Source organism: Choristoneura fumiferana, chromosome 21 (genome assembly GCF_025370935.1).
Source record: "Choristoneura fumiferana chromosome 21, NRCan_CFum_1, whole genome shotgun sequence".
Lineage (NCBI taxonomy): Eukaryota > Metazoa > Arthropoda > Insecta > Lepidoptera > Tortricidae > Choristoneura > Choristoneura fumiferana.
This window is the reverse complement of record NC_133492.1, coordinates 4,730,757-4,802,845: the sequence shown is the minus strand read 5'-3', so window position 1 is coordinate 4,802,845 and position 72,089 is coordinate 4,730,757. Positions and strand designations below refer to the sequence as shown.

The window sequence follows — 72,089 nt, the reverse complement described above, 5'->3', positions numbered from 1 at the left end:
GTGAGAGAACTATGCGCATGGTGAAATCGGATGACAGAAATTGGATCAAGTGCGTTAACTTCCGAACAAATAGTTCTACGGCTATTCCAGACCGTATTTTCCTGAGGTATCTTCAAGGATTCGTGACATTCCGATAAACGAATAAACGAGACGCTGTAACGAGGTGTCATACAGCTCGTTTCTTCCTAACTCTTTGTACTGTCTGGTTTAGCACATATTCGAAAAAAATAACATTTAAATTCAAATTTCCTTTTCTAAATTCCACACCTGTTCGATTTACGTCAAGTAGCCATTAGTATTTCTTAGTAGTCTGTGTAGCCATTCTATTCAGAGCCTCCGAGCTCAACAGATACCTGTATTTTATCCTAGATCCTATAAATCTCCTAAAACTCCATAACTAGTTTATGACTTATTACTCCTATACGAAGCAAGGATTTATCCTTATCCAGAAGTTATCCAGTTTCAAATTGTAATACTGCTGGACTTCAGTGCCATTGAATTATATAAATAAAGAACTGGGCACGGAAACGTAAGTTGATTAACTATGTATTTTTATAATTGTTGATACAGTGTCAAAGCATACCTTTTAGACACTTAAGACCGCGTCTGTTTGTTTGCAGGTGCCCTTTTATTATTATTTTAAATAAATATTACTGTCTGCCCTGTTTCCTGCCTTCTTCTTTACTCGAACAACTTCCCCGGACACCACCACGTGACAACGCAAATGTCAAAGTTGTTCCAACGGAGTTACTAGAGCCAAATAGTTATAGTAATCCTTGTTTCTTCATCTCGTTATTTGCGCCCATCTATTTACGTACTACCCTACCCCGCATTGTTTCCAAGAAATTGGACGGTGTGATTAATTTGTTTAACTCCCCTTTCGTGCAATTTGTCGTCGACCACCGAAGCCTGATCTGTCTACTGAACTATAGAAAGGGTAGTTTGTACAGGCAGATATAAAGATGTGTCGCATTTTTGGAGTTGTTTTTTAGGTTTCCATAATTCAATCGGCAAAAGGGAACTACTGTATTGTCCATACATTTATTTTTTATCAGGAACGCCTGAAGGTATCAAACAGAAATTAAGTAGATATAATTTTTAGAGCAGTGAAAAAAACAAATTTGTAAGTCAAACCAATCCAAAGATACCGTCATTAAAAATCCAATAATCAAAACCTATTAGTGTACTCCAGTTGTCCTAGAAACTTGAAATTTGGTATAAAGGTAGCTCCACGCCATAACCAATATAAAAATCTCTCTACCTGTTACTACGAATATTTTTGAGAAAAAGTGAATCTTATTTTAGAACGACATCGTTTTCACACCATTAAAAAGTAAAAACCAAACTGAAGGTTTGCCAAAGAGCGCAGCATGCTCGGAGTGGGAAGGATTGACCGAATCAGGAACACGGTGCTGAATTCTAAAACACGCATTGTCGATGTACATGTACATTAGGTGCACAGACTAAGAGGTTGAAGTGGGACACGTCAGCTGAATGCATCCACTGTGGTGGGCTTAAAATGCATCACAGCGGGTGTTGTCACAGGACGGATGGCTAAGATAGAGATGGCGGGTCGACCTGGATGTATGCCTCGACGACTGGCCTCAGGCTGCTTTGGATCGGGAGAAATGGAGGGCATGGGGGGAGGCCTTTGCATACTTACCCAGCCGGGATAATAATAATGCAAAAACTGGCCAAGTGCGAGTTGGACTCGCGCACGAAGGGTTCCGTACCATAGCAAAAAAATGGCAAAAAAATCCAGTTTGTTGTATGGCCCCCCTTCAATATATATTTTATTTTAATTTAATTATTTATTTTGAAAGCTATTATACCATAAAGATTTTGTGAATATTATATTATTTCAAGCGTCTACCTGTTGCCGTCATTGGGCGTTTTCAAAAAAAGTGTACCCTTTCATTATTTTTGATATTTTGCAAAAAATATGGTTTTTCCTTCTCAGAATCAAGAGCACAATCGATTTCGATAGTTTAAAAATGTCCCCAAAAAAATGACAGTTTTGCGACGTTTTTTTCATACACTCAGTATGAGCGTGACAAAATTTTTATGAAAAAATGGGGATATTTTTTTAAACGATCGGAATTGATTGTGCTCTTGATTCTGAGAAGGAAAAACCATATTTTTTGCAAAAATTCAAAAAAGGAAGGAAAGGAAGCAAAATACGGCAAAACAAATCACGTTTGTTATATGAGAGCCCCCCTTAAATATTTATTTTATTCTGTTTTTAGTATTTCTTGTCATAGCGGCAACGGTAATACATAATCTGTAAAAATTTCAAGTGTCTAACTATTACGTCTCAAGAGATAGAGCCCTGTTACAGACGGACGGGACAGACGGACATCGGGGTTTCAGTAATAGGGTTCCGTTGGCACCCTTTGGGCACGGGACCCTAAAAAGTGTGATAGTGATCAGCGTCTTAAGGCGACGATATGACAACAGTTGCATTGGAGACCTCGCTTAAGAGGTCTAGTTGTCCTGGCGTATCACCCAAATTCCTTTGCTTTTATATGGTTAGTGAGTGACGTAGTCAATAAATAGTGAATCTCGAGATGTTTGCAATACGCTCGGTTGTTTACGCTCGCTTATTGTTAGATTTGTACCCTTACACGAGCACTCCGGGGGGAATGGTACACTTAAAACATTTGGGTGTTGCTGTGATTCGGGAAGTACTCCGGAGTACCGGACGACGTAGCGCACAGGGCTCGCACGAGAACTACAGCCCAAGCCATCTTATTCTCAAAGGAGACCTGTGCCCAGCAGTGGGACGTGTATAGGCCGAGATGATGAAATAATATTAAACAAAAACAATACTGTTGAATACATTCTACATTTCCACCTTAAAAGCGATAAATAACTGACTTTTCCACAATTCCCGTTTATCAGACGGTCGTTTTTCACTCGCCATCTGCGAGGGTATCTCGATATCTGTCCCGGGGGAGCTTGTTACTCCTTAATTACGCCACACCTATCTGCCTCAATTAGAAACGTGGAATTATTTGCGTAAAACACTTGAAACCTTGTGGCTGTAAGGCCGCGGAGCCAGGGCACGCTTGCGTTTAAAAAAAAGAAAATGGCGGGATGATGCAGTTTGACAGTTGGCGATAGCTAGCCTCATTTTGCGTTTTGACTTGGTTTTACGTGTTGCTTTCTTTGTTTTAAAATAAGTATTGAAGTTTAAAAAAATATATCACATTAATATGAAAGACTTAGGGGCTGTTTCACCATCCATTGATTAGTGGTAATAAATGTGGTCACTAAATGATTATGATTATGATTATGAGTGTTAACTGGCGGTTAACGCTAATCAATGAATGGTGAAACATCCCCTTAGTAACGATTAAATTCGTTTTATTTTCAATTAAAGTCTGTCTTTATTATAGTTATTGTATATCTTTGTTTTTTTTTTTAATATTTGTTCAAGTTAGTCACTAAACTAACTGTTGGTGAAACTATTACGTTTTCAAGTAGGTACACCCTCTCCATAATTTCGACTTGGCCTTAGAGAAGTTACTATGACAGGGTGTTAAAGTGAATATCACGGGAAATCTTGAGATTTTAAGCAAACAGGGGTTGGTTAAATTATAACGTTGGGGGTTGTCAACGGGTTAGTTAAGCTGTTGAGATAACGTGTAAAAACAAGCCAAGTTTTGAAAAGTAGCTTGAATTGAAGTCACGACTTTTGATTATCTTTCTAGCGGTTAATTGAAAAGGAGGATTTTTCATTTTTAAAATAAAGAGCATTAAAGATTCGTGCTCTAGATAATAACTACGGATAATAATCACTTTAAGAGGTCATTAAAGAATTCCAGATGCATCATTTATTGCAAATAGGTGTAAAGGCAAATAATAAACGATTCGTTAGTTTACGAAGGATCTCGCTTTTTAACCGACTTCAAAAAAGGAGGTTCTCAATTCGAGTGTATGTTTTTTTTTGTATGTTTGTTACGCGATAACTCCGCCAATTGTGGGCCGAATTTCCAAATTCTTTTTTAGTTCTAAAGGACATACTTCCGAGGTGGTCCCTTTGACACCAAGTCAGGATCTGATGATGGGATCTTAGAGAAATCGAAGGCATCCCTCGAATTTTTAAAGCACACCTATAGCGATTTTGGCATTTTTAACATCAAGTCAAGTATTTGGAAAGTATCATGGTGAACTGGACCCTGATAAAAAAGGTACTCTGTTATAAAATTATATAACTATGCTGTGTTTGAGCTTAATGGAATCGTTGTGAGATGCACTTCAGCTACAAATCACTAAAAACTATATATTTTTTACAAAAAATGGAACCGACTTCATAAACCTGAAAATATTTTTCTACTCGTACTCGTACTAGTTTGAAGTTGGCGCCTTAGCACGAGGCAACAGGAGTGATTGAAGCCTAACATATAGTAGTAGTGTAGTATGTGAGGTAGACGACTATAGTTCCTGACTCAGACTGCTGTTCAGACTGCTGGCTCGTGCTGAGGCAACAACTTCAAACTAGTAGAAAGTTATTTTCAAGGTTTTTGAAGTCGGTTCCATTTTTTGTAAAAAAAATTAAATAAATGTTTTAAACCTTCACGATTCTCACGCATAACTGAGGACTTAATCATAACTACTAAAATATTGCAAAAATTACCTCAATGTTTCGACCACGTTGCGAGGCCGTGGTCACGGCTTGACTCTCGATGTGTTCGAAACGTCGAGGTAATTTTAACAATAAATATAAGTCGTGATTAAGTCCAGAAATATATTAATTATGATCTCACTTTTTCGTATATGTTGGTAAACTTTCGGGTTTGTACAAGGCAGTCGGGTTTTTTTGGATGAAGCTCTTGCCTATTGCCTCTACCTGATACAACTGACGTGACGTAAAAAAAGGTTATTACGCTCCACAGCGCTGAGAGCTATGATCCATTACCGGACAACAGTGGAAGCACTCAGGGACAAAAGCGAATAATCCCACGTAAAACTCCAATATTCCTTTATTTTCCAAAGGTCCACATTTTCCATATGCCCGCGTAAAAATGCTAATGTGTCCCCACAACACTTTGTCACGAGGATTTGTCCCGGACAATGTAATCCGGCCGTACCCGGTACCGGACCCGGCGATAAATCAGCGAACTCCGACCCACAGTGGTTTATGCTTATTTAATTTTGTGGGATTATTGGTGAAGTGTATCAATTTGTGTGGGGCTAATTGCCAGTATGGAGGTTCGAGTAACTTGTACATACGTAATAACTTTACCAACAAAAAGTTGTACAACCCCCGACTTTGTCACTTCAAAGTTCAATACCACAAAAACGGCTGAACCGATTTTGATAAAACTTGTCTAAAAACCATCGCTAGAAAACCTGCTTTTAATTAAAAAAACCATTTAAATCGGTCGACCCGTTTAAGAGCTACGGTGCCACAGACAGACACAAACACACACAAACATACACACACAGACACATAAAGCGGTCAAACTTATAACACCCCTCTTTTTGCGTCGGAGGTTAAAAAGCAAAAATCGGACTAGTAAAGTCAGACTTGCTTACCGAGGGCTCGGTACGGTCCATTAATGTCTAACCAAAACATTTCTTTGAATGATTTGTCTCACAAATGTTTCATTTGGCCAAATGCATTTTATTCTGAAACTCTCTCTAGGTTGTAGGTTGTAGGTCTCTTTTCTCTAGGTTGGCAACGCATCTGCAATACCGCTGGTGTTGCAGATGTTTATGGGCGGTGGTGATCTCTTACCATCAGGAGACCCACTTGCTCGTTTGCCATCCAGTCAAATAAAAAAAAAAAAAAACTGTAAAATGTTTCAGGAGTTCGATAAAACTAACCTAACCTAAACAGGACGTTCGGGGGTTAGGTTAGGAGACTTGAAATAAATCTTGAATATTTTTGGCATACTGTTCCATATCTCTAAATAATAGGAAAAATGAGGGTCAGACTTAGAACAAATCTTTGTACGTCTTATAATTACACAGTTATCCATAATGATCCATCTGAACGGGCCACCCCCTGTAACGGGTTATACAGTGTGCTAGAAAATCAGATGCGGATATTTTGAGGATCGATTATTTGCATCGTTGTTAATTAGTTTCTGTTAAATTACAATAAAAAAATAATACAGTTAATGTTAATGCAAGGATGATTATTTTTGGACGGAATGCTATTTATGTATGTAAACTCTTTATTGCACATAAAAATAAAAATACAAATACACAGAGAGAAGCACAAAGGCGAGCTTATCCCTAAAAAGGGATCTCTTCCAGCTAACTAATAATATATGTGTATAATAGATAATTTATGTGTGTAATAGATTCTTTCTTTAATTACACACCCTGATAATATCCGCACCTAATTTTCTAGCACCTTATAAGAGTTATAAGTATATATGTCTCTCTCGTACACAACAAATGGCACAGATAATATATTATGACGCTTAAGAATTACCTCCGCACTTTTACAGCCAATTATTGGCTACCGACATTACTCTAATAGGGTGGCCAGTCCGCAATAAATAGCGGACAGTCTCGAGCAGGGCAATGTTGTGGGATTACGAGCAATTGTCCGCGCTAATACTCGATTGACACGGGATTATCGGGCAAATAGTCCACGCAGATTCCTTAATTTACGGGCGGGCATGGACACCCTTGTTAATCGCGTCTGGTTGGATAATAGATTGGAGTTGAGATTTAATTGTTATACGGCCTTGAATTGAATGATTTAGATGGATATTGGAGCGGATTTCGTTTCGATTTGGTTTGACTGAAAAAAGGTTCATCATCATCCATCATCCCAGCCTATATACGTCCCACTGCTGGGCACAGGCCTCCTCTCAGAACAAGAGGGCTTGGGCCGTAGTTCCCACGCGGGCCCAGTGCGGATTGGGAACTTCACACGCACCATTGAATTGCTTCGCAGGTTTGTGCAGGTTTCCTCACGATGTTTTCCTTCAGCGCAAAGCTCGTGGTAAATTTCAAATGTAATTCCGCACGTGAATTTCGAAAAACTCAGAGGTGCGAGCCGGGGTTTGAACCCACGACCCTCTGCTTGAGAGGCGATAGGTCAAACCACTAGGCCACCACGGCTTCTCGAAAAAAGGTTGACATACGAGTAATGCATTATTAATTAAAATGTCAATGTAACAATACGCAGGAAAATATCGTTTTAGAGTTCGTCGTTGCTCATACCTGTGCCCCTTCTAGCCGATTCGGCCACAGAGCTGATCAAAAAATACATAGTAGGTAAAATACATACATACGCTCGAAAAATATAATAAATACATAGAAGTTTTTTGCTAAGTGTACTTATTATTCACTGTACGTGCATTTTATTTTAACTAAATATCCGTAGCAAATATTAATGCGATCATTAACTATGAATTCATACAAGATTTTACCTATGAAGCAGTACCTGTTGTCATTGATTTAACTCGAACAAATAAATATTTGGTTCCCTGGAAGACATCGCTCTGAGGCGATAAGGCCGCCTATTGCTTATCTTGTAAATTTCTCTTTATGTAATGTATGTGATTTCTGCATCGCTTATTGGCCTCCTCGCAGAATGAGAGGGCTTGGGCCGTACCTAGTTTCCACGCGGTCCCAGTGCGGTTTGGGAGCTTCACACACCATTGAATTGCTTCGCAGGTTTGTGGAGGTTTCCTCACGATGTTTTATTCACCGTAAAGCTCATGGTAAATTTCTAATGTAATTTCGCACATTCGAAAACTCAGAGGTGGTAGCCGGGGTTTGAACCCACGATCCTCTGCTTGAGAGGCCATAGGTCAACCACTCGGCCACCACGGCTTTTCGGACTTTTTCGACGGCATCACTGTGGCATCACGATTCACGACTCATCGTACTGCAGTTGTTTGTAAAGAAACAATATCTACTCGTAAATACAAACCATACAGCTCCATTCCACACTGTACCACCAAATCGATCTGTTATTTATTCATACCTCCAAACGTCCGAGGCCAATTTACTAAGTGGCAATGGAGTAATGACAGATTAGCACCGCGGCACCTGAGAGCCGGAATATGCCATAACTCACCGGACCGTTGCCCGGGCGCGGTGTATCCGGCCCGGCCCAATAAATTCGTCAGTGATTAGTGCGGGAGCTTTGTATGATGTAGTATTTATTAATAAGGCTATATATATACCCTTTTGGATCTTAGTACAGTCGAGGAAACTGAATCACGTATCAGGGTAAAACCTTTGTGCTACTAATGTCATGTGGAAAATCCATATTTGCTAAAGAAATCATAGTGAAATTGGTGATAAAAAGATTTACTCTGATACGTGATTACTATTACCTCGACTGTACCTATAACATGACCAAAAACGCGTAAAACGCGTATCGGCGACAAAGAATGAAAAATGCTAACGCTAAAATTTTCGCCTCCTATTTATTGAATTTTAAGCTTTTGAACTGTTCTTGTTAAGTGCGAGGTGCAAACTTAGGTTGGTCGTGTGTAGGTACTACAGGTTACATTATATTATAGATATGCTGTTCCCAAATTATTTTGAAATATTGAAGCAGGAAATAGTTCAGCTGACCGCCCTGTAAAGGTTTTTCATCGTAATTTTCGGTTCAAAGTCTAATCTAATCACGCCTTTGTCACGGTATTCTTCGAACATTGATCGTTATAATAATATGGAAATCTTTATAAAAATGCTGAAAAATATTTACAGGAATGTTCAGTCACCCATCGTCTTTCGCAACATTCAGGAATAATTGAATAATTTGAAAACACCTTGTAAAAAGTAGAAATCCCGAAATACTACTGCAACTATTATTTAAAAATGCGAATGTTATAAATTATATGTATTTCTTACTCTCGCGCTACAGGTAACGACAGATTTGAATAAAATTTGGTATTTATTTAGTTAGCTGGATCTCGTTTATTACAGACATTCACATGGATCGGGATTGCAGTCGAAGAAACTGAATCGCGAATGGAACCTTTTCGCTTCAAATTATCATGATGACTTGCTAGAAAAATCATCAAGAAATTATGTGTGAAAAGGACTCACCCTGTTACTTCCTTTGCTCCACTGTAGAACTTACTGTTGCTTAAAGATATAAAAACTATTTAGATTATTACTCTTCTTGAAAAAAAACTCAATCGCGGTCCAAAACTAAGTAAGTAAATAAATGTCTCTTTCTTTCTCTCAAAATTATACACACTTATCGCAATTTCTCGAGAAAATAAATCAAAGTTTAATTATGTTCCGAAGATGAGGGCAAAAGCTTCTATAGTGGTTATAAGCACCGTAAGTCAGGTTGATGGCGTGATTCTTCATCCGGATGGGATTTCGGGCTATAAATTAATCAGTGACTAGCGCACGTTGGAGCAGTGTGGAGTCAACTTCTTTGAGCAATGAGCGGCATCTACAAATTTTAGTAAACTTACATTCTATAATTAAAAATTTGAAAGAAATTATGCAGAAGTGAGAAAACCAGTGTAGGTACCTACAAAAAGAAATAGGTAAGTAGATCAGTTGTGATTCAAGAAATATAGGACAGTCAGGCCGCGGCCTGGGATTATTTGTAGTATTTTGTTCCTTAAGCACTACAAAAAAGGCGTGTAATCCGCGGTCTGGACCCAAGCGGGCAGCGGGGCGGTTAGCGAAGCGACGAGCGTGTTCTCTATTCATTGCATGGCCGAATGCATGGCATAATATAGTGGTTACCCTGGCAACACTCGCAATGAACAGAGGAAACGCTTGCCGCATCGCTGCCCGCTGGCGAAGAGTTCGTGGTCTTAGGGCCTACTCTAGCTGACACGGTTTGCACGGAGCGGGTGGACACCTACTAATAACCTAACCAACAAAAAGTTGGAAAACCTCCGACTTTGTCACTTCAAAGTTCAATATCTCAAAAACGGCTGAATCGATTTTGATGAAACATGCCTAAGAACCAACGCTAGAAAACCAGATTTCAAATAAATGAAACTGCATTCAAATCGGTCCACCCGTTTAAGAGCTACGGTGCCACAGACAGACTAGACACACAGCGGTCAAACTTATAACACCCCTCTTTTTGCGTCAGGGGTTAAAAAATAGTATGAGCAGGGCTAACTGCGGCGGATTCTGCCTGCACCGGCGCCCGCAGGCGTGCTCCCGCTCCGTGCACCTGCACCTGTAGGTACCGTGTACTTTCATGTGCTTACAAAATTATGACAGCCGCACTAGGCAAAAGTTCCGAAAACGCTTATATGCATGCTGCTAGCACCAAACGACTGTTAGTAGAAAACAGGGAACATTAAAAATAAAAGAACCATCACAAATCACTTTCTTACATATATTTACACAAAATCTACCATAACAAACTACAGTGTAATATTAAGTTTGTCGAATTTAGCGCTCCTTTCGCGTTTTAGAGCGCAGTCATCCTTTGCCCTCTTCAGTTTAGGTATCATGCTCTTTTTGAACTTAGTCCCTTCCTTTGGCACATTATATCTAGGACTAGTCCCTATAGCCGATTGTCCAGGGACACTACAGGGTATTGTTTGAGGACTTGTAGCTCTTTTTGGAATCTTACTTACTTTACAATCTGTTTTTGGTATCACTATTTTATCACATTTTTTCACCTCGTTATCCGATATTATATCAGTATTTTTGCTTGCAGCATTATTCGTTTTGTTAGGTGCTGCATTATCTGTTTTTGAATGTGCTCCAGTCTCCGTTTTAACAACTGATTTCAATAACATTTGGTTCTCCGCTTTACTATCCAATCTATTAAAAGATTTAATATCCGCTTTAGGTAAATCTTTCTTTTCCTCTTTTCTTGATACACCTACGCTTATTCCCTGCTTAGGGCGGTCTATACGTATCTCTAAATAAGGCTTGTCTCCAGTCTTATATTTGAGAGCGTTTTCTTCTGTTGTACACTTCGAAGCTCTGGCCTTACTAATTCGTTTGGTTTTGAGAATCTTGTCATCACTACAAGGTGCTGGTGTACTTGCTGAGCCCGGTGTACTAAATTTATGTTGCAAAGAGGCTGTACCTTCAAATCTTGTCGTTTCAGTTTTGATATCCGGAACAATTTTTATAGAATCAGTAACTTCAGTTACAGGTGGGCGTGAGGCACAAAGTAAACCTATTTTATCGTCAATGAAATTTGACGTAGAGCTGTCCTGTGCCCCTTTTCTGTTTGTGCGGCGCAGTTGAATCTTTGTATTTTTTGATGTAACGTGCGACGACAGCGTGACAGTTTTACCCGTGTCATCGGATGATTGGTGCTTTGTCCATGTTTCATTACTCGCATTTTTTTTCTGTATTTTCTTAGAATGTATAGTACGATCTGGCTGAGTCTCTGAATCTTTCAATATTTTTTTGATTCTCTTTTTGGTTGCAGCTTCGTCTACCATGGTAGCCACATCCGTAGAGCGAGCTGACGATCGTGGCTCTTTCATCTGCTCTGCCACAGACAGAACAGAAAGGGATGAATATACTGCACCTACTTCCATCATGGTGTATGGTTTCTGCTTTAACCTTAAACCTCCGCGTCTCTTTTTAACGTGCCATTTTGGTGTAAAATCAGTGCCATCGGATCCATGACAACCGTTACTGCTGCTCTGGCTGCGGAAGATAAACGACGTTCTAGTAGTACCCCTGCTCCTCTCTCTCTTCACATTCTTGTACAGCACGAACAGCAATGTCGGTATGCACCACGCCAATTCGAGTAGCACTATGATTATTATTATTGCCATTTTCTTAGAGGTGATCCGTAGGTCTAACCCAATTTGATCTGCGTCGTTGTTGATTTCATTCATCACGTTGTTTAAGACGCTATAGGGTGCTACGCTTGCCGTGTTGTTGATGAGGCTGAGGATGCCTTGGAGAGCTGGATACAAGTGATCATCGTTGAGGTGTGGAACCACGTCAACTTGCAGCCACGATTGGAATCTCTCCGTGAACTTGTCCAAGCTGCTGGGCCGCTTCATGCGGACACAGTTTGTCGCGATGTTATAATACTTGTGTAAATCCGTAGCACGTTTCGCAGAGTAAAGGTTAACGAAGGAATGATTAGCAAGCGGTATGAACATGGTACAGGAAGACCAGTCTATTCTAGGCGTTGGTATAGTGAGACCGGTTGGGGTCTTTTCGAAATATGACAGAAAAACGCAAGGGTCTGGTGTTTGCTTGTGTCTTGCGTTGATGAAAGCAAAAGGTGTGTTCGCGACGTTAATGGTGACAGAATTTAATAGGGTTACGTCAGGCCTTGCCCAGGTGGATCCATTATGGTGTAAGTACCTCTTAGCGTCTTCGTAGAAAAGGAATAGTTTTAGGGTATCTTCTTTGGGTAGCGTTCCTCCGTAGTAAGCGTATTTGGCAATGGGGAGGGCAAACATTTTCAAGTATCCACCTATGACATCAGTAAAGGCGATCGTGAGGATCCTATCTGTTTCTTTGTCAGCTGACTCTTTGCGTATTGTTGCGTAGCTGTTTCGGAGATATCTTAGCAAGCCGGTTACGTATTCGGGTACGTCTGCGCGGGGGGAGGAGAAGGGGGGTACGACCCTCTGGAAGTACATCCTAGCTTTGAGGAGCGCTAGGGTGTCCTTATTCCACTTTCTATTCTGCACGTCGTCCCTAGTAAACAATACTGTTCCGACATTCCGCGTTCCTATTGTACCAGTGCTCAGTAACATAACATGCAATGTTATTACAAAAATATACATCGTTATAAATCTATTATAAAATAAGCTTACAAAATACAGGACACAAAATGACAAGAGGTTTTTTGAAAGCTATGTCAGTCAGTTTGCAAGGAGGCGACGAGGAGGTAGGTACGTTGCATGCTTAAGCATTGTGGACGTGTATAAAGAATGTAGAGTGCTATACTTTTTTTTGGTTTGTAAACATGTAAGGCTGCGTTGCGACCAGAGATGTGCGTGATCGTTTTCCGAGGAATGTGTTTTTCATAAAGTAATAGAAAGGTGTACTGCCGTTTCGGCAAAATATTTTTCGCCAAATTTCACTTCCTAAAAAACTTATCGCAGTAGTTTCATTTCCCAAACGAATCTTTAGCATATTTACATTTCGCATTTTATTCATTTGGTCAAATTATCATTTGGCATAATTTAACTTTGTCTAATTTTATTACGATTGGTTTTTTGGAGTCTTTGTATTTTTTATTTCAACTCCAAATTTGTTACTTTTACGGGTATCCCGTGAAAACATATAAAAAAAGAAAGGAAAAATTCGTGTCCAGATTCCTGTCCAGCGGTGGTATAGGGGTTATAGCACGCAGCACGGATTGCTGAGGACCTGGGTTCGATTCCCAGCGCTCTTTTTCTGGTTTTTCTGTGCATCCATGTCTCAGTTTGTATTTTCGATAATTTTATTAAGTACGACAAACGTTTTTTAAGCAAATGTTTTTCTTTGGTTAAGTAATATTGTATTCCAAAAAATGTTTCTTCAAAATGACATTTCGTACAAACCAACCACAGAAACCAACTGCTACCAGATAAGTAGATTAGATTAGGTTAGAACTGCGTCTTCCACAGAAACGAACTGCTATCAGAAAAGTAGATGAGGTTAGACTGCGTATCCCACAGAAACGAACTGCTACCGGAAAAGTAAGTTAGGTTAGGTTAAAACTGCAGGGCTACTACGAAACTCGAAACTCGAAGTTCGTATTGTACTGTCCCTCTTGCTCTCGTTTTAAATAGTACAAGTGTCAGAGGGACCGCACCACACGAACTTCGAGTTTCGTTGTAGCCCTGTAGCGCTCCCCACAGAAACGAACTGCTCCCAGAAAAGTAAGTTATTATGTCATGCGGTATTTTGGGAAGAGTACGTTATGCCAAACGATACATTTTACTAAATAATACTTGGTAATATGAGACAAGACTAAGTAATTACTTGTCTTGTTTCATAAAATACCGCATGACATAATAACTTACTTTTCTGGGAGCAGTTCGTTTCTGTGGGGAGCGCTACAGGGCTACAACGAAACTCGAAATTCGTGTGGTGCGGTCCCTCTGACACTTGTACTATTTAATACGAGAGCAAGGGGGACGGTACAATACGAACTTCGAGTTTCGAGTTATTCCCAAATAATTAATTGGAATAATAAATAAATATTTATTTGGGAAACACTAATTTGCCAAATAAAAATTTTAACTGTAAAATTGATATTTTGGGAAGAGTACGTTACGCCAAACGATACATTTTACTAAATAATACTTGGTAATATGAATCATGACTAATTAATTATTTGTAAAATAATAATTAGCCAATAAAAAAATTATAAATTGTGATAAGTTTTTTTTTGGGAAAAGTTTTTTGCCCATACATTAGTACTCCTAATAGAAATGCTTCATTTAAGTACCTATCCTCCTATCGGAGTGAGGCTAGGTAAATGGAGCGTTTCTATTGGTTCATGAAAAATACATTCCTCACAACGCATCCACGCTCATTCTGGTTGACACGCAGCCTTGTGTTTTCATTAAGGGTGGTTACAGACTAGCGTTTTCTTTGCGCGTATACCTAAACTCGATTTTGAAAGCGCTTGTACGCGGGTACAGGGGTTGTAACGGAGGCCTTCTTAGCGGAGGCGGAGGCGGATACGGAGGCGACGAGTTTCGCCTCCGCGGTTGCGGAGGCTAACGGAGGCGGATGCGGAGGTGAAAGTGGATGTGGAAAAAATAGTAGTTTATGCTTTATTCAACTCAAATATCTCTAAAATTTAAAAAAACTGCCAAATCTCATTTGTTTTCGGCGTCATCGTGCATGTGACTTAAATAAACAATTACTTTGTACAAAACAACTTTAAAAAATCGCGATTCAATCAAACATATACATTACAATTTCTTATGTCCAAGCAACGAGCCAGGTTGATTCCTGTCGTGTGTTATTTGGCATACGCCTGCCCCCACCCCGACCGTGTTCCAGCTGCGCGCCGAGATAATAAAATGAAAATTAAACCTCCGTTAAAACTCCGCAAAAAAATGGCGGAGGCGGAGGCGAAGATACGATTTCTTGCGGAACTTCCGCAGTAACGGAGGCGGAGGCGAAGTTCCGTTACAACCCTAGTACAGATGCGCTTTTGTTTTATTCGAGCATTGAGCATGCGCGTAGGTAGGAATGCACAAATACGACAACGATAAAACGCTAGTCTTAAACGACCCTAAACGACACGACTTTTTTTAAACCGGCTAAGTGCGAATCAGACTGGAGAGGTATAAAAAGCTTATGACTTCTTATTCAGCCAAACAGCCTGCAGTTCGCCATTGCGGGTTTACGTGTGCGGGTGTACGGGGTCTGGCCCTATACCACGAAGTGCAAAACTCGAACTTCGTATGTTGCCGTCCCGCTGACGCTTATGTCATTTTGCACGAGTGAAAGAAACGATGCGATACGAACTTCGATTTGCGAGTTTCGTAGTAGCCCCGCTGCTCCGCTGGCAGTGGACGGTGGGCATTATTTATGGGTACAGTCACCAGCATTAATATCTGCCACAGCGGAGCGTGCAAAAATATCTGACACGCGTCCTTCCGGCCCTAGAAATAGAGTCGTATCAGATATTTATGCACGCTTGTTGTGTCAGATATTGATGCTGGTGACTGTAATACACAAGTTGATCGAAAAGCCAAGTGACAATGTCCTAAAATTTGTATAGTACGGGCTCGTTCGTCATCGTAATAGGAACATGCCATCAACACGCTAATTGACACGTCACGTGTTGTCACGCTATCGCGTACTTAACCACTTGTATCAATTTAGCAATTTGTTAGCTTTTTCTTTTTCGGTGAAGGTTTGTATCGTTGTAAAATTTGACATAAGGGAGAGAATGTGGCATTAAAAAGAACGTTCATTATAGGACTGGAAGCGGGCCGCAAAAGGCTCTTTTACATGCCACTTTTTTATACTACCAGCGCTTTCGGAAAGACCATTGCCAAGATGATGCGCCGCAAGAAACTTGGCAGAAAGTTATTTTTTCAAAACAATTATTTATAAATTCTCTCAACTACTCGTATTAAAGCTAGGAAAACAATGTTTAGACGACCAGATTGCCTAGTGGTTAGAGAACCTGACTACGAAGCTTGAGGTCCCGGGTTCGATTCCCGTGTCGGGGCAGATATTTGTATGTAAAATACGAATGTTTGTTCTCGGGTCTTGGGTGTTTAATATGTATTTAAGTATAATATCTATATGTATATAATTATATTTATCCGTTGCCTAGTATCCATAGTACAAGCTTTGCTTAGTTTAAGACTAGGTCAATTGGTGTCAAGTGTCCCACCCATGATATTTATTTATTAATATCTTCAATAGTAGAACGTCTAAAATATCTGACATATCCTACCGTCCCTAGAAGGAGTGCCGTATCAGATATTTAAGCACGCTTTATGATGTCATATTGGAGTTGAGTTGGTGACTGTACAACAGTAATTTAATAATCAAAATACCTCCAAATCCGATCTAACACTAATAACTAATCACCTCTTGACAAATAGCAGCGCAACCCCATCTGATTAAAGTTGTCATGAAAACATCAACACCGCTGTTTAATAGCTTGTCATGTGCTACAGTAATTGTTTAGCGGTCGTGTAGCGTCGTTATACCACTATTATATGACTGATTGATACCACTGATATAATACGGCCCTTAGGTCGAGTGTACACTGTGCGGTAGAATGGTTATTTGAGTTGAGATTATGGGTAGGTCTAAGTTAACAAATGTTATATTGAACTGGGTGTTACCCGCGACTCCGTCCGTGTAGAATTCATTAATCGATCATCATCATCATCATCCCAGCCTATATACGTCCCACTGCTGGGCACAGGCCTCCTCTCAGAACAAGAGGGCTTGGGCCATAGTTCCCACGCGGGCCCAGTGCAGATTGGGAACTACACGCACCATTGAATTGCTTCGCAGGTTTTGCAGGTTTCCTCACGATGTTTTCTTTTACCGCAAAGCTAGTGGTAAATTTCAAATGTAATTCCGCACATGAAGCCGTGGTATAGTGTTTTGACCTATCGCCTCTCAAGCAGAGGGTCGTGGGTTCAAACCCCGGCTCGCATCTCTGAGTTTTTCGTTTATCGATATCCCGTGGAAATTATGCAATTTTCCGGAGTAAAAAACTATCCTATGTCCTTCCCTGAGACTCAAACGATTGATTCACTCACTCGTTACTTTGGGAGTTCTATTCCCTTTCTTCTAGATGAATTAGCGAGAGCTTAGAATTGCATTTGTAGTGGTTGTACGGTTCGCATGAAAGAAAGAATAACTTAAGTATGTCTCTTAATTTAATGAAACCACAATACCTTTTCTTCTTAACAAGTAAAATAATACTGAGTCCTTTTTTGCTTTCATTCGCTATCATTTAATTCTTCATCTGAGCTGTCACAAGAATCGATAATAATATTGATCTGTAGGTACCTAATTCGATCCATTTCCCCTTCTTGACATCTAAGTTGATTCATTTTCTTCACTTTTTTTAAAATATACGCACAACGTAAATAATATTTAGAATTTGGCACTGACATTATTTTGGAATTTTCTTCTGCTTGCAATTGGCTCATTTAGTTATTAGCCAATTGCAAGAAAGACCGTAACGTCAAAAAACCTCACGCTACTAACGCCATCTAGCGATATTTCACTTGTCTTTTAGCCCTCATTCCAATAATATTAGTATTTTATGCCTTGCATTATTTAAATCTAAAACCTATTATTATTATTTTTTGTCATAGTGTAAAAGTACGGTAAAAGGACGTATAGATGGAAGAATAAATAATTAAAATATACGATGATCAATTAATTATAGATGTGTTTATTAGTAAAACAAATCTTACCGACTGCCCCGACAAGTCTGATACACGGCTTACTTATAATAGAGCTTATACTTAGGTAAACATACACTTCAAAGATATAGTTGTTGTTGTTGTCTAAAAAAAATATACCTCGTTGAGTTTCTTGCCGGATTCTTCTCAGCAGAGGTTTTTCCGAACCGGTGGTAGATTTTTTTTGACATTCATAAGTGCTTGCTATAGCCTAAATTGAATAAAGATATTTTGAATTTGACTTTGATAGTCCGGGGATAGGATACATAGGCTGAAATAAAAATGAAAAGTAACTACGACAGTGTGAACGCCGCCTATCCCATATTCACCACAAGCGTATTGCATTACGCACGTCATTAAAGCTTAATGAAAGGGTTTTGCCTCCACGAGCGGTCCTTGGTATCGATTCGTTACCGACGGCAATTAAGTAGTTAACACATCATAGGCTACGATGTAGGCTAGAGCAAGGCTGGCCAATATATTTCACCTCACTAGCTTGAAAAGGCGGTAGCTCCTTCGAAATCTGCGTGGAAAAGCGCTTTTTCTCTTTTTGCGTGAGCAAGGTACGTCATACATTGTTTATGTAAATAATACAAATGTATTGTTATTTCTGATTATTCTTGTAAAAGTGCTAAAGATCCTACATTAGTGGCACCAGGTACCAGATATGGAACAAGTATCTAGGCAATAAGGAAGTTGTTTTACTAATTACAGTCCCCCACTCCCGCGCAGGTTGCCGCGTGGAGATTTATCGCCTTTTACCCAATCTGCCTTATGATTACAAAGTGCTTGGAGCTAAAGACGCTGGAAGTGGCGGAAACGGTATCGTTGATTACTTTTAGGCAGTTTTTTTTATTGAATAGTTTCTTGGGTAAAAAAAACATTCTGTTTAGTCTGTCAGTTCCTTAAATTATCAGAAAAAATGGGGCATGTAATTTTACTTTTGTCGATCAAACTAACATCGTCAAAGATGAAGCGAGTCATATTTCAGGAGTGGGGGCCTGTGAAGTGATCACAAAAAATATTTTTTATTTCAAGCTTTTTTTGCTGACTGTACTGTTTCCATTGTAATTCTAAACTACATTTTGGTACCAAATTTCAACTCAGTTTAATGGCACTGATTTGAAATTTGGCGAGGAGGTCCATTAAGAAGATGATTGATGATTATTGTATGGTCACCAGATTTACATAATTATGCCAAATTTCAAGTCAATCTGAGCACTGGAGATTTGATTTGTAGCATTCGAAGATGGCGGATGTAGACAATATCTCTAATTTTGCTATTTCTGTTTCTTTGGCTAGTTGAAGTATAATTTTGATAGTGTTTTATGCGGCGATTAACCTTAACAGTGAACAGTGATCCCAAAATTCTATACTGCTCTCGTTTTTAATGCGCAAGTGGTCTCCACGTGGTTTCTGGAATTTTACTATCAAGTTGCAAAAACTACAATTACCGTACAACGTCCCTCTCAAAGAGAGTTTACCTTGACACTGGCGAAATTGTCCTATTAATTAGGACAGAAAAGCCATATTTTAAAAGAGAAGAAGAAGAAGAAGAGCACTGGAAGTGGGTCAAATTTAACTTGCAAGATTTGACCAGCACATATATAACATACATTTGCATTGAAAGTTAAATAAAAGCTTGTAAAATAAATAGTAAATATCGTGGAGGCAGTCCTTTGTGGGTAAAAAATAGTGATGCAACAGACCTCTGTTTCTGTTTCCGCAACTGCGGAACTTCCACGCGCTTTTTAACAACAAAATATAATCGGAGGTTTACGACGGTTGAGTGACTTGAGACTCTCAACTCTCACTCAGCAGCCAAATTACTTTTCATAAAATATCACTTACCATTACTTAATTTTGAATATTAAGAAAATTTTGATTTGCAATATTGTTTTCTATTGTGTATTTCTATTTCTAATCTAGGTTTGGTGTGTATTTGATAATTAATAAAAAATATAAGTTTTGCTAAGAGACATCACTGATAAAAATCAGTATAGTCCTTGTATATAGTCCAGCATATAGATTAGTTCGTCTCTTCCAGAGCATCTCTACATCATCCAACTTTGTGTGTGTGTAAAAAGCTCTCCACTAATGGGGAAGATCATTAATATTTTACACGAGATAATTCGTCTATATTTCTAAACCGTCTCTACGAATTTATGGCTTTATTTACCTCTTGGCTCGTGCGGCGTGTCAGAATTAGTCATAAATAATTTGATAGTTAACGTTGCTTTTAAATTTTTAAACTTTATTATTACAGCTATTTATCAAAATACGGCGATGCGATTTGTTTAGAGTTCGTAAAGCATGGGTAAAGTAAAAGCCACTTTAGAATCGAGACGTACAACAGGCCAGTTCAAAGTTCGTACTTCTATTTTCAAATTTTAGAGCAGCCCTCGGGTTGTATGTAACAGAGCTACCTAACAGATTAGTAGCAACGTCGCAACCGCTATACCTATCTATAGAGGGTTCGTGCCTTGCGTTGTTGCCAAAATTAAAAAAAAGCCCGATAAGCCGATCGAATGTTTTGCAGGAATTTCAAATTTAGACGTATTTATTTATTATAGTACCTATTATTTTTAAACAATACATTTAATAACCTTTTTTATATTCTGTAATTTAGTACCTAGTAGTTTTATACCCGACTGCGAAGAAGGAGGGTTATGTGTTTGCCTTGTATGTATGTATGTCTACTCCTATGTCCTCTCCTAAATACACAACGGCTGAACCCATTTTAATAAATGATACGTCATTGGATTTGTCTTGATGACGCGAGTGACAATGGGTCCATGAAATTCTTGAAAAATCAAAATGGCGGATTTTTGGCGCCAATTGTGAGCTTTCAAAAACTTTTTTATTCAAACCTATTAAGTAGAGTATCAAATGAAAGCTAATAATTAGCTCATTCTTAATATATACTAGTTATAATAGTTTTAATCTACAGTTTTCACAAAAAAAGTGTAAATTAAAACAATAAATTTAAAAAACAAAAAATCCGACTGCCTTAAAAAATACTAAAAAGAAGAAAACAAGTCACTAGGGTTAGAATTCTGTTAAGTAGCTAACTTAAAGTTCAACAGTCGGGACCCATTCATATTGTGACCAGTTCATTAATTCTCAGTATCTAATACAGTATCTACAGAATTCTAGCCCACTTATTCTAGACTTGTTTTCTTCTTTTTTAGTACTTTTTAACACAAGCACGCATTCGCGTAGCGCTTAGCAGCTTTTTTTCCGCTTTGTAGCGAAAACTGCGCCTAGCGGGTTCTTGGCATTGAATGTGTAAGGTAGACGGGTTTTTTATTTTTAAAACATATTGTTTCATTTTTCAGCCTCTACTAATACTAGACTATTACGCAGAAAAAAACTAATGACTTTTAGGGTCTGTTTGATCACCATCTGAAAAGTTCCTGTCGTTTTATCTGTCACATTTTTATGTGACAGGTATGATTTTTGTGTTTTGGTATTTTCACCAAAATATTACTTATCAGAGTGCGGGTAATAATAAACAGGGCTTAAATTTTCAAAAACCTCACTCCTAACATTTTCTGTACCGTGAGCGTATTCGGTAGTTATTACTATCGTCAAAAAATCACGCTCAATAGGGTGTGTATGATTGACAGTTAATAACCGTAGATTTCCCGCGGGACCCCACAATTTGTCCCGCCAACCCTCGGCAGTGGGGACACTAGCGATCCCTAAGATTTGCCGCGACTTTTGTCGGTTTCTGTAATTTGAACGAAGAAAGAACTGGAAATAATTAGGCAAAATAAAATCAAAATTGGAAAACGCCTCAAAACATTTGACTAAAACACCGTCGCCCATCAATCACCATCGCTTCGTTTTTTTTGTGTCCATATTTTTATAGATACAAGTAATATATAAATAATAATAATAATAATAAATAAATAATAAATATCATGGGACACTTGACACCAATTGACCTAGTCCCAAACTAAGCAAAGCTTGTACCATGGATACTAGGCAACGGATAAACATACTTATATAGATAAATACATACTTAAATACATATTAAACATCCAAGACCCGAGAACAAACATTCGTGTTATTCACACAAATATCTGCCCCGGCCGGGATTCGAACCCAGGACCTCAAGCTTCGTAGTCAGGTTCTCTAACCACTTAGCCATCCGGTCGTCGTCCATATGTGTAGGTACTCGTATTTACACTAACGCGGAGGTCATACTAATCTTCTATGTATCGTTCCAATTTTAGTATATGTACTGCCGAAGCAAGTACGCCTATGTCCAACAGTGGACGTCCTACGGCTGAGATGATGATGATGATGATCTACACTTAAAAATATTTTTATCACACTTGCTCGTAAGCAGTACGTTTGTTTGTTTAATTATTTATTGTACAAAAAGGATACACGAAAAAAAGGCCAAGTACAAATACGGACTTATCCCGTAGTAGATTCCCGTTAGTAGTTAGCTATGATAAGAAATATGAAAAATAAAAAAAAATAAAAAAAACATTTATTGCCACAACTTAAAATTAGAAATTGTTAAAAATAAAAATTGCGGGACAAAAACTAAAAGTTGGAAATGGGTCCCCAGTCTCAGCATAATAATATGCTGGGTTTGATGGCCCGGCGCTGGTTTTCAGACTGGTCCCTGTCAATAGGCACTAGTGTTTTTTATGCAGCCCAAGCCCAAGAAGTATTTTGGAACTCCCATGGGATTTTTTTCAAAACCCAAAATTCCAATAACAACTTGTACACTTGAGTTACGCATGTCAAATCGCTGATAAAGGTCGCCTATTAGCTTAGGTTAGGTACCTTGTAAATTTCTCTCTGAATACCTGTTTCTGTATCGCCTACTATTGGGTAAAGAGTTATTGTATCGTATTGTTGTATAGACTATTAAGTACTAAAGTCAAAGATTTACTATCATTTAGTGCAAATGGAAAATGGACAACTCGAAATTATACGTCCAAGCAGAAAAATGACAATTTGAAATACATCAACAAGGGAAATTGACCACCTTGAAAATAGTCGAAAATTAAATCTTGTACCATAGCAAAATTGTCAAATTTGATGTACGCCGAAAATAAAACGACCACTTGTATTTACATTTATTGCACACTCAGAAAAATGACGAATTGTAAATATGTTTCCCCCCGAAATCATTTGTTTTGGGCCTACATATCAAGTTATTACTTGATTTAGACAACATTCATTAATTACTTATTTCATTTTGCTCATACTTTGTAATGGACAATATTCCATTTGGGTTTAATTAATTTACAACAAAAATAAATTTGGTTGAAAATATTTTTCAGCACAATCATATTTTGACAAAATTCACTTTGGTTTTAGATTTTGGTCCCAATTCAAAACGGTCAATTCCAGTGGACGATTTTCAATTTGCACCGAATGACAGTAAATCAAGTCAAAGGACACAAAGAATAACCTAACCTAACTTAACCAATAAAAAGTTGGAACCCCCGACTTTGTCATTTCAAAGTTCAATATCTCAAAAACGGCTAAACCGATTTTGACGAAACATGTCTACGAACCATCACTAGAAAACTTGATTTCAAATAAAAATAAACCGCATTCAAATCGGTCCACCCGTTTAAGAGCTACGGTGCCACAGACAGAAGCGGTCAAACTTATAACACCCCTCTTTTTGCGTCGTGAGTTAAAAAAGAGTCGTATCAGTTATTTATGCACACTTCGTCAGATATTATCGCTTGTGACTGTACAAGCTAGTAAATAGGTACTAAAGTCAAAGCCACACAAAGAACAAAAACCGTTCAATATTGATCAGCCCTGTCTGATGAAGCTATGCTCATTCCCTATTCCATTTGGGCTGACATTTGGGCGCCTATCAACAATTCATTTTGACCAGTAATGTGCTACAGACCCTCACAATAACGCACTCGCTATAACATCTAATACTTTGACGTACAGTTAAACATTGTGTGATTGTTTTTCAAGTTTATTTTGGTTTTATTTGTGCCAGACGGCGGCCTTTCGAGTATCAGTTCATTTTTTTGGGTTTATTTATAAATCCTGACTGAAAAAGGGTTTGAAGGTCATGTCGGTATTTATTTACAGGCCTGTTTCTTTATACAGTAGCCTTAATCCGCGGCTTCACCCGCATTGCAAATAGCTTAGTGCCGTCTTAACTGAACTGTTGTCTATTATGCCCATGCAATTTTTGAAATACACAACGACAACAGTTTACATACACGATTTTTGTTACCATGGCAACGCAATATATAAAAGGTTACAACGCCATCTACTGATTGCAAACGAAGTTAACACGTCACGTCATCTTGAGAGCTGCGGTACATGGGTACATCACCGTTCTTGGACAGTGCCCTCTATTCTTGATTAAAATATTATCCCACGGGAAGCCATTACCGGGATAATATCTTATGTCTAATGTGACCATTTATTTTTTGATTGAGAACGGGACGTTAGTTTATTTAGGTCAATTAACAGGTAGTCAATGAAAATAAAACTGGCCAAGAGCGTGTCGGACACGCCCGAAATAGGGTTCCGTAGCCATTACGAACCAAATAAGTAATATTTTTCTAAGGATTTCGTCTTTTTACGGAATATTCCAAGTTTAGGTATATTTTATACTTTAGGCTGCTATTTGCTCTTAAACTACTTATAATTCTCAAGAAAACTTAACCGTTATAGTTTTCCTTGCAAGTTTGATATACTTACTACCATCCTGATTTTTTTTTCAAATTTTCCACCCACCGGTTTAGATTTTAATGAATATTTGCGCTTTAAAGTAGAATATTTATGTTATGTCTCAATGCAGATCTTTGTCTATCTGCACGCCAAGTTTCACGTAAATCCGATCAGCCGGTATTGCTCCAAACATCTTTACAGACTCACATTTATAATATTAGTAGGATATCTGTATATTTATCCTTTTGCCTATCTGTCCAAAAGTCAAAACCAAAATAAGATGCAGGTGATAATAATAAATCCATACTAATATTATAAATGCGAAAGTAACTCTGTCTGTCTGTCTGTCTGTCTGTCTGTCTGTCTGTCTGTTACGCTTTCACGCCTAAACCGCTGAACCGATTTTGATGAAATTTGGTACAGAGATAGAATAGACCTTGGGAAAGAACATAGGCTATCTTTTATCGCGAAAAGGAGGCTTTAAGGGGTTGAAATAGGGGATGAAAGTTAATAAGGTGGAAGTTCGTCGCTGTCGAAGATAAAACCATGAAACTTGGCATTTAGGCACTTAATAAGAATACTTAATATTATAAATGCGAAAGTAACTCTGTCTGTCTGTCTGTCTGTTACGCTTTCACGCCTAAACCGCTGAACCGATTTTGATGAAATTTGGTACAGAGATAGAATAGACCTTAGGAAAGACTATAGGCTATCTTTTATCGCAAAAAAGAGGCTTTAAGGGGTTGAAATAGGGGATGCAAGTTAATAAGGTGGAAGTTCGTCGCTGTCGAAGATAAAACTATGAAACTTGGCATTTAGGCACTTAATAAGAAATAAATCGATATTTGTTTGAGCTTTTTTAAAAAATTCGACCTGCGAGGGGGTGAAATAGGGAATGAAAATTTATATGGAAGGTCGTCATTATCGATGATAAACTTGCCATTTCGGCACGTGATAAGAGATAAATAGATATTTATTCGCGCGTTTTTTAAAACTCTTCCTGTGAGGGGGTGAAATAGGGGATGAAAGTTTATATGAAAGATCGTCATTGTCGAAGATAAATCGATGGTTCTTTATGAAACTTGGCATTTGGGCACGTGATAAGCGATAAATAGATATTTGTTCAAAAAATTTTACCTGCGAGAGGTGATGTTAGTAGAGGAGATCCTAACAGCAGCGGAGAGCAGAGAGCCTTCTAAGCTCAAGCAAAATGTTCGCAATGTGGGGTCATTTTAGATGGCTTATTGACATAGACAGTCAGACATGAAAATTATAATTTTCAGATTTTTCTTATTTACAATACCTACAATACAAAGACTCTTTATTGTACACCAGACATAGTAAGCGATACAGAAAACAGATACACATAGAAAAAAATACAATTATTACAATTATTTTTCTGGAAGTACCCTATAACTTTTTCTGTTAAGGCGATTTACATGGAAATACCTTTTTAATGACTGTAGCTTTTGATTGCCTTGATTTAGAAGTTTGATTTTTCACAGCTTTCGGGACTATTGACCTGAGTTTACGGTTTCAATTTCAACTCGATACCGATACTCCGCGCGTTTAGGAGATAAAGGGTCTTGACAGACAGACGGACGGACGTACAGCAAAGTGATCCTATAAGGGTTCCATTTTTTCCTTTTCAGCTACGGAACCCTAAAAAACATTTGTTCCGGCGCTTTCAAATTTCGACCTGTTTACTTGAAAATATGGGGATGAAAGTTCTTAAGGAATTTCAAACAAATTACTATAAGTATATTTATCGGAAATATGTGTAGCTATGCTTAGTAAAAATGGCGTCTTAATTATAATCCTACCCTCCTAATTTACAATAAAGGACGTAAGGTGTCAAGAGTTCACTATGAAGAATTAAGTACTTAGTCCTTTTATGTTGACAGGGTAGAATACACGTCGTATTGGTAAAATGTGGTTTCCCGCAAAATATTTATGTTTTACCAAAGAACATGGATGGATGGATGGATGGATGGATGGAAGAACAAAAAAAATAGTTTATAGGTATTTACCTATACTTAGCAATGTTTTAAAATAGATTATTTTCAGTAAACCGTAGAAGTTTATATGTGCTATTATTGGCAAAATAGGGATCCTAAATAAATTTTAAATACTTCCCAAAGTTACTATTCCACGCGGACGAAGTCGCGGGCAAAAGCTAGTAACTAATAAATTCATTTATTTCGGGCAACTTGGCCCATACAATAAATACCTTACAGACTAACATACATATTTATAATCAATAAATATGAGGTTATGATCTTAATAACAAACTTAACCAACTTACAAGAGTTTGAATATTTTGCAAACAAATCACTGAGTCGAAAAATTGTCGTGGCGATGTCGATACCCCACACTATAGGGTTAGTCGAGAAAAAAAATTCACCCCACTACGTCTGGTAGGTGCCTTAAATTTTTTTTTTATTATTTTACCACTGCCGGCGTGACTGATATGTTCTATCATGCCAAATTACAGGTTTCTACAACTAACGGTCTCTGAGCTCAGCCGACAGACAGATAGATAGACAGGACAAATAGACAGACAGACGGACGGACAGACATGGCGAAACTATAAGGGTTCCTAGTTGACTACGGAATCCTAAAACCCAAGACACGAAAACATATTCATAGTCAAAATATAAGTATTTTTAAATTCCAAAGCCAGGTAAAGCCAGCCCCGGCTTGCAGGAAATTGCGACGCGACTCGATTTCCACGCAGCCGGCGGATATCTTCCTATCTACACCCTTTGCCTTTTTGTTAGCAGAAACCATGACGGTTTATCTATGGTTGCAATTTTAATGCGATTTTTTATAAACAAACACTAAATTTTTAAGACGCTAAAATTTTTAGATAAAAATTTCTAAGATGAATGATAAATAAGTTTGTGCTGATACACAATACAATAACTCTTTTTTTTTGTTTTTTTTTTTATTCGACTGGATGGCAAATGAGCAAGTGGGTCTCCTGATGGTAAGAGATCACCACCGCCCATAAACATCTGCAACACCAGGGGTATTGCAGACGCGTTGCCAACCTAGAGGCCTAAGATGGGATACCTCACGTGCCAGTAATTTCACCGGCTGTCTTACTCTCCACGCCGAAAAAAAAACAGTGCAAGCACTGCTGCTTCACGGCAGGATTAGCGAGCAAGATGGTGGTAGCAATCCGGGCGGACCTTGCACAAAGTCCTACCGCCTTTAGGACGCTGTTATGCAATAGTGTGTCAACTCTGATTGATTCTGCAATACAATGTCAACCCTTAGAAAATATTTTTTCATCTCTCCTGTTCGGAAAGTTTGATTTTCATGGATAGATAGATTTTTTTAACATTAATATATCACATCTAATACACTTTTATATTAGAGATATTTTAGATTTAGTTCCTAAAATAATTATATATAGTTCGTTTATTTTTAGGATAGTTTTGCCTTCAAGGAATTGTAATAAGTGCCTACATAATATAAAGTTATGATGGAAATAAAATGTTTCCTTCAGCCATTGAATAATAACCTACACTTAATTATAAATTGCAGGTTGATGATGATGACGGTGAATTCAGTAATTAACGAACTATTTTCATACTCATCATTATTCATCAAATTATCATAACCAGATTCGATTTGATTACAGACAGACAGACAGACAACGGGGGAGGTGAAACTAAATAAAAGCTTGTAACTTATAGGCAGATCCATAAACTTATTGACAGAGGCCGTATTGAATGACAAAATGACAGTTTTTGCGCGAAATTTTACAAGCTTTTATTAGTTTCACCTGTCCCGTTGTCTGTCTGTCTATCTGTAGTCAAATCTTGCAAGTTAAACTTTACCAACTTCCAGTAGTCAAATTGACTTGAAATTTGGAATAGGTACTTATGTAAATCGCGTGAGAATACAATAACCTTGTAGTGACATCCTGGTAGTCCAGCCAGGATCGTCACCGTAGGACGGAACTCTTCAACGGTTAATAGCATCGACTTGAAATTTGGTATGCAAATCTAATTTTGGTGACAATGCAAGTACAGTCAGCGAAAGAAGATCTTATTAAAAATGTTTTTTATGGTTAGATTATTTTGGTCTATGCTTGCATCAAAGACTTAGGAGCCTACAAAAATAGTCATAGCAAAATTTATCCAATCGTCATCAAATCGCAGCAGCTGTGTGTCAATCATCTACAATTATTAAAAGTGATCATTAAATGATTCTGTCGTTATAGTCAGCCACGCGTGTGGTTTCCCGCTCTATTGACTCGAATAATTCACTCACCGATTATAAAATTAAGTATACATGTAAAACTTAATATTTTTTATTTGAGACACCTGCCTCGTAATGCAATGGTGTATAAAAAATCTGCATTTGTGCTGATTGAATGTATTCGAATTTATGACACTTTTTAAGAAATAAAATTACTGTTTGTAAAAGAACAACATTTACAAAAACAACAGCACTTATAAAAACTTTTTTTTGCTAGCCGAATTTTTGTTGACTAACTATTACTTGACCATAGATTATTCATCATCATCATCATCATGTCAGCCGAAAGACGTCCACTGCTGGACATAGGCCTCCCCCAAGGCTCTCCACTCAGACCGGTCATGTGCTTTCCGCATCCACCGCGATCCCGCGATCTTACCCAAGTCGTCGCTCCATCCATAGAATCCATAGAATATAAATTAAATCGTAGTAAATAATATTATTTAAGTATGTATGTCTTTTCGCATTACGTAATTTAAATATTATAATGATAAGTTAACTATCACTATGTGGTTCTAACGGTGGCCTAGGAATCAATAATACAATATACTATATACCAAATCCCAAGTCAATAATTGATTTGCAATATTTGGAAGCAATTACATAAAATAATAGCTTGTTTTTACTAATTAATTAAATGGGTTCTATAAACTAAATTTTGAAAAAAGACAAAAAGATGACTTTTGGAGATGCTGGGATTTGAACCCAGGACTTTCAGCATGCGAAGCAGACACTCTACCACTGAGTTACATCCCCGCTTGAGAAGGGTGATGAAATACGGCATCAGTTACTACTGGCGATGACGTCATTCCGGCTCTACAATGAGAGTCGAAATCGCAACTTTGAACTTTGTTTCATCGAGTTACAACTTAAGCACGCGGTATATTAAAAAATAATCTCATTACAACACACGTTAGTCTTGATTAAACTAAAATTTTGCTTCTGAATAAATGTAAAATACAATTAAACCAAAGAACAACGAATTCACCAATAATATAAAACAAGAGACAAAAATAATATAGCAGTCAATTCGCGGTCAACTCACTTCAAACAAAAGTTGCCAACAAAGCTCACTAGATGGCGTTAAAACATAATGGCGCTGATAGCCTTATAAAACAACTCGATTGGTTTGAGATAACACAGATCATTTCATGCGTGTTGTGCCAGTTACCCCTTTTAATTAACTCGTGAAAATATTTGGCTTGATTAATTTATTACTATTTAAATCCGAGCGGTGTATATAGTTTGTTTATTTTATTAAGCTTCGACGGGTAGCCTATTGTCTAACGTACGGGCGCTTCAGATCGCATATTCATCATCTCTTTCTACCCTCATAAAATACAGTGTAAAAGAAAGAAATGGCAAAATGAAAATGATTGTGGCAAAATAGCGAATTTTATAAATTGGCTTTGCGATGTCGCTATAAAGACTGAATGTGAAGAGAAGAGGTTCTACTTTAGCTGACTATATTATTGAAGTGGCTCGATCGTGTCATGTCACCGATGTACAAACTTAAAAATGACAATTAACTTTAACAGTTATCATTGTGATGGAATTAAATAAAGCAAATTACAAATCAGGTGTATTTACTAACGGTTACCAACTAAACTGTGGGTACCTATTTAAAATTGAAAGGAACTACAAAAATGTTGTTGGTAGGACCTCCATAATTTTATAATAAAGTAGCCTGAAAAAATTAATAAAAATTTAATTTTTCATATCAATGAATCTAACTTGCAATTCGAAGATTATGAGAGAAAAACGAAACCGCAAAAAAACTTTGTTGTTCATAGACTAATCCCTACTTTATATTATAAATGCGAAAGTAACTCTGTCTGTCTGTCTGTTACGCTTTTACGTCGAAACAACCAAACCGATTTTGATGAAATTTGAACCCCAAGGATCAACATAGAATACCTTTTATTCCGGTAGAGGGCGCCACCGCGCGATAACCTAGATCCGCGCAGACAAGGTCGCGGGCATAAGCTAGTCATACATAAAGTAGGAAAATATTCTTGCTGACTTAAATTTAAAAGGAACCCTCAGCGGGTGACTTCGACTCGCATGTTTAGTTTTTAAATCTAGACAGGAAAATCTACTTTTTGATACAGTCAGCAAAACAACCCTTCGCCCACGCATCACTGCGCGGCGCGGCGTTGCGCGTCAAATGACTGCCTCTTTTGTTGACCCTCTGTTTCTTTTACAGTACTTTTATGTAATTATCTTTGGATAAATTGTAAATCTGTTTTAAAAAAAATATATACGTCGTTGAGTTTCTTGCCGGATTCTTCTCAGCAGAGGTTTTTCCGAACCGGTGGTAGTTTTTTTTTTGACATTCATAAGTGCTTGTTATAGCCTAAATTGAATAAAGATATTTTGACTTTGACTTTGACTTTGACATCAATGTGTATAGCGCGAGTTGCACCTATGCATTTCTAACCTAGTTCAAAAAAGGGACATGCTCTCGATTCTTTTAATTTGTGTTTAAATTTTAGCAAATGTACAAAAATTCTCTTGGCGATTCTACGATGTATGTCATACGAAATACAAAGAAATTATTAAGTTGTAAATTAGATAGTGTTTATTACCTTTCTTTTTGTTAGATTTCAACCCCCTTTTTCACCATCAATTAATTAAATTTATCCGTCAAATAAAATTACTCAATGGGTGGTGAAACAGCCCCTAAATGTAAGGAATTTATTTGATTAAGATACAGTAGTTGATATGTTTTTTAGTTTTTTCCACTGGTGATTGTTTATGTATTTAAAACCTCAATTTTAGTTCTTCGAGCTCTAAACGCAGGATATCTTAGTTCGGGCCCATAAGTTGCTTAAGTACTTAGATCAATAAGGAAACTTTTTATTTTTTAATATATTTTCTAAAAATGAACTTTTTAAATAAATAATCATTATCATTTATCGTTAATGGATCATGTGGGAATATCGGGATGAGTACCTAAAAATTAGCTTATGTAGTTTGTGACGACATGGAAAAATAATCAAGATTAAAATAAATAACCTAACCAACTAATAGTTGGAAACCCCCGACTTTGTCACTTCAGAGTTCAATATCTCAATAATGTCTGAACCGATTTTGACGAAACATGTCTAAGAACTATCGCTAGAAAACCTGCTTTCGAATAAAAAAAACCGCATTCAAATCGGTCCACCCGTAAGAGCTACGGTGCTACAGACTAACACACAGCCAGACATACAGAGTATACAGACACACATAACGGTCAAACTTATAACACCCCTCTTTTTGCGTCGGAGGTTAAAAAGTAGCTTATGTAGAAACATTTGTTCGTGACAACACGGAGAAAAAATCAAGAATAAAATAAAAAAAATAAGCATGGCGCGAAATGGCCCCAAATCAGCAAACTACTCTACATAACGGGTGTGGCCTGTAATACGAGCAAATAATTAAAACATAGGTCGAACTCGTCATACTAAACAACATTACATTACATTACATTTATATATTTATTTATTTTTATATTACATTTTTATTTTAAGTTAGTTTTTAGATAAGGTCCTCACTGAAAATCCGCGCCACGGCCTGCCGTGGCATTATGCTGAGTGGGGACCTATTTAGCGTCATGTATGTCTTTATTTGTTCTTTGTTTGTTTTATGGCGTTAAATAAATGTATTTTCTTTCTTTCTTTCATTAGTTCAGCGACTTTTAAAAATAAGTAATTAGTTGTTTTATTTTTATCACACTTTTAAGTTTATTCGAAGAAGCAATGTAAAGCAAAATGCTTGATGTTTGTACCATGTCAGGCGACGTCAGTTGGCTTCTAGGATGGCGTACATTGCTGACAGTATTTAATTTGTATGAAAAAGGAAAATCTAAAACTCCATTATTCTTAAAAGTCGCTGAACTAATGTTGTTCAGTTTGACGAGTAAGACCTATGTTTTAATTATTTTCTCGTAATACGCCACACCCGTATACATAGATGTGTACAGCAACGGATATGTACAGGTACTGTGTTAGTACAACATACGCGTGCAAGCTCTAGGGCGCCGGAGTGCGGCCGCGGAAACATGCTCCCGCGCAGTTAGGAGCGTCTTCCGCGACACGGCTCACGAAATGAGGAGACCCATTTTTAACCCCCAATGCAAAAAGAGTTTGATCACTATGTGTGTCTGTCTGTGGCACCGGCACAGTAGCTCTTAAACGGGTGGACTGATTAGAATGCGGTTTTTTATTTGAAATCAGGTTTTCTAACGATGGTTCTTAGATATGTTTCATCAAAATCGGTTTAGCCGTTTTTGAGATATTGAACTTTGAAGTGACAGAGTGGGGATTTTCCAACTTTTTGGTGGTTTTTTTTTACGCTTTAACTCAAAATAAAAACTTCGTCTCAGAAACATTTATACCTACATAGATATTTACGTAAATAAAAATATAATTAATATTTTTTCAAGAATAAAAATAAAACAGTTTTTGTCACACACACACACACGCGCACGACAATCCAGACACCACACACACATTAATAAGAAACTCGTTAAGTTTGTTCTGTAACCGATAGAAGATTGTCTTCTCTTTTATATAGGTAATGTACATAATATAAAAATTAATCCTTATTTCCCTTGGTCCTTCCACAACTTGAGATCGACTTAACCGATTTCGGCCACCTTTTATAATCGGGCATTTTAGTGGCAGGGATCAAGATTTTTCTCAGCAAATACAAAACATATCAAAGTGACATTAGAAAGCCTGATTCCTCATCTCAATGGCTTCATTTTGTCAGTTGCCGAAACACGATTCGTAAAATATAATAGTACAGAAAAAATATCCAAGATACCTCTTGTAAAACAGGGATTTGCATTTTACAGCCAATGCAGATCAATTTAAGATTCCAAATTTTCATATTAAATTATTTTTAACCCATACTTCAATATGGCAGTTGGATTTTTTTTAACTAATTGTAATTTGTAATTGAAGTGAAAAATAACCGTTTTGTCGCTTACGACCTTTAAATATATAGCGCGTGCTAGTATTTCGTATGCAATCAGTCTCCCCTCAGCGCAGGCCTCAGTCCGCTGCCGGTGTTGTCAGCGACGGATCTTTTTTTAAGTTTTTTTTTTAAGAAATCTGCGTAGAATATTTTTAAATTTGAGAAAAGTGAATGAGTGTCTAAATTTTTTATGTAACCTTAGCTCGTTAACAACCACTAGGATTACCTAGAGACATGAAGTTTGGCGCGTGTTTCACCACGTAAATTTTTGGGAACGCGTTATTGCGAAATCTCGGAATTTTTAATTCAATGAGGGCTAACGTTTTTTGTCTCACTAGATGGCGCACTGTTGCGTGAGGTTTTTAAGTATGGCTTTCAAAGTCAGTGATTACGGGCGTAAAGACAAAGTTTAGATTAAAATCATATTTAATACACCTTAAAACCGTACCATAAAAATATCGAGCATGCCACAGTGTTGCATAGTCCCCGTTTTGTTCGGAAAAAAGGGAGGAAAAAGGTTTCCGAAAGACAAAACTGTCTCAAAACACAGACATTAATTGCCCCGGAACGCATATTTGCCATAATTAATTTCAGATATTGCAAAATATTCACAAAATTATTATAATTATAAATAAACCCGCGTAGCTCACCCAAAAACAATGAGATTTGACATTTCGGAGACCTCACGCTACACTAGCGCCTCTAGTGGCGAATTCATACGCGATAGCCCTCATTGCTAGCCAGCTAGATACTTAGACGCGGGTAAAGGCTAGTTATTAAAAAAAACCAGCAAGTATTTTTTTTTCAAATTCCACAATTCTTGAACATCCTTCCAAAATTCCCTGCAATTCTGAGGACACACGGATCCAAACGCCGCGATCGAATCGTGCACGGTCGACGACAGGGATAGACTAAATCGGGTACCTATGGGTGTGAGAGGAACAGCGACTTCGAGATGACCAGTCGGGGTCAGGGGTGAACGCTCTCGGGTGAGATGTTAAGGTACTGGTTTCCGAATAAACGGCGTAGTGATGCGACTTTGCCCGAGGCTGTTTTGAATTTGGAATAGCTTTTGAATTTGGAACACGGACTTTGGTCGTGCTTGGCGAAGGGGCTGGCATCCAAATCAAGGAGAGAGTGATGACTAAATACAATTTTTAATAAGAGCAATAGAGGAAGATAATTTGTTTCTTGCTTATTGTCTTAGTTTCATCCAGTTGTCCATTTAAAAAGTAATTTGTGGGTAATAGGTAACTGCCATTTGATGCACTCTTATGCTTAAGTAAAATAAAAAAAAAGTACCTAGTCTATGCGATCCCTGACGGGGATAGGTACGCTAGATGCTCAAATTATTGAGATAATATACTTTACTAACTGAAATGAAATGGACAGTGCCCAAAAATCACTTAATTTATGAGTGAAATTAAGCATAGTGAAGGAAAGCATCGTGAAGAAATCTGCACACATATGCGAAGAAATTTATTAGCGCTACCGCTACGTGTATAAGCCGAGATGACCAGTTTTCATCGTTCTCGATTGTTCCTAAACACTATTTACAACTCCAATAACACGGGCCGGAATCGAACCTCGCAACCCATAAATCAAGTCCTAACGTCGTGTAGTTGCAACAAATTTCACGCGCCATCGCCATCTTTAATGCGACCGAAATTATGTTTCGGGAATCGTTCTCGCGAAATGGCTTTCGTTATAGGATATCGTGACTTTTGCTCGTTTCTGGGACCTTGTCGGTGTAAATCTTTTGGGATAGATTCGTGTTTGTTTTATAGGGCTGCCATTCCTAAAATCAGGCAATAAGGACGAGAATCACCGAATCCCCGGATTTTAGAGCGTAGAATCCTGGGGGGGGGCTACTACGAAATTCGTAAATCGAAGTTCGTATCGTACTTCGTACCGTCCCTCTCACTCTCGTGTTAAGTGATGTGACGGCAAGATACGAAGTTCAAATTTTGTACTTCGTAGTACCTATAGGGCCTGACAACCACCACTTCAGGTTCACAAAAAGAGGGGTGTTATAAGTTTGATCGCTATGTGTGTCCGTCTGTGTGTCTTTCTGTGGCACCGTAGCCCTTAAACGGGTTGAGCGATTTGAATGCGGTTTTTTCATTTGAAATCAGGTTTTCTAGAGATGGTTCTTGGACATGTTTCATCAAAATCGGTTCAGCCGTTTTTGAGATATTGAACTTTGAAGTGACATAATGGGGTTTTCCAACTTTTTGTTGGTTATATTACCTATATGTATTTAAGTATTATATTTATCTATATAATGTATGTATATCACCCATAGTAAAGATTTGCTTAGTTTGGGACAAGGTCAATTGATGTACTTAATTTGTCCAAAGGTTTAATTAATTATAATTAATTAGGTATAATTTATACTTAATACAAAAAAATAATTAATATTATTATACTTAATTTAAATTTATTATAAAATATACCTCGTTGAGTTTCTTGCCGGATTCTTCTCAACAGAGGTTTTTCCGAACCAGTGGTAGATTTTTTTTGACATTCATAAGTGCTTGTTTTAGCCTAAACTGAATAAAGATATTTTTACTTTGACTTTGACTTTAATACTCATAACCCGTTGGCTACTCGGGCCCGCAATGTAACACTTACTATAAAATGTATTCTTCAGCGATAACATTATAAAATCTAGAATTGTAGTTTATATTCCACCCACTAGGCCAAGGGCACCGCATTAGCAATTTAAATTGGGGACTGTTGTACACGGGAATCAATAGCTACCACTCTTCACATCTGTCCTCTAACCGTGCTTTATAGTTCTGAGTGTACTGAGAGATATACTATGTGGTACTTTTAAAAACTTTGACAGACGTTTGGGTTACAGCCACACACGAATATCTGACACATCAAGATATTTGTGTCAGATATTTTGTTATTAAAATTGTGGTAGATAATAATTAATGTTTTACACAACGGATTTTTTGATTCACATTCAAGACAAAATCATCTTCAGAGCGGTGTCAAATTTCATCCTACTCAGTTCAACTGTGGAAGATTAACAAACATACATACTTTCGCATTAGGTATTTTTTATCCTACTAACTCTATTTTCAACTAATACCTACTATAAGTATATACCTCGTTGAGTTTCTTGCCGGATTCTTCTCAGCAGAGGTTATTCCGAACCGGTGGTAGATTTTTTTTGACATTCATAAGTGAATAAAGATATTTTGACTTTGACTTTGAAGTATGCGAAAATTTGGATGTTTGGATATTAGTTACTTCGTCACGCGAAAACAGTTTAACGGATTTAAATGAAATTTGACATACAGGTAAATTATAACCTGGATAAACGCATGTAATATTTTTTATCCCAAAAAATGACATCGTTCCCGTGCAATATCCAAAAACGAATTCTGCTTCACTTTATCTGGTGTTAATCCTACTAATATTAAAAACCGGCCAAGAGCGTGTCGGACACGCCCGAAATAGGGTTCCATAGCCATTACGAAGCAATTAAGTAATAGTTTTCTAAGGATTTCGTATTTTGTACGAAATATTCCAAGTTCAGGTATATTTATACCTTACTGCTGCTATTTATTCTTAAACTACTAATAATTCTCAAGCGAACTAAGCCGTTATAGTTTTCCTTGAAAGTTTGATATACTTACTACCACCCTGAATTTTTTCAAATTTTTCCTCCCACCGGTTTTACCACCACTCGATTTTATTGAAAACTTGCACTTTAAAGTTGAATATTTCGCAAACAAATCACTGAATCGAAAAATCGTCTAAGCCAAAAAAGACATATTTAAAAGACCTATCCAATACCCCACACCATAAAGTGTAAACATATCTTTGCCTTCGACAGTAGATAGCATATCATATCCCCCACTGGTCGAGCAGCCCCCACGATCATGCAAACAGCATAATAAGTCAATAGTCGAGTTAATTGATTTCTGTTTGTCCCTCTTTGGCACTTGAATTATTCATGTTGGGCGCTGAAAGTGTTAAAGTGAGCTGCGCTTTTTTAATGGCTAAAATTGACCACGTGGGTATTTAAGGGTAAGATGTTTACCCCCGACGGAAGAAGAGAGGAGTTATAAGTTTGACGCTAATGTCTGTCTATCTTTCTGTGGGATCGTGCTCTCAAACGAATGGACCGATTTTGATGCTGTTTTTTTACGTGAAAGCGAGTATCCTTGCAGTGGTTTGCAGCTATATTTCACTAAAATAGATTCAGCCGTTTTTGAGATATTGAACATTGAAATCAAAGTAACCAGTTCTATTCTATCCATCGGTATTATATAAAAGATTAGCATATAAAGACGCCCAAATTGCTAGATGCCAAACCGTCTTTCGATCGTTCCGTAGCCCAAGATAAAAAGTTTAATTCAATTCTTAATTTAATTATGGTTTCCAATCGACTACCATTTCCCAATTTACCCCCTTTCCAATTTAAAATTCGAACAAAAAGTCAATCAGCCGTCGACAAAACATTGAAAACAAAAAAGCAAAACCACAAATCTTGCCTCAGTGCAATAAACCACTCTATTTATATCCGAATAGAGTTTAAAGCAATTAAAGCGTATTAGGTGTTTTAACATAGGGTATTGTCTTGATACATAGGAATTGCAAGCGAATGCGCGATATTAAAGAACCCATCACGGCACAATGCCTCGATGACAAACCTCTTTGAACTCGTTCTAATCGTAGGGAAAACTTTATTTTCTGGAGGCCTGTTAGTCGCGTTGATGTCAGCAGATTTAATACTGCTTTAATAATTTCAAGAAATTGTTTTCAAAATATTGTTTGAGTATTAGTTGTAGTCAGAACTACTTATTTCGCGGAAAATTCTCAAAACCTGTTCATATTCCGTTCTTGATCGTCCTACTTAATATACATATTATAATTGCGCTTGTTTGTTTTTTGTTATTGCTGAACTTAATTTAGATGAAATTCGGTATACAGATTGTGTCCTGGGGAAGGACATTAGGATAGTTTTTATACCTACCGGGAAATTGCGTAGTTCCCATGGGATAGCAATGAACGCATTCTACGCGGGCGGAGTCGCGAGCAACAGCTAGTATTTATGAAAGGCAGCTTCTTGTTTTGTAGACTTGTCAACTGGGCAAAAATAATATAGTTATCCGCTGTCCAATGGTATGGTAATGTTATGATTTAAAAAATCGGTCACCCGCTCGATAAAATATTGAAACCAAAAGATTCAGTCTCTTAGTTCTCAAATATAATGTAGATATTTTAAGTGTATCAAATACTCCATCACCAACGAAACTACCAACCGCAGTGGTTAAAAGACAAAGGGTGGTCTCGTTCGTTCGACACAAGGGAGAGGGAGAGGGAGGGGGTAATGAAAATGCCCTCGTCTCATCAGCTGCCTGACTTTTGATGTTTCCACTGTGTTTTAAAAGGTGTTCAAGTGCTTCGTATGCTTCGTACTGGCAGGTTACAAGTCAGTCATGTTTGAAATTTGAATACTGGCAGTTTATGAACGGTGGTTTCTTTTGGATATTCAATTCATTTGAAACTGGTTACGAATTTATGTCATAGCATAGCAAAAAAAAAAAAAAAATTGCTCTCCTGAACTGTCACCGCGAACTTTGAACTATGATCCTTTTTTTTTATTTGGAGTCCACAGACAATAGGAACAATACGTGTTTGTGGTACATCAATGGACAACGGCGCAGCCGGCGTCCGCGGACCGAGAGGCTTTGATACTTGTTGAGATAAATAAACTGATTTGTTACATATTTTCAGAAACACCGAAGCTCAATTGGGAAGTTTATTTAGTTTAATGGGTAAAATAAATATTATTCTATTTAGTGCGGAAATTTTGTTATGACAAAATATTTCACACATATTTTGTTCTTTTGATCAATTTTGGTATGTAGATAGCTGCATATCTGGCATAGCACATTAGGCTTCTTTTATCCCAACATTCTCACGGAATATGGATAAAATCTCGAAATACAAATGGTGGGCTTACAGTCATGTTTGGGATAGTTGTTTTTAATGCAACGTCAATAAAAACACGATGTAATTTTCGCGAATTCTCATGGGAATTTTGTAATATCCCGGAATTTCAAGCCAACTCAAGTCAAGTTTAAAGTAAGTCAAGTTTAAGTTAGTCAAGTTTTAAGTGCTGTATCTAATGATTTACGTGTGCGAAGCCGCGGGTAAACTCTAGTTTTCAATATCTCGAAATTGACTGAACTTATTCTATTGAAACATAGTTTAGAACCACCATAAGAATTCGCAATGCTACAGACAGATAGACGGACAAACAGACTAAGATTGGTTTTTTAGAATCTTTTTGTATTTTTTATTTCAATTCCAAATTTTTACTTTTACGGTCATCCCGTAAAACCTAAATTGAAAATACAAACTGAAATACAAAGTGTCACAAAAGTGTCACAAATCTTAATTTGATTGCTTAGTAACGATATCTCTTGTCCGGGTGAGCGGTTAGTTCCAATGGAGTGCCGAAAAAAGTTTCTCGATGAGGGCTACGGCATAGATGTCGCTAGCGTCACTGCTTAAGTGACTAAGTAAGAAACAAACAAGCTGAGAATAGATATGAGGTGCATAGGGGAAATTTGTGTCGGTACCGTTGACCATCAGTGGTGTAGCGGTATAGCACGCGGTACGGATTACCGAGGACCTGGGTTCGATTCCCAGTGATGGTCTTATTTTTCTGTTTTTTCTGTGCATCTTTATTTCAGTTTGTATTTTCAATTTTGGACAAACAGACATTGGCGTCAGACTTATAACACCCACGCTTCTTTTAAACCCCCCCGACGCAAAAAGAGGGGTGTTATTAGTTTGACCGCTAAGTGTGTCTGTCTGTCTGTCTGTGGCACCGTAGCTCTTGAATGGGTAGACCGATTTGAATGCGGTTTTTTAATTGTAATCTGGTTTTTTAGCGATGGTTTTTAGACATGTTTCATCAAAACTTTGAAGTGACAAAGTCGGGGGATTTCCAACTTTTTGTTGGTTAGCTTATTGCGCCGGGAGTTAAAAAAGGGGTGTTAAGTATAAGTTTGATCCCAATGTCCGTCTGTCTGTGGCCTCGTAAGTCTCACACGGATAGACCGATTTCCATGCGTATTTTTTACGCAAAGCGATTTCCTTGGGTTATTCTTAACTATATTTTATTAGAGGTTCAAACATTTTTGAACTATTAAATTAATAACTTAGAAAACTTTTTCAACTTTTTCAAGTAGGTTAGGTTAGGTTATTATCATTGCAAAGATAGAGATCCAACCCGATGTCACCGGAGCGCGTCTTTACTCGTACGTAGTAGCTCTTTACCAAACAAGGTATAAAGTATCAAAACCGTTCCCATTTACTTAAGGATCCTAAGTGCCTTGTTATGAACTGACCAACAATACAGTGCGGTCAATATTCTTTTCAAAATATCCCGAAACAACAAATTCCCACGACATTGTGTTCAAAACAACCGAAATGTCGCAAATTTTGACCTTAACCAAAAACGTTTAACAAATAACTCGCAGCTTCTAATCCTCTATATTAGAGTATAATTTCGTTTGATTTCTATATAACAAATGTACATTTTAAATTCGTGTACCAAATAACAGTTGCTGTTCGAATATTTTGAATAACTCTTAAGTCTTTGAAAATAGAATTGAAGTTAGATATATTTTGTGTTTATCATTAGCAATTTTATCTTTGTCAAAGTTTGCGGTTGCAATCTTGAGATTCGGACATTCTTAAATGCTTGGGGTCAATTTTTTTTAACCAATTCATCATAAGTAACAGTGTGGGTGAATTGAATTAAATTCGAATACGTTTTGTATCACCGGTTATTTACAGATCGTTTAATGTTAAATATCGTGAGAAATCGTAAGTTCAAAGTTTAAGTTGAATTGAATTTTGGATGTTGTTTTTGCCAGCTACATGACAATATAACCCCAGATGTAATTCGTTAGGATTAGATTCGTTGATGTATTTAATTTTGTAACGGTAATTTATTTTCGAAACAAATATAACTTCTTATAGTAAGTAGGTATGTTTATTTTCAACAGCAGCGGGCAAAAAAAGACATAATTAATTGATGGGTCCACTGAAAGAACATGCCTAGTCACCTTTTTTAAAAATGGCGATTTTAACTTCAAAATGTAGAGCTCCCAAAGCACTATGACTTACCATTGAAATTTGAATTAAATAATCTGAAAACAATTTTTTTTTTACTTTTGAATAAATGGTAACCGTAATAATTGTTCGTGATGACTAAATTTCAAACCGCTATAACTCCAAAAGGTGGTTAGGTGGCTGGACACGTTGTTTCCGTGGACCCTTCAATTACAGTAAGTTAGTTTTAGTACTCATTTTCTTTTATTCCAATTTGAATGTTAATCCTGTTAATAGTTGTGTAAATAACTTATTTATTATTAATTATTATTATTTTTCATTTCGGACACCCACCTGTCAATATATAAAAAAATGCAATCATGTACAAGAAGTTATTAGAATAGTAATGAAAAAAATTCGAGCTAAATTCATAAAAACCCCAAATTTTACATATTTATTATCTTATACCTAACTCTATTTTATGATTATAACATTCTCCCAAGTTCGCAAAACGCAAACAATTTGCCGAAAATATCTCGAATGCAAATGGCGTCTTTCAGCCACAATAGTCGAAGCCGCAGCCCCACTGTTTATTTTCTTAGTAGATTAGGCCGTTGGAAGAGATAGACGAACACATTTGTTCAAAGAAAATGATATACTACTCATCCGTGCGTGTGACAACATGTAGCTTTACGCAAACTTAACATTGCCGTCAAAAAACTGCAAGAAGCATGTCTCATGTGCAAAAATACATTTTATACCCTCGTGATAAGAGTTAGGGTTGGGACTTTTAGAGTTTTCGAGTGTAGTTTGTAACGTTGTTAAGAAGACAGAAAAAGAAAAGGAATAAAATATGGCGGAAAAGTGGACCCCGGATGCTATAAAATATCAATTTTTTTATCGTCCCCTCGCTTTAGTTTTAGTTCGCATGCGAATATGATTAGGGTGGCTGTGGATGGTGCAGGTTGGCTGCTTGGAAATGTCTGGACCTGGCTTAATCACGCGGTATTGACTTCAGTGGAAGATTAAAAACCGGCCAAGTGCGAGCGGGACTCGCGCACGAACGGTTCCGTACCATTATCTATACAACATTAGACATTAGTGAAAAAACGGCAAAAAAAACAAGTTTTTTATTTTTATTTGACTGGACGGCAAACGAGCAAGTGGGTCTCCTGATGGTAAGAGATCACCACCGCCCATAAACATCTGCAACACCAGGGGTATTGCAGACGCGTTGCCAACCTAGAGGCCTAAGATGGGATACCTCACGTGCCAGTAATTTCACCGGCTGTCTTACTCTCCACGCCGAAACACAACAGTGCAAGCACTGCTGCTTCACGGCAGGATTAGCGAGCAAGATGGTGGTAGCAATCCGGGCGGACCTTGCACAAGGTCCTACCACCTGCAGAAGTTTGTTGTATGTCCCCTTAAATATTTATTTTATTTTAATTTAACTATGTATTTATTTTTAAAGTGGTTATACAACTAAAGATTGTGTAAATATTTGAAGCGTCTACTTGTTCCCGTTATTAATATTAAGCACAAAACGGCAAAACAATCACGTTTGTTGTATGGGAGCCCCCCTTAAATATTGATTTTATTCTGTTCTTATATTTGTTGTTATAGCGGCCACAGTAACACATAATCTGTGAAAATTTCAAGTGTCTAACTATAACGACTCAAGAGATAGAGCCCTGTGACAGATGGACCGACAGACAGACAGATAGACGGTACCGTAAAAATCAGCAAACCTCGCTCTATGCTATTAACCCTGCAACTCCACGCTACCTCAAAGAGCTATGTAACTTTCTCACTCCAAATTCTAGTCTATTCTTATACTGTCCAGGCTATTCGGTTGTGGAATTCCTTACCACTCTTCAAGTCTATTATAATGAGTTATGTTTTTGCGTTTTAAAAAATGTACAAGTATAACGTGACCACTAAAGAGTATTATTAAATATTATTATATTTAGCCTATAACTGTGTCCCACTGCTGGGCAAAGGTCTCTCCTCTTGACTTCCACATCTCCCTATCCAGAGCTATATTTGGCCACTCACTCAGTTCCGTTCCGTCCGTCATCTCGCCATCTACGCCTCGGCCTGCCTTGCCGTAAGAGTAATTTACCTAATAGCATTGATACAATCACAACATAACTCTAGAATAGACAGAGATGGCGCATACGTGCTGTAAGTACAGTGTTTTAATTTAACATGAATAATCCATTGAATGAGCAAAAAGTCAATTAACTCGTTTCGACACATCAATTAGGGCCCTCCATTCATCACGATTTTCCGATGCTTTAATTAAAAAGTACTCATACTCACGTTCCTAAAACGAATAGCAGCTTTATTAGCTACGTAAAAATATATAACACTAACTGTTGCCCGCGACTCCGTCCGCGTAAAATTCGTTTATCGCTATCCCTCGGGAACTATGCAATTTTCCGGGATAAAAACTATCCTATGTCCTTCCCCGGGGCGCAAACTATGTATACCGAATTTCATCTAAATCAGATCAGCAGTTTCGACGTGATGAAGTAACAAACAAACAAACAGACTTACAAACTTTCGCATTTATAATATTAGTGCGTTAGTGGAAATGGGAATATTAGTGGGAAATAGTGGGATGTATTTATCTATATAAGTATATTTGTCCGTTGCCAAGTTTCCATAGTACAAGCCACAGATATAGATTACACTAGATTACGCAAATGCATCTACTTCGCGTGTCCGAACCCCCGACCAAACGTCGGGGTTGGCCCCGTACAAAGACTGACCGCTAACTGACTAATCATGACTAGTGACTGACTCGAGCCCCACGGCGCGGGCAGGCGGCGCATTTGAATCGATTTTGCGCGGACATCGGGGAATTCACATCGCTAATTCGCTCTTGAGACGTCACAGTAGATATAAAAAAGTGAAACGGTTGGTTTTCATACAGATTTGCGTTATCTAGTATAATCTATATCTGTGGTACAAGCTTTGCTCAGTTTGGGTCTAGGTCAATTGGTGTCAAAGTGTCCTATGATATTTATTTATTTATTTATGCAGGTGGTGGATGGATGTAGATAGCAATGGATTCTTAGACGTGGAGACATGGACAGGAGGCCTATGTCCGAAGACGGGCGAATTAAACGTTGCTGTGATGATGACGATGATGATTAAAAATTCTCATCCCGCTAATATTATAAATGCGTAAGTCTAAAGCGCTAAACCGATTTAGACAAAACTCGGTATCCAGATAGCTTGAGTCCCGGGAAAGGAAGTAGGTACATAGAATAGTTTTTTATCCAGGAAAATTGCATATTTCCCGCGGGATAGCGATAAGTGAAACAGGCTAGTTTTTATGTCAAAGTCAAAGTCAAAATCTATGTATGACTGTATCGGTGAAACTGAGAAAAATTTGCAAACAATTCGCAAAAGTCAATAAAATTAAACCACCAAAACGCTAATAACCCCAAGACCATCAATAGACAAAAGTTGTCTTTGAACTTACCTGCCTTTCTTCAATCCCTCACATTTTCCATACAAAAACTCCTACCCAGCAAGACAAACTCAGTCTTACCAACATACCCCTTAGAATTGAATTTCCCCTCTTATTAGAGGTGCAGATTTAAGAGGGTCCTTTGGGTGCCTTAATAAGTAGAATTAAGATTAAAATGATATTAAATTTTGATATTGTGTTGTGTTCGGATTACTGTGAAGGAAATTTTAATATGGGCTGCTTTCTCTTAGATATTAGATCTTTTGTGGAGGCTGGGTATGATTTTAAGACCTGGGTTTAGGAAGGCAATTTTACGTTTTTAGGTAGCTATGTGGGTTATGGTAACCATGTTTTTTTTAAAAGCTGTAGCAGGTAAGCTTTAAAAAAATATTGTTAAGAATATTTTAATTTCGCTTTGGCCTATGAACTTGAAAGGTGATAATGTTTATTATTGCGTATATCTTGCCAAGAAATATTCCTCTTTTTACCCGACTGCCCGAAGGAGGGTTATTGTTTATCGAGCGTATTTTTTTAGGTCAGTTAAAATGACTCTACACTTCGCAACTTCGTTGCTTTGAAGCAGGACTCTGCTATACTGGATGTATATAGATGCGATTGTTTAAAGCATATTATATTTCAATCTACCTAAAGATTTGTACGGAACCCTCGGTGTACGAGTCCGATTCGCACTTGGCAGGTTTTTACACTTTGAAATAGCAACCAAACAGATTGTCATGTGGCGCCAAATTAACAATTTTCTGATTTTTTTTTGCTAGTACTAGAAAGCTTTGAATTTTGCCTTTCACGACTTTCTGAGTATAAGTAGGTTGGTCCTTGATAACGACGAAACTTAAAGAAACTGACAGCCAAACGAAAATCTTGTAAGAGTTTCGTTATTTCCCTTTTTAAACACATTCAACTATCAATTTCAGTCAGAACTTGGCGGCCCAAAAATCTTACGAAATCTTCACCGCGAATCCCACAAACAATGACCCATAACAAGCCATCTCGAAGCTTCCGGAGTCCGACGACATACTTTGAATAATTAATATCATAGAAGGGTCACTCTCCCCCCTCTTTTGGGCCAATCAGGCTCATCAAGGTCTATTGAGAGTGGGCCTTTTTAAAGTCCGCTCGCGCCCAATCTTTGAACCAGTTGATCTTGCTTTAAAAGTTTTTAAGGAACAGCTGGGTCATCTGACTAAGACATCCGTACTGCCAGAGAAGTTGTAGATACCTGTCAACCATTGTCAACCTCCTAAGTAGATTTATTTAAGAGGTGGATTACCTTGTTAGAGAAATAGTACGGGAACTGATTGCAAGTTTACTTACCTCGCCGAGTACCTACCACATGAGGCAATTATAGGCCCTTTACCGCCCCAAATTTCAAGTTCCATTGACTGGGTTGATGGATATAGCCAATCGGCGTATTTTTTTGTCAAAATTACGTCATAGAGTACCAAAACGAAAATGGTATTAGCAGTTGAACACTGGTCTATCATGGCGTTTGTCCTATTTAGGTACGTTCAAGTAGGTGACGTAAAAAATGGGACGGAAAGACAACCTCCAAAAAGAACCTCCGGTTAGCGAATCGGCTGTTTCTTTCGATGCACATAGCTTTTGCCGTTGACATTTCTCCCAATCTAGGGAACCCCCTGGCATGACGTCCATCCTTACTTTATGACGTCAACGCCACTTTGGCCACGTTAGTCAGTTTCCTTGTAACCCAATAGACACAAAAATCGAACACTGCCTTGTACGTTATCATTTCTTCTGTCAAACGCCGCTGTCATTGCTAGGTGCGACCACACTCAGCGCTTTGACACCTAATATAACTCACACCTCATCATACAAACCTCCTTATGAAACTACCGCCATTCACTGCATCCATTACTGTTCAACTTAAAGCGTGAAACAAACGCGTGGGTCCACAGCTGTTCTAAAGCAGCAATGGTCAGTTTGTATTAGGTAAGCCTCTTTGGTTTTGAAGTTGGCTGTGATATTGGTGAGTATGGTATTAATCTGTTGTACCGCGGATATATTTATTTGTCCGGTACAAATAATGTAAGCACTTTGAGGTACCGGTTTACTTTTTGTATTAGCCGGTAATGTTTCTTAATGCTCTGTTTTGTAATTATAATTGCGGTTAGAACAAATTGGTACTAGAATGAAGTAATTAAGAGCTTTAAGACTGAGGTATTGGTGCCGAATCCTACTAATAATATAAATGTGAAAGTTTGTGAGTATGTGTGTGTCTGCTTGTTACTCTTTTACCCTAAAACAGCAGGACAAACGATGAAATTCAGCTTTTTATCCCTATATTCCCATATGGGAGGGGGATAAAATCTGAAAATCTTAACCGTAGGGTTCAAAGTCATGTGACAGGGTTGTTTTAAAACAAAGTTAATGAAATGAGAATTTAGTAAAAGCTCAGATTTTTTTTAAAATTTAGCTACTGGATCTTATGGTTTTCGCGTGCGAAGCCCCGGGTAAGTCTAGTGATTAATAAGAGAGATTAGATAGTTTAGTATTTATTTATGGATATTCCTTCCGTAAGAATACCTTGCAAGTCTGTATCTCTAATGACGATATCTAAACATAGTCCCAAATCCTTATTCATTTAGGATTCAGTTCTATCTGTTACGTTTGTTTTTACGATAGTAAAATAGTTGACTGACTTAAGTTTAAGGTACAGTCAAGTTCATAAGCTGGTGAGCAAAAATTTGATCGAAAATATCTGAACACGCGTCTACGCCACCAATAGAGTCGTTTCAGATATTTTTGATAAAAAGTTTGCTCACAAGTTTATGAACTCGACTGTACCTATAACTTACTACCAGAGATCGAATATTGGAAGTCCGGATGTAATTTTTGTCAGAATGATCGACTCTTTTTTCTCTGAATCCAAAAAAAAATATGACAAACAATGATTCGGACAAAAATTACGGTATGACTAGAGAAAGGTATGCAAACTTTGGCGCTCCCCTCCCAGGAACTAATACGTAATATATTACGTACCTGTATAAATTAAATCTAATAACCAATTGACTAGCTGATATTTTGGGACCAGTAAAAAAGAACGTCAGTAAGATTAACTATGTCTACGAAGTGTGTTATATTAAAAAAAAAAAACTTCAGCCCTTACTTAGTAAATAGTATAGATAGGTCTAATTTAGTCTAACTTTAAATGAACATTTTTGCACATGCGTCTATAGTGATGATAATGATGATCATTTGTGCAAATTATAATACTGTGGACGGTGTGACCTAACACTTTTTCCTACGCAATACATTATTAAATTACTCACTATTCCACAATCAAATTACCACTACCCACCGCAGCTGTCATCAGGTCATTGATCTTTCTAATTATACATTTTCAATTTACACTTTTTGCGGCGGTAACACTACCCCCGCATTAATTGGGTTAGCTGAGGGCGAGGACAAAGGGTTGGTCCTCCGGGGATGCAGATCCCTGGACGTGGGGATTGATTGAGATGGATGCACGGACAAATTTGAGTTTTTCTTTTTCCAGCCCTTCACTCGTTGCTATTGTTTGCTCAGTACAAACCTTCGTCATATCACACCGCTGGGTTCTTGTGATATGGTAAATTGTTTTTTTCTACGGGTTCCTAATATATCGCGTGTTGTCCGTCGGAACCGGAAATACATAGTCTAATCTCGAATCGAGATTCTTGATGAAATTTTGAATTAATCCTATCCTACTTCCAATCTTTCATATTATAGTAGATACTAAACGCGAAGGCTTTTCTGTCAGTTGTGCGAAATTTGGATGAAACTTGGTACACATTACCTACCTACTTACATGTGTACCTAAAAACACAGGATACATGTTATCTTTAGAAAACTAACAGCTAAATCTAGAGAAATAAAACTTCGTACGGGTATTCTCTTTACAGCATGAAGGAAAACCACTATATAATTTTGTAAAATTCAACATTCGCCTATATTATAACGAGTAAAGATTAATTGGAAATATAGAAATATCTTGCAGCATTTATAAACACTTCTTTATAGGATTTAATTCATAAACTTGAGTACTGCCTACTACCAATAATCAAGTCTATTATTTAAAGGATTAAAATCATATAATCATAAAGCGCAGTTTATTGTTTTAATTTCTTGAAAGCTTCTTAATTACATAATTATTCATTTCTTTGTGATTCTTTTGAGGTTGTCTATCAAACGGGTAACTTTCTACCCTTTATCACGTGAAAGCGGCCTATTTCAGCAATTTATAACTCATCATCATCATTATCATCATATCAGCTTTTAGGTTAAGGCGGGATTTTTATAAAAGTTCAGTTCAAAAGTTTTTTTAGAAAGCAGGTCTCACGAACTTTTATAGAACCCGCATATAGTTAGTAAGTTAACTTAATTTTTAGAGTAGGTACCCTTCTTGTGTAATATGTATTATATACCTACCTAAGTAATTGTTGGCAATAAACGAATTTTCTTTCTTTCTTTCTATAGGATGTCCGCTGTTGGACATAGGTTTCCCCCATAAGCCCCCCGTTGCTTCAGTTGAAAGTGGCCTGCATCCACCGTGATCCCGCAGCTTTAAGAGGTCCATCTCGTTAGTGGACGTCCTACGTTGCGCTTGCCGATCCGCGGTCTCAATTCGAGAACTTCTCGACCCCAATTTATAACTAAAACAAACAAATGAATCAGTTAACCACCGGTTAGAAAGCCAAATTCCTAGAAAACCAATTCCGCAATTCCCATATTTCACTTCCTCGTCTGTTCCCTATATCAGGACGAACAGACAGATAAGCTCAGTCGATAACTCCGGAACATTTTACATAAATACCTTATGTAACCATGGTCACGCTTCTTCTACTAATCCTTGACAAAACCATCCAACGGAAATCCACTTCATTTCGCATCCACTGCCCCTTGTAGTTACACATCACTGAGAAAGATGCTTCTGTCACCAGAAATGGATATAAGCTTAGTTGGTTGAGTCCTGTCATGTTTGTCGTTTCGTGTGTCAGTGGTAAAGGTCCCGATGTGCGGATAACCCTCTGACAATCTGAGGATAAAATCTAACGCGATTTAGTCTGGAAGCTGCTTGAATTTTATGTTTAAGGCCGATTCAATATTGGTCGGATTGCGTCGGAAGCTTACTTGGTCCTTGTCATTAGCAATTAAGTTCTTTTTGCGGTTTTTCCCTTTCGTATTAAAAAAATGTTAAAGTTAGGTATTGTTATGTAGATGATTTCATTGTTTGACTTCGAGAAAAAACAAATCTAATACTTTTCGTTCCCTTGGTTTAGAATATACATACAACTACAAGCGGACATTTATCAGGTCAATGAAGTTAATTTCTGCAAGACACTAGAGTCCTAACTATTAAAAGATAATTAATAATGAAGAGAATTAGTTATGAACATTAGTAAATGATTCTTAATTTATGGCGTTTTTTTCATTTCAGCGAAGAACATTTTTTGGCGAGTAGGTTCAGTCAAGGGCAAAGATATCGACACGGCCAAGGTTATAAAAATATGTATACACGACTTAATGCACTTAACATTAAGGCCGTGTATACATATTTTACATATAAAAAGCCGTGGTGGCCTAGTGGTTTGACCTATCGCCTCTCAAGCAGAGGGTCGTGGGCTCAAACCCTGGCTCACACCTCTGAGTTTTTCGAAATTCATGTGCGGAATTACATTTGAAATTTACCACGAGCTTTGCGGTGAAGGAAAACATCGTGAGGAAATCTACACAACCTGCGAAGCAATTCAATGGTGCGTGTGAAGTTCCCAATCCGCACTGGTCCCGCGTGGGAACTATGGCCCAAGCCCTCTTGTTCTGAGAGGAGGCCTGTGCCCAGCAGTGGGTCGTATATAGGCTGGGATGATACATATTTTTGCAACTTTGGCCGTGTCGATATCTTTGCCCTTGACTGTACAATCACCAGCACCAATATCTGACACATCAAAGCGTGCATAAATATCTGATACGACTCTATTTCTAGGGCCAGTAAGGATGTGTCAGATATTTTTGCACACAACTGTGGCAGAAATTAATGCAGGTGACTCTACCTAGGTGAACGCTAGTTTGCTACCCACAGTTACGAAACTACCCATGTGTGCCATACAGAAGTTGCTCTTTTCCTTGTGGGATTGTTGTTAAATTTTAGATTAGAAATCTGAGACTGTGTAAGAGTACATCCGATCCGAATCCGTGTAAATAAGGTAAAGCTGCGCGTCCACTGCATTGGAATCGGAGCGTACGCACGCACCGTACTGAGCGAACGGATTTGTTGTTTCGTATAGATTTCTATGGCGCAAAGATGCCGATCCAGTGCACGCAGTACCATAAAAATCCATACAAAGCAACAAATCCGTCCGCTCCGATTCCGATGCAGTGAACGCACAGATCGTAGAACTATTTTGTATGGAAGTTTACGCACTATAATCGATTTTCATTATCCGAGTTCCGATTTCACCATACTAATAGTTCTTCAGCTACTTCGGTCTGTATTTTCCGCCGCTCTACCGCTAAGCGTCTAACCGCTGTAAGGGTGACCAGGCTTGAATTCGAGAAACTATTTGGCGAATCACAGCCGATCTTCGCCGGCGGTCTCGCATCTCACTCTACCTCAGCAGCCACACGTGACGTGACAAATGACTGCAGCCGTCAACTGTCACCGTTGGATAGCTAATGACGCGTTTATGCAACATTCATATTGTATGAGATGCATGAGATGCTTATCAGGGATTGATATCATTAACGATCTGTGGGTTTCGGGAAGAGGGTTTGACTGTTGTAGTGCTGTTGTGTGTCGTTAGCCTGTGTTTCCACCAGAGATCGGCGAGGACGCGTTGCGGGGAATGTGTTTGTCATATGTCATATTATGCCCGTGACATACGAACGTACAGACGGACAGAAGTTGACAGAAGGAAACTAAGGGTTCCGTTTTGTCGTTTCAACTACGGAACCCTGAATAGTGACCAGCTCAAAATTTCTTAGTAATGGTCCCGACTGTTGAACTTATTTTCTTCCTTTTAGTTTTTAAGGCAGTCGCCTTTTTGATTTTTTTAATTTTTTGTCTCCAGTAACTAGTGTCGACCAAGCGCTTTTGCACTTTCTTACATCACATTAGCTTCGAAAAGATATGTTCTTTGCTCATATCTAACAAACGCCCAATTTGTTTAACGTTATCTGCAAAAACTTCCACATCTGTCCAGTAGATCGAAGATAATCAATCTATAGAAACTACACAATAACGTGTACACCAATTTCCTTTCCTAAATATTGCTCAGACGAATGTTAAAGCGTCTCAAATATCCTTCTTAAATTGCATTGTTTACTTTAAAAGGCTGTCTCGTACCAGCCGCGCTACATTCGATATGATAAGAATAAAAATAATAATGAACAAGATTATTTACTATTTAATTATGTGCTGCTTAGTGTTAAATAGTTTTAAAATGTACTATTCATTAGTTAGTTAGATAAGTATTTAATTGAATCTTTTTTTAACCCTCGACTCAAAAACACACACAACATGAACCGGAAGACGAAGCGTTGGCAGGCCTCCCACCAGCGTGTGGTGTTCTAAGGGGGAGGCCTTTGTTCAGCAGTGGACGTCTTCCGGCTGATGATGATTACACAAAAAATTTGTGTTTGACTATCTATCTGTAGCATCGTAGCTTTCAAACGGATGGACTGACTGTGATGCAGTTTTTAACGTGACAGCGAGTTTCTTTGCAGTGGTTCTCAGCTATGTTTCATTAAAATCGTTTCAGCCATTTTTGAGATACTTAAGTTTGAAATGGCTATGTTGGGGGTTTCCAACTTTCCTAAGTTAAGGTTAGGTTATTAACTTATTAACCGAAGAAAAAAAAGGAGGTTATATTTTCAATTGAATGTTTTTATTTTTGAGGTGGTCGCATAATTTGATAAGTTTTGTCCATAACCAAATGGTAAGTAAGCTTATAAATATTTTAAGTCCCTACAAGTTGTATACCAGAGATGTTTTGCAAGGCGACTGAGTCAAGTAGGTAAGCTACGTTACGTACGTATGAGCTAAGTACGAAGCTTTGTTGACACGGAACTTCACGAGAAAGGCTTAAGTAATTAGGTACTTCAATAACCAATCCATATTACACCCCTGATTAAAAAACCCCGCTGGCCTAAGGGACCTAGAACAAATCGCAATCCACATCAAAGCACGCAACTTTTCCAATTTCTGCCCAAAACCCTCAAAAGGATTTGCATGCCAACAAAGAGCTTGTATTTCGCAATATTTTCAATACCGCAGCATGGGTCCGTGAGGGTTCCTTTGTTACCCACTTTAATATCTGTGGGAATGGACATACCGACTCTATTTGGGTAATTTATCATTCTTAAACGAGAACTACTATTCTTAGCCATGTCTAGCCAAGGGACGTGGCCTTTTGTCGGTGGCCGGTAATGACCCAACGGGTTTGATTTTGTCCGATGTCCGAATTTTATGAATTACTGCCGACTGTCCGGTGTCCGCCGGTTCCCATGTTTGTTTGAGTGCTTTGGGGTCAGTTTCCAGTTCTATAGCAACTGGTGATAAATTTGAGGCAGTTATTTACAGTGAGAGTGTAAATACAACTCGAACTAGTTTTGGATTCATAACAATCAAATAGACGGAAAAGTTGGTTGGTCAAGCTACGGCAAAAAACGAGTAGCAATGACAAATTTACATCTTTAAAATCCTTTACTTACCATCTCTTCGCCTTTTGTATTGTGTCTTTCTCTATTGTTTACCTATTCCTCCTAGGTATTTAGTTATGGACGTTTTCATCCTTTCTCTTGTCACCTTTATTTTATAATTCCAAAAACCCGAATTTGCATTAAGCATACATTAAAGCGGGGTCATATCATCTCCCTCAAGATAATTAATCGAGCACGCGTTAAACTTGTCCAACGTAACCAGTATCTTGACCATTATTATACGGTTAGACTTGACGCAGCATCCCTTGAGGTCAGTAGAGGGTCACTTTATCATTTCAGTGCACGAGTCTAACACACTTTCTGTATCTTTTTATGATGCAGATGAGAATATCATTGTAAAGGGAGATGATATTTTATTTTTTATTCATTTGGCGCGTGGTGGTCACGTGAAAACAGGTGATTGAAGAATGGTGTATCTTTTATGAATAGGGGATGCTGGAAGATTAAATACGGGCACGTGTGATGATTAATATTAGTTGAAGATTAGAGGTGTGATGATCTACTTGTAGATATTTCAATTGAATTTAAATGTCGAACATTAAATGTTATCTTCTTGTGTTTCGATCCTGTGACGTGATTAAAATGAGCCTTAAACTTAGTAAGATCTGCTTACATTCTTGTAGTAAGAAGAAATAATTATTTAATTAAAGTACCTATGTAACTAAGAGTCTTCATTTATGATTCCGATACATACAATTTTATCTTTTTTTTCACCTTGACAATATTTGTGAATACCTAGATTCAACACATACTTATTTAGTCTAAATTAAGCCTGAAAATAATACTGATCCTTCCACTGGCGTCTGAATTTACCTAAATAAACTGGACTGCCTACATTTTTCACGTGACGTCAGTGATGACACACATGTATACACTAATTGTTTCATCCATGTTTCATGTTCATCTGCAGTTTCACTTAACTCGTATTTCTCTCCGTGTTGCTTGACAAAAATGTTTACCAATGTCTAGGGTATCAAAACTCTTGTAATCTTATAACCCAGCAATAAAACGATTTACAAAGCGGGTGTTATATCGTATGGTTTCATTAATCATTTCAATTTAACCTTGCAAACGGTTCACGCGCTTTGTCCCCGGACCTCATGAGAATTAATGGTATCCACGGACGTCCAACGGTCTTCCATTTGTTGTTTCGGGTCACCGTTGAGTTAAGAATGAAAGTGTTCTTGATGATTAATTTAATCAAAGTGAATCATTAAATTAAAATCTCCATAAATTATGAGGGCTTATGCTAAAGTTTCCGTCATTTTATAGGTTTTTACCGTTATTCGTTTGTTAATATCTTTGTTTATAATTAGGTTAATATTATTTGATTGGCTTAATAATTCTTAGTGTTGAAGGAAATTAATCCCATATATTTTTAAAATTAATCGTTGTGTGATTCTAAATTTTAAATGATTTAGAGGTAGGTAGGTAGGTATAACAGTTACTATGCATGCAGCCTTTAATCAACAATAATAAAAAAAAACAATGCAACATATAGCTTTGAATGTATCTATTAAATATTACTCTTTATACATATACATGCCTGTATAAATTATTATGCCATTTAGCAATATAGTAAGTCCCCTAACTTTATGTGTCTTATAAAAAATGGAGAATGTTATATAGTGGCAAGGCATGCCCATAGTCTGTATCTACATATAAGTAAGTTGGGCGGTAGTGGAATCTTTGTAACATTTGTTTGTTTGTAGAAAAAAAATTAGAATATAATATAGTGGCAAGTTTCGCATGAAAACGTACATTTACGTTCCGAGAGACTGTCCTGCTCGGGTTGATAGGTTTTAGTAAAATTTAGTATTTTTTTAAACTTCATAGAAATAGAATAGACTTTATGGATTATGCTATTGCTGAAGAATTGGCTCTTTTTAATAATGTCTCATAAAATGTGCTTGATTGGACACCAACGAGGGCTATTGTAATTAAAAAAAGTTCCCCTAAGGCCGGTAAGTTCATTATTACCGCAACCGTATAATATAACACCTGAGCGACTACGATTACGCATAATGACTACAAAGCCCATTGTCGCTATTCAGCCACTGATATTAATAAAAAAGGGATGACTAGTCCTTTGTAGGGACTTGTTTACTTGACGGAATGACGTGAATGTTTAGATGTAAAAAAAGGCAAGTAAGGGAGACGTAGTGAAGATAGAACCAACATTACTCTACCGCTTGGTGAAGTTAAATTTTACGTTAATGTAAAGGAGTAAAGAATAGTTTACAGTGGTTTTAAATTTGATGGAGAGTTACGGAATGTGGTTTTTCTCGTAGTATACGATGATCGCTGACCTTTGGCTCTAGTTGTGTGGCTGGTGTGATTGACGTATGTTTGACAAGCGCAGCGAGAGAAATTTTAGGAATCTCGGAGACGGAAGGATTCTTTGCTAGTTAACTCCCATTCAGAAGTTGTTTTGTTATTCTTGCCGAGTTTGTTTATCTCTAATCTTCGTACACAAATTGTTTTTTTTTTTTATAATTGAAAAGGAGTTGGTTCATAGTTACTATGATTTCAAATAGCCTTAGGTGTATTTCAAAAATTTGCACCATAAGTCAAGTTTGTCCAGATTGTTTATTAGCGAGATAATTTATATTTTAAACTGCAGTTATGTACAACATCCCTTCCAATGATGACAATTTCGATTAAGTATAACGTCAATTCAGATTCTCAAAAAAATATTCGTAAATTGTTAGCAATATAAATATTTATTTAAAGTTACTTACTTTTTGCCAGTGAAAAAGGTTAAAGATTCTAGTTCATCGCATTATAATACCTAGTTTCTGAAAAATTCATGACACCACATGTTAAATGATTTTGTCTTTGGCTTCATCAATTTATTTATTTTGTGGTTGCTTTGAACTGTTTAATAGGTACGTGATGTACAATAAAGAGTTATTTATTGTATTGTATTTACTGAACATTATATACAACCACAACACTGGACACAAGACATCAAAACTGGTAACCAGACTGGACATTATATCCAAATGAAAGTCGATGGAAACCTTGCATATCGAAAGCAACTGATAAAACGTGACAGGTGCCTCTCAAACCCACAACACTGCATGCTCAACTTGAGTGATTGTTGCAATTTGCTAACTGTTAACTTGTAGATCAAGCCTGATAATGTCGAGAACGTAGGTATCGCAGAAAAATAAAATGGTTGTTGCAACGGAAACCCTGGGAACTAATTGTGACGTAGTACAGTAGGTACCATATTTTTATATTAGGTACTTATGAAAAGTAAAGATATAAAAATGCTACTATACATAAGAGCGAAACGAAACGGATTAAACCAAGAAGAACTTCCAAAAGTTTTAATAAGCCATAAATTAGTATTAAAACCACACATTTGTATAAAAAAAACACTAGACCAACTGTTGCTTATACTATTGTGGGACGCAAAAAGGTTATTCAAGTCGACAAAGGTGACAATAATGACAAAAGAAGACGAATACAATGGCGTCCTTTATTCAAATACTGTTTGTTTAATACAGAGGTGACGGCAAAACAAATAGGTTCTTTTACCGTGGAACATTGCAACCCCATCGCGTAGAAAACCATTTTACCAGGACCTTTGATAACACTTACAAAGTTACTAAGACCTGCGACAAAGGTAAAGCTCAGCTTAACTGGTTCAAACGTCCAGTTTTAAAAGAGCTCTGATGCTTCACAGAGAGACGCAGTTGTTCGCGAAATTTAGATGAAAGAAGGGGAGTGATGGGTCTTTTAGGGTGGTTTTATTGTTATATTTCACAGTTCTAATTGCCTATTATAACGATACTCGATACGTCTGGCAGCCTAAGGATAAAGTAACTGGATTTTGTAGGTATTTTGTAGTGGTTAAGGTACTTTTGACTTGACATTAGCTGCTTAATTAATTTGAGCAAGAAGGGAACGCCCTATTCGACCTGATCTTACAGTAATTTACGAATAATACTTATTTATAAGAAATGAAATGAAATGAAAAAGTTTATTCCACACACAATAAACATACAAATTTTACGACTAAAACAATAAAAAATAGAAATAGAAGTAAGCTTTGAAAAGTATCAAATATAAAAACCATAATAAACAAGCAAACAAAAAAAAGCTGATCTAAAAATTATGATTCTCTATCCCGAGGGCATTGCACAAAATCTGTCGTTATTTATTGAAATCTTTTTGCAAAAAATTTCACGGGATCCTGTCAATTAGGACTTTTCCTATAAGATTTTTTATCGAGACTAATTTCAGTACCTAGTTACTCGTATCTTTCTGTAAATAACTGAAATGCGAAGGCACCCTTTGCAAAATACATATAATATATGTGATATGATATTATCATACCTAGACGGCAATGGCAGGCTGCACTTCTTGAAGGACTGGCCCTGGTATGGAGTAGGCAGAGAGCAGTGGAAGTATTAGGGGGAGGCCTTTGCTCAGTAGTGAGACAGAATAGGCTAACAATAATAATAATAGCATTATCATAGCAGTACATTCTTTCCCAATAAAATCATTCTCACATAAACAGCTTCGTCACACTTCTAACGAACGTGAAGTTATAAATCTCGCAAATCCGCGATCCCCGGACCGGTCTAACCGTCGCATTATCTTTTTTACCTTTGTCTCACCCTTTGTTACTTTAAATTATTCATGTCCATTAACTTCTTGAGTCCATTGTGATGGTCTACGGTAACGCTGTGACTGATTAGCCGGTAGGGTCATCTAATGATGGGAAGGCAGAGTATGTTATGTTTGTGAAATTTTGCGAGTGTTTTTTGGTTGACGATTGATTGCAGACCTTTTGTGTTCCATGTGGGAAGTTATAATAATTATGCAGATAAGGCTACGTTAAGATGATGCTACGTTTTGTGAAATGTTCTCAAGCAATCTGGCAGGATGGTACCTAAGCATTAATATACGGGATAAGTTAGAAGTGAGCAACGTTAACACTAACTTGCAATGACTTGCAAGAGTAATGGTAAAGAAGGTATGATTACAATCTAAGGTTTTTGCTACAAATTTTATGTGAAAACTGAGATATTTAAAGAAAGATAGAAAGCATTTATTTGTTACATTAACTATAGGAGGTAAAACAAAAAACAAACTAATAAAACTTATTTTGAAACAAAGGATTACAGAATGGTCACAACTTAGCAATATGCTGGCTTTACAGTTGATGCTGATTCTCTGTTGTGATCATAAGGTTGTTGACCACAACATAAAGTAGATAACCTTTTTATCACAATCTTTTATTATAAAATTTTATAAATGTAGCGAATTGGAATAAAGCCGATTACCAGAAGTAAAATTTTAAATACATTGCATTATTTGAAGAAAAAAATATGCTAAGAGCACATGTACCTATATATTTAAGATTGATGCGTACATAATATTACGTAGTCGTAGCCAAAAAAGCAATAAGCATGGAATCTGCAGAACATCAAAATCGATTAAAATTAATTTTTGCATCAAATTATAAATTTCATACGTGCATTAGCCAACCAAAATCTATGACATAATCTGTCCCCAACCCTTCGCTGCCGCTTTAATAATGCATCCGCCATTAGTTAACCCGCAGATGCCAGCCATCTTCCCGAAAGGGGATTACCTATTTGACTTAACACTTAAAAATTAAGGGATAGATGATGTCAAGGCTGTGGTGATTTCCATAATTTTGCAGCGGACTAGCTTTGTAGACATATTTTAAGGGCTTGACTATATAAATAGTACTTTTAATTACCCTTTTTTTATACAGGAAATAATAGGGATAAGATCAATCAATTTATACTTCTTATCATTTTCCTAAAAGTAAAGAAAGGCAAAGTATTTAAGGAACCAAAACAAGTAAAGATTTCTCTTCAATTTGAATACATTATACAAAAGTAAAGAAAAAAAGAGGAAAAGAAAAAGAAAGAGAAAAAAAAGGAAAAAGAGAAAGTAAAAGAAGAAAGAAAGAGAAAGAAAGGTAAAGAATGCAACCTACCAAAGATTAGGTCAGAAATATGATAATATGTATCATGTTACATAAGTAGTTCCTTAAATCCACGAGGCGTTTAATTTGCAGAACATTTTCATGTTCAGTTTATTGACAGTCGTCACTTCTAAATGCAAAATTAAGAAAGCATCCATCCCACACAAGTCCCAAGGCAATGGAACAAAAACACATCACGCACCTACCCGATTACAAAGCCATTAGCACTCTGCGTGAAATTTTCGCCAAAGACGACAAAGTGGTCAGAACGTAAATTTTTGAGTGGCTTTTTTTAGCAGTCGCAGATGGGCGCTAATCTATGCCGCACTTGTTAAATATTAACGCACTCTAATTACAACCCTCTACCCCCTCTCTAATGGCTTTTAAAACTGATTCCCGCCCTCCAAGGATGCGTATTTGATGACAACTTTCGTCGTTTTGGCGCGCTTTTACAATAAGGGCTGGCAGGCGCATGTTGTTTCATTCGACTGTTATTAAACGACGTTTTACTCTTCTTCCTCTCCCAATGCTTTCTCTTCATAGTCTTCTTCAAACTCTCCACCATTCCAGCAAGTAGTGGATACGCGCGGTATAAAACAAATTGAACGGCAGTCAAATGTAAATACGGAGGCTTAAAATCCTGCACGGAGCATATGTGACACGTTTAAAACAGTTTGAATAGCCGCTTAGCATAGAATGCTGCTAAAAGTTGCCATTACCGTTTCAACGGTGTTATTTAACATTGTTTTGCATTATGTATTTTCACTTAAAGTTTAGATTTTGTCCAAACGTAGCTGCATTTATTCAATAGCTGGTATTTACGGGAATATCTTGTGCGTGTTTCTTTAATGGAATCAGGGAACAATAGTAAGCATAAAGAACATGGACACAGACGTATGTGTGTGTGGATTTAGATGAAATTTGATACATCAGGCTACGTTTCGGGATTCCGATGTGTTTAGCCTTCATGTTAAGATTATTTATTTTTGAATATTATTTTCTATTATTTTTGTCTGTCGTGAAGTGTAGCTCAGTATTGTATTGTATATGTGTCATCTATTGGGCATTCATTTGCACATCAAAAACTGGGACATTTATCTAAAAGTTATTTATGGTTATAGGTCAAACCACTAGGCTTATACTACCATGGCTTCTCTCGTGTATCTCTAATGTCTACAATGAAATGGTACCCCAAATTTGGACGGACACAAAACGTCGTCGCTCCCATATTTGCTTAAGTTCCCAGAGGACTTTTGTCAAGACTCGCTTTGATTAATGATCAACCCTATAAGAAAACAACACTAATGATATCTCTAATGGTGCAGAATAATTGTTAAGAAACCATTTGCAATTTGTGAAAAAAAAATGTTGAACTAGGATGCCGATATTTAAACAGATGACCGTTCGACAAATAGCCACTGTCATGACATCATTAATTATAGTATTGTTGATCTTTTCTCATGGTTGGACTGCTGGCTAACTGAACTGCTGCATTCGGAGACAAACTTATGATTAGTACTTCCAGTTGCGAGTTAAAGACATTATTATTTGTTTTGTTCTATTTTGCGTGACATTTAATTATGAAATTTGGCTGATAGTAAGGCCAGCGACTCCGTCTGCAAACAAATGGAATAAAAATAATTTAGCCCGTCAGCTATACTATATAGATTGTTAGAAAAAAATTAACACATATAATTCTAATTTTATAATTTTATTTTAATAACTTACAGTGTCATTTTTAATTTTCAATTGATATTAATTGTTTCAGTGGTTGTGTTGAATCACCAAATTAGTTTTCAAAATCTTTACTAATATAGTTTATAAGAATATTTGTTACTAACAAATTTTGTGATCCCCTGTTGACATCTATGGACGTTAAACGCCTGTTTTTTTTATGATTGCTTTTTTAGTCAAACAAAAAAGATGAGGTGTTTTAAAGTTCGAGAGTAGCGGCCTGTGACGTCACGCCGTGCTAAAAAGGAGTCCCCATAGAGCGCCACTATGAACGGCAACTCGCCACTTGCATCCAACGGTTGCCAGCCACTTTCACGATTTCGTCAGGCCGTCTAGTGCCAACGTTTCGTCTTCCGCTTCGTGGACACCAATCGCGGGCTTAGGTGACACTCTTTTTGTGGCCCGGATAATACCGACTTGGAAATACCGACCCTGTTTATCGTATACCTACACGCCCACAGAAGCTCATGTCAGTTTCTATGGGCATCTACACGAAAAACAGGGTCGGTATTTCCATGTTGGTATTATCCAGGCTGGTAACCCGCGGGTTTTTCTTCCGCAACGATAATTAAAATAAACAGTAATTGGTATCAAAAGTGTAATCCAAATATTACCACCTGCAGCCCAAAAATACCAAAAAACCATTGTAACCCCAAAGACAAATGAAGTCAAAAAACGCGACACCCTAAAACATGTTTCTATCACTTTGCGAATTGTAAATGCCTTGACAACTGTCAGGCCGAGACATGTCTTATCTCTGTAAAAAATGCACCCTCTGGGGTGAGGAACCACCCTGGGGGCGGATATAGACAAGAAGTGTCGGTGCATTTGGTTTTGCAAGCTATTGCAGAAAAACATTTCTTTTCTACGACAAAAGCCGGCTTGGTACCGTAAACTGCTTCAACTTTGCCCTCTGGCCCCAACATTGCCTGATTCGATTTAGAGTAGATAACTTAGCACCCTTTAGGTTTTAAAACTTTTATCCCCCCGTAATAATAATTCCCGTGTAGATAAAAGTTTAAAACCTATAAGAGTGCTAAGTTATCGACTCTAAATCAACTCAGGCAATGTTGGGGCCAGAGGGCAAAGTTGAAGCAGTTTACGGTAGTGAAACATTTGTAATATCAAATTATCAGCTTTTAAGAGAGGCAAATTTGACACATAAGGGTTTTGTTGGCGCTAGTATCGTGGGGTCCGTTTGACAACTTTGACATTTCTGCGTCACGTTTGTGATTGGTTTAATAACTAAACGAGTCAATCGCTATCGCTGCAAGACTGCTACTTCAAACGGACCTCACGATCTAACGCCATCTACCGATATTTCGCCTGTCAAGAAACCCACATTTATATAAAATATCTATAACATTAATTATATATAGGTAAACCAACCTATAAACAACTTGCATTTTTATACATTCAATAACACTTTAAAAAAGGAAATAAACGAAGAAAACTTGAATATAAAAACTATCACTGTCGACCCGCGTCAAGAATTCCAAGATGGCTAGCATTTCATTGCCGCGCTGTATCGCAAGGCTTAGGGCTTTAGGGCTTTTCTATTTCTATATTTCTAGCACCCGCAGGTGTGCGCCCACGAAGTGCACCCGCGCTACCTAGCGTAGTTAGGCCCTTAGCCGTTAGGCAAAGTTGGAATAGGCACCCGCCCATAGATCACCAGAAGCGTGGACCAAACGCGTGGAACCACTGTATTTAAGCTCTAACTTATCTGTGTTCACCTCAAGATTGCGCCAAGAATCAAATGTATTTATGACTATGTAAATTGGTTCAATTTCGTCCGGATTGGTTTTACGCCGAGGTCCGAAGTCGCAGGTGTCTTTACCCTGTTTACGTAAGAATTGGCGAATTTACGCTGGTTATGAGGTACGCTTCTTGAATACAAGTATACTTAATGAAAGTGAGGAAGGGACGTAGCAAAATTTAAATGTAGTTTTTTAGGGTTCCGGAGCCAAAATGGCAAAAAGGAACAGAGTACTGAAGGGACTATCAATGCTAGAAAGCTGTAATTTTGCACGGATATATATGTAAACTATGCCGACAAAATGGTACAATAAAAAAATCCAAAAATAAAATTCTTAGGGTAGGTACCTCCCATAGACAGATAAATAGGTATAATCTTTATTCTTCAAAACAAAGACATGGTTTAGTAACTAAAGTGTAATAACACTAACAATACATAAAGTAAACGTAAACGTAACGTTACGTAACGTAAACAGACGTAAGTAGACGTAAAGTGGGGGTGTTTTTTTTTTCTCATCCATCCCTATAGTGTGGAGTATCGTTGGATAGGTCTTTTAAAACCATTAGGGGTTTGCTAAGACGATTTTTCGATTCAGTGGGTAATAAGTTTGCGAAATATTCAACTTTAAAGTGCAAATTTTCATGAAAATCGAGCGTCCCCGCACCCCTCTAAATAAAGGTGGAACAATTTGAAAAAAATCAGGATGGTAGTAAAACTTTCAAAGAAAACTATAACGGCTAAGTTTGCTTGAGAATTATTAGTAGTTTAAGAGTAAATAGCAGCCTAAGGTATAAAATATACACCTAAACTTGGAAGATTCCGTATAAAATACGAAATCCTTAGAAAAATATTACTTAATTTTTTCGTAATGGCTACGGAACCCTATTTTGGGCGTATCTGACACGCTCTTGGCCGGTTTTTCCTCTTTGACTTTCAGTCTCAGGTCAGAAGAATTATTGCCAGACTTGAGGAATATTGAATCCTGTCTTCTCGTCAAATAGTTTTTTTTTCATTATGATTTTATGAGAGAGAGAGAGAGAGAGAGAGAGAGAGAGAGAGAGAGAGAGAGGAAAACGGGCACGCCGGTCATCTGAAGGGAGCTGATAGCTCCGATATAGGTTGAAGAATAATATGCAACATGAAGTGGCAATGGGCGGGCCCCATAGACCATACTACTCATGGACAAAAACTAATATTCTACCATCAGTAGCGTAGAGTTTACATTTTCGTTAAGCAACCCGGAGAGTGAGAGAAAGGTGAGAGAAGTGTAATTGGATATGTCTCCATAATACACTCATCAAAAGTGCCTAAGGATATTTTTTAATCTTTTGTTGTTATATTACTATTGTCGAAATATTAAATTTGTTGTTTAGCAACACTTTGCTGTTAGTACCTATGTATGTTAGTGTAATACAAATCATAGTCATCCGGTGGGAATCGAGTTGTCATGGCGCCACGCCACTGCGCCCTCGCTTTCCCGCGACTACATGTGTATACTACATTATGTCATCATCATTATCATGTCAGCCGAAAGACGTCCACTGCTGGACCAAGGCTCTCCACTCAGACCGGTCTTGTGCTTTCCGCATCCACCGCGATCCCGCGACACACACTACATTACACACACACAGGTGGTAGGACCTTGTGCATGGTCCGCCCGGATTGCTACCACCATCTTGCTCGCTAATCCTGCCGTGAAGCAGTAGTGCTTGCACTGTTGTGTTTCGGCGTGGAGAGTAAGACAGCCGGTGCAATTACTGGCACATGAGGTATCCCATCTTAGGCCTCTAGGTTGGCAACGCATCTGCAATACCCCTGGTGTTGCTGATGTTTATGGGCGGTGGTGATCTCTTACCATCAGGAGACCCACATGCTCGTTTGCCATCCAATCAAATAAAAAAAAAAAAACACACACACACACATCTACTACATTATGACTACATTATGTACTACATATGTATTTTCATGCGAAAATCCACCCACCTTACACAAATCAACACATGTCACACATACACACACACATGCGTAGGCTCGTGTAGCCTTTTAGTATAGAGCGGACCGCGGCTACGGTTTTCTCCGTAGTGAGTTACGTGTGTGAGGAGAATAGGAGATGGTGCGATAACACAGACGGACGGACAGATCTCTGGTAAACGGCGACGCGTACACCTAGACGATTGTTAGGATTGGACAAGGAGAGCTGTGGAGACGATTTAAAAAAAAAACTAATATTAGACTGTACGCGCGGCTTCGCACGCGTAATCATTATGCCCGGTTCACATTATTCCAGTAAAATCGTGCCAGTAGCGATACATTGCGGGGTCACAATCCAAACGAGTTACACAAGTCGATCGAGCACCGCAGTGTCATGCTACTGGTAAGGTTTAACTGGAATAGTGTGAACCGGGCATTCAATTCAGCATCTGAATTGGAATCCCAGGATTTTACTAAATTCATCATCATCATCATCCCAGCCTATATACGTCCTACTGCTGGGCACAGGCCTCCTCTCAGAACAAGCGGGCTTGGGCCGTAGTTCCCACGCGGGCCCAGTGCGGATTGGGAACTTCACACGCACCATTGAATTGCTTCGCAGGTTTGTGCAGGTTTCCTCACGATGTTTTCCTTCACCGCAAAGCTCTTGGTAAATTTCAAATGTAATTCCGCACGTGAATTTCGAAAAACTCAGAGGTGCGAGCCGGGGTTTGAACCCACGACCCTCTGCTTGAGAGGCGATAGGTCAAACCACTAGGCCACAGCGGCTTACTAAATTCCTATGAAAATTTCCAGAAATTACGTTTACGTTAGCATTGCATTAAAAACACCCGCGCTCTTTGTTTATTTCGTTTCATTAATAATGGGTTAGATTTCCAGTATTTCTAGGCCGATGAAACGTAGAGATTTAAAAAAAAATGATGCTTTTCTTTTTCTGAAAGTGTGAGCGACGAACCTGCAATACTACCTCTTATATTTCAGGTGTCAAGGGTGGTAGTGATTGTTTATATATAATAACAGTTTATATAAATGAGAATATTTTAAAACGACCGAAATATTTGATTTACTTAAATGCGATAATTTTTCGTCGACAATGGGGTATGTCTGAAAAATTTTGAAAAGCTTGAAACTTTTTATATCAATATTCCTATACCTTTACCTTTCTAATTAAAAAAAAAAATATCAGATTTTTAAGTAGCATCAATTAATTTAAAAAAATGAAAGAGTTTTCTTTACCGCCAAATTACGACAGTCCGGTCGGTTACGGGTTGTTCCATAGTCCAGAATAAAAAACATTAAAAAATAATTTATGTGTCTTTGACTCGATCGATTTGACAGGTGACACTCTTTACCGGGCCGAATAATACTGACACGGAAATACCGACCCTGTTTTTCATGTACACGCCCATAGAAACTGACATGAGCTTAGAAAGGTTATTCCTATCGATAAAAAAAGTTTCAAGCGTTTCTAAAATTTTCATCCATTCCCCATTCTCCAAATTGCCATCGTGAGTTTGAATCAGCTTGAATCCGGTTTCTTTAATGGGAAGACACGCAAGAAAAAATAAACTTTTTTAAAATGGACTTAAAGTAGGTACCTAGTTTTATCGAATTAGGTATATACATTGGGCTTTCACTTGACGTAAGTCTTTTAAATTGAGATACTTGATTTTTTGTCTATTTTTTTCTGTAACAAAAATTTCCACATTATTTTCTCTAGGGCATTTTATTAATATAAAAATAGAGCACTGAAATCAAACTACAGTTATTTTTAACACTTTTAATTACATATCTAAAAAAATAAGTAACAAAGACCTCTCCATATCTTTCCATTTCCTTAACCCGCACCTAATCGCGCGGGTGGTCGAGCTTGATTGTGATTGACAGCCACACGTCACAGCATACCATTCATCAGTAAAATACGACAATCCCACGCAGCCACGAATCCATTGCCCCCTCACAAGCAACCTAAAGCCTCACCGTCCATGTTAGCTCAGCAATGTATGCTGTGTTCAGTGTTATACTGGGTTAAATTGTGTTGTTTGGTAGAGGGGAACTAACAAGAGCCTGGACGAAGCCTTTCAAAGGTGCGTTTGAATGTTAGACGCGTTCTAAGTGTCGGCTGTGATAGGGAAATGTATGGATGAGTGTTGGATGGATGAATAATGATATTTTTACTCACGACTGTAGTTATCATGCACTCTTAATTATGACGCAAGTGCAAGGCAGGTATAATAATTAAGGAAACGCAATAATAAGTACGTATTTTATTTTTAAAAAAGCTACTGAGTCCACCATGGTCCAGTGTACTCGCAACGCCTCTAACCGGCAGAAATGGAAGCACATGGCTAAGAGGGCTGTCCTCGAAAAGGTCTGCGACCCACCGAACATCTCTCCGTGTACCTCGTCTGCGCAACCACGACCACTGACAAGAGTGTCCGACTAAGAAGAAGAAGAAGATTTTATTTTTATTTATATCTGGAAGATATCGTTCTGAAGCGATAACTCCGCCTATTGCTTACCTTGGAAAGTATACACCGGTGTTTTTTGTAGTTATTGCATTGTATTGTATTGTATATTTTGGCTGCAGCTGAAAATCAGCGCTGTGGTTCAGTACCTCAGCATGCTGAACTGCTCAGATGCTGAGCTGCCAGAACCTTCGGCTTTAAATAATACGGTATTGTGAACTTGTTTTTATCTTGTTACTTGGTTTCTAAGCCGCATTAACATTTTCTTTCTTTCTTTTTAGGACATTAACCTACTATAGGTATTTTTTACGCTTTCAACACACAGGCTCTGCCATGTGGAAAAATCGATTGAATCGACGAAAAAAAATCGACGCACGAAAACTGAATTGACAATCCTTACCAACAAACACGACAAACAAACTCGGGGTTATAAACCATTACTTATAATTATATAGGCGAACCGGAAGACGAAGCGTTGGCAGGCCTCCCACCAGGTGGACTGACGACATCGTGAGAGTAGCGGGAAACCGGTGGATGCAAGTGTCGAGTTGTCGTTCATTGTGGCGTTCTAAGGGGGAGGCCTTTGTCCAGCAGTGGACGTCTTCCGGCTGATGATGATGATGATGATATAGGCCGTATTGTCTAACGCGCTGGCGCTCGCGATCGCGTTCAACATCTCTTTCTACCCTCGTCTTATACCGTGTGAGAGAAAGAAATGGTGAAACCGATTGTGATTACAAGTGTGTTAGACAATATTATGGCCTCAGCTCTCAAAATTTTAATACAATTGGTTCGAGAAAACTTTGCTGTTGCAACAGCCGACGGAAAAAGAGGGGTGTTATAAATTTGACGTCACTGTCTGTCTGTCTGTGGCATCGTAACTCTCAAACGGACGGACCGATTTGGATGCGGTTTTTCACGTGAAAGCGGGTTTCTTTGCGGTGGTTTTAAGTTATGGTTCATTTAAATCGGTTAGCAGTTTTCGAGATATTGAAATTGAAATGACGATGTCGTGGGTTTTTTAACTTTTCTGAGACTAGGTCATTGCTCAAGCTGAAAATGGAGACGCTTCGCTCGCGCTTCACGCTCGCTCTGCCAATAAAGAGGCAAACTTTGTTTGGATCTACGGTTTGGATGTACCAATGTAGAGACCCGTAAAGCCGTGGTGGCCTAGTGGTTTGACCTAAAGCCTCTCAAACAGAGGATCGTGGTTTCAAATCCGGTCACACTCCACTCAGATTTCGAAATTCATGTGCGAAATTAAATTTGTAATTTCCCACGAGCTTTACGTTGAAGGAAAACATCGTGAGGGAACCTGCACAAACCTGCGACGCAATTCAATGGTATATGTCAAGTTCCCAATCCGCAGTGGGCTCGTTTGGGAACTACGCTCAACTCCTCTCATTCGCAGAGGAGGCCTGTGCCCACCAGTGGAACGTATATGTACAGTCAAGGGAAAAGATATCGACACGGCCAAAGTTACTAAAATATGTATACACGACTTTATGCACTTAGCATTAAGGCCGTGTATAGGTACATATTTTTGTAATTTTAGTCGTGTCGATATCTTTGCCCTTGACTGTACCTATAGGCTTGGATGCCGATGATGATGATGATGACTATTTAGGAAATTTAAAGTTCCCGCGAAGCAGAAGTAACAAACATTAGGTATTCTGACGGTACTTTAAGCCTATCCCAGCGAACCAGGGGCGTCTAACCTTCGGTACCTATTTATTCCATCAACGATATACACCTATACGTATAAATCGATTGCGGAGTATGCGCGAGAGGTCGGGAGGGTCGTGACCTGTGACCCCATTGGACGACCTCTGCCACGCCCATCGCCCGCTGAAACTGAAAAAGACAGCATGAGGATACCTCTGAACCAATGGAGGGCACAATTTAATCGTAAAGTAGGTAATAATTATGATTACGAGGTAAATACGCTGTTTAAATACAATGTTGCTATCGTTTGTTTAGTTTTTTAAGTGCGCTGGTTTTGTGTGGTATGATTAAAATAACGTGAATAATTTGATCGATTCAGGCATATTTTTACCTTGTTCAAACCTTGGTATCCAAATACATATACATTGTACTGTGTACACATTGCCAATCAAAACACATACGATACGACAGTTTGTACGACATTCGTATTGTTTGGCAACGGATCAGAATCTGTGCTCGGCGTAAGTAGCTCTGAGGATGAACTCTTCAGTTTGAAACATGTCAGCGTTTTGTGTGGTGTTTCTTGATATTGGGTCTGTGTGACTTGTGTTAGGGAAGGAGGGCGGGTTCTGCATGTTAAGAAATATAGTCGTAGGTGTAATGTGCACGATTGGTAGCGTAAAATAGCGTAATTAGCCTAAAACAACTTCATTTAGATGGTAGGTACTATAATTTTGAAGAATTTATGTAATGTATGGAAAAATTAGAACGTTCGCTAAACTAATAGGAAACTGTAAATTTATACAGGAGTGATAAAATAAAATGGGTTAAAGGTAAGTCTATATAAGTATGTTTATCCGTTGCCTAGTATCCATAGTACAAGATTTGCTTAGTTTGGGACTAGGTCAATTGGTGTGAAGTGTCCCATCATTTTTTTTAAGTAGGTACTCTAAACCCTGATTTAAAACAATATCATTGATATAATAATTAAGCTTTATACATAATTCCATACATTTTTACACTACTAAAACTGATCATGACTGTATAGGTAGATCGAGATTTACTTTTGCCACTGGCCATAAAAAAGGTCAATTCACCAACTCACATTTCCCCATAAAGTAAGCCTCCAAATTCAAAATTCAAACGTATCCGTTAAATCGACCGCAATCACAGACAACATGGCTGCCCGTCACTCAAATGTTTAAAAAAATGTCGTTCCGATTTCAAATCAGTGCGTCCGTTAAACCGCTAATTGGCACAAGACGCAGCGCCCGTGACCGGCCGTTGGCGACCTGCGCTTGACCGGGGCAAACTGTTGACATTTGTTTGCTTGACATTGTCAAAGAAGATAGAATTAAGGAAAGATGTCTCAGTCCATTTACATGATGTCTTAGGGGTATAAAAAAAATGGACTACCTGATCTCCTGGCAACATTCAGAATCATAATTTGCAAGCTTTTCTGAGTTGAAAACTATTCACAGAATGAGGTCCCGTAATTTTGCATACGCAACTTCCCTTGGCGCCTGCTCTAATAGACTTAGCTATCGTGAGGTCGCGGTTGAGCAAAGTTATGAGGGCTACCGTTTTCGCGCTCACCAGTTGGCGCCACTGTAGAGTCTGTAGACAAAGGTCCTGGTTGAAGTATAGTGGTTAGTTTGTTATTATATTACGGGCGTGAAAACAAAATTTACATTTAAATCATATTTAATACCTTAAAACCCTACCATAAAAATATCGAGCATGCCACAGTGTTGCGTAGTCCCGTTTTGTTCGTAAAAAAGGGAGGACAAAGGTTTCCGAAAGACAAAACTATCTCCAAACACAGAGATTCATTGCCCCGTAACGCATATTTGCCATAATTAATTTCAGGTGTTGCAAAATATTCACAAAGTTATTCTAATTTTCTTTAAACCCACGTAGCTCACCCAAAAAGAGTGACATTTGACATTCGGAGACCTCTCGCTACACTAGCGCCTCTAGCGGCGAATTCATACGCGATGGCCCTGTTTTTTTTTTCGAACGGACTGTTCGCCTCGGACTTCGGACAGTTTTACAGCTTACCGGAAAAAGGGCGAGCTGCCAGATGGGCTGCTCAGCAAGTGGGTTGTTTAGCTTAGCATGCCAAAGGGTTTTCCTATTGAGCCGACCTCGGACTTTGGACGCGATAGCCCTCATTGTTGCACTCAGTTGCACAGACTTAGCCATCGTATCGTATATATACGATGGTTTTATATATATATAAAAAATAAAGGCTATACCTATATAAATATGGCTTACCTTTATTTGTTGTAATTTAACGTCAACTTCCTAGCAGTATATAGATACTTATTAGTAAGGCTATCATTAGTAGTAATAAAAATAAGTATTTTGTTGTTCTAGATTGTATTTGATTGCCAGTAGTATAATATAGTTCCTAGTCATTTATGTGAATAAAAAAAAACTATCGTGGTATAGTGGTTTGACTTATGGC

At 37.8% G+C, this 72,089-nt stretch overlaps 1 non-coding gene and 1 pseudogene across 1 annotated transcript; both read right to left on the bottom strand.

Annotated features, from left to right (window-relative positions):
- Positions 1-21,962: 21,962 nt before the first annotated feature.
- Positions 21,963-22,060, bottom strand: LOC141440089 (U6 spliceosomal RNA; annotated as a pseudogene).
- Positions 22,061-29,432: 7,372 nt separating this feature from the next.
- On the bottom strand, positions 29,433-29,504 carry TRNAA-CGC (transfer RNA alanine (anticodon CGC)). The gene has a single exon. It is a non-coding gene; the product is annotated as a tRNA-Ala (tRNA).
- Between the last annotated feature and the right edge of the window lie 42,585 nt (positions 29,505-72,089).